The 72,089-nt window shown below is 46.4% G+C and overlaps 1 protein-coding gene and 1 non-coding gene across 3 annotated transcripts; one reads left to right on the top strand and one right to left on the bottom strand.

Annotated features, from left to right (window-relative positions):
- The first annotated feature begins 31,792 nt into the window (after positions 1 to 31,792).
- LOC119393798 (uncharacterized) lies at positions 31,793 to 58,625 on the top strand. 2 transcript variants are annotated; one of them, XM_037660963.2, is made up of 7 exons: positions 31,793 to 32,103; positions 46,627 to 46,977; positions 53,133 to 53,447; positions 55,026 to 55,268; positions 56,201 to 56,330; positions 57,021 to 57,145; positions 58,394 to 58,625. In XM_037660963.2, exons 1-5 carry the CDS (start codon positions 31,989 to 31,991, stop codon positions 56,302 to 56,304), a joined length of 1,128 nt encoding a protein of 375 aa, XP_037516891.1. In that variant the 5' UTR covers positions 31,793 to 31,988; the 3' UTR covers positions 56,305 to 56,330; positions 57,021 to 57,145; positions 58,394 to 58,625. The 2 variants fall into 2 exon arrangements, with proteins under 2 accessions (XP_037516891.1, XP_037516890.1); XM_037660962.2 differs by having other exon boundaries at positions 56,201 to 56,358.
- On the bottom strand, positions 52,191 to 52,262 carry Trnat-cgu (transfer RNA threonine (anticodon CGU)). Its single transcript has one exon. It is a non-coding gene; the product is annotated as a tRNA-Thr (tRNA).
- Positions 58,626 to 72,089: the final 13,464 nt, after the last annotated feature.

The following is a 72,089-nucleotide window of genomic DNA, read 5'->3' as shown; positions in this document are numbered from 1 at the left end:
GTACTGAGCGACGGTGCTGAAATACTTTCTGAACGTAGGGACAATGCGGCGTGCGACACATTATAGTCATCACGCTGGGGATCGAAGTAGCATAAGATTTGTTGAAATTTTAATAACATTTCTTTAGAACCTGGCGTTCCTGAGTCAAAACATGACAAAAGAACGGACAAACGCCCACAGCTCTGACTCATAAGCGGTACGCTAATGAATTAGCTCTAGAATATTGGAGAAATTGAGCTAGATTATTTAATTAGCTCAATGCCTACATTTTTAATCACAAGTGGTATTCTCTGTAAGCACTAGAAATTTGTCTGCATAAAACTCAACGAATTTCTCTCATGTGTCGAAGGTTAGATGCTATTCTGCGTGATGAAATAGATTGGCTAACAAAATGCAGTAATACTCCGCCTTCCTGGAATTGCAGCACGTTAATTTCATAGTGACAAAAAATAAATAAATGGGGAAGGTAACAGTGGCATGTACAGCTTGGTTCAACCATCGCCCACAATCCACTTCCTTCTCTGTTCTCCGTTTTTTTTCCGGGGGGGGGGGGGGGGGGGGGGGGGCGGGGGGCAGGTGAAAATGCTCGGTAGACAATGCCCATTTTCTTCACTTGGTTTCTTCGTTGCCATATTAACATGCCCGCATGAGATATGCACAGAGATGTCTTTTTATTTGCCGTGGAAAAGCGTGGCGAATTTCCAACATCTCCGTTGTCAGCAATCTCCATATCGACGCCATTTTCACCGCGAACGCCTTTTCTACTACGGCCGTTCAACGCCGACTTCTTCTGCTCTGCCACCTTTGTCACCGTAAAGGTCGACGGATATTAAGGCTAAAGCCTTAATAGCCTCATCAAACGTGAAAACTGACCGGCATCCCGCGTCGGCGTCTCCCGTATGCGGCGTCAGCGCGAGTGGTGCAAAAAATAGTGTGACGCCATTATGACGTCAAAGTGACGTCAAGTGACGTGAAGTCATATGATGACGCCATCACATGACATGGTAACTTGGTCAAAGGTGCGCCGATCACGGAGGCAGGGCAAAACCAGGTGAGATGCCTCTGACCCTTGAGGCAATGGAAGACCACGTTAGGTGCAGAAAGCTCTCGGATGATGACGGGGCAGGATCAGTACATCGAGTGAGAAGAGAAAGAGGATGGCTTTCGTTTTAAAGCTGTCTTAGGTGAGTGCATAAGGGAGTCTGTGGATTTTGAGCTGTCTTCTGTGCTCGTGTATTGTCGCTTTTCATCTATGCGTGTTCAAAAAGAAAAAAAAAAACAATGAAGCAAATTATTAATGCTGGTGCGATTCAACAGCGTTATGATGAACTTTCGTTTCTTTTTATAGTCTGACAAAAAGAACGTCAGACTATTTGCTCCGCAAAATCACAAATCGGACAACAGACCAGAACTCACGGAGATGCAAGCTCTCCAATCACGTCGTGGGATTCCTTTGTCGCCTTGCTCTACCCCCCGTGCACGTTAACGAGCTCATTACTCCGACAAGTATGTATTAGAAAAGGCGGAGAATACCATGTGTGCAGCGGGACCTGAAGTGAGAAAGCCCTGCCGTGGCTCGGGTAAGTCTGACGCTCGATTTGTCTGCGAGCCGTTGCTGACTTAGCACTTCTTCAGTTCGCTGCCAGTTATGTGCGGCAATTCAAAAGCATCGCGCTAGCGTTTCGATAGAGCTATCGGTAAAGAAAGAAAGGAGAAACGCAGGACCTGCCGATTTGTGCCTTGACTCGCAAAACCTTTGCTATATCAGTGATTTCACCTACCACGGGAAGCGGGTTTTGTGATTACGTACGATCAAAAAGCGCTCTCACAAAGAACGCTCTTGAGAGCGGCCCTTGATCCGTGTGATCTTAGACACCCACTCTTACGTTGGCCCGAGCAAACAAGCTAGCGCTCTGCATCTTTTTAAGGAGAGTGTGCTGCATATGTACATTACTGACGGATTCAAATGCAAAAACTTAGGGCTATGTAAAGGACGTACTTTTGTTTCCAGCATCATCAGTTCACCTCATATCGGAGTAATTTCACTCGGACACTTACGACAGAGCCGACATTACCTTTAGTGGCCAAATTTGCAGCGACATGACGCGGTTGTCAAGAGCACTTGCTTGTGGTAGCCGTTATATTAAAAAGAAAGAAAAAACGTTATCATATTTCAATACGCGAGTAATGTACAAGCGTTTCACTAGCGTTATAGTTTTGCTTCGTGCAAAGAAAAGGAAATTCGAACAGGCGTTCGCCCTGCAGATTGATCTAAATAAATGCAATTATGCTGTAGCCACACTTAGCATGCTGAGGTAAGAACTACTGAGGAGGCATATAGGGGTTTTCGTTTCGTAAGAAGCTACAAGCGACGTCTACTCTCTGTATGAGCTCTCTTGGACGTCTACAAAGTGGAGAGAGAGAGAGAGAGAATAAACGTTTATTACCTATTCCTTAATTAGCACCTAAAGTGGGTGGGGCCCTTCGTCCAGTGCTCCACTGGCTATTGCAGCTCGCCGGGCCTGGTCCAGGGTTGCCAGTTGGCTTCCCAAGGCCTGATCCGAGAGTCGCGCCTCCCACGACCAGTGTGGTAATGTGTGTGTTTTTATGAGCGTGGAGTTTGCCGCAACAGGACGCGAGGTACAGCTGTATGTAATGTGTGTCAGTGTTGGTATCCCTCCGCACCAGGGGCATTCATCTCGATATTCGGAGGGGTGTATCTTAGAAAGTGTGTGTAGGTTGGGGTACGTGTTCGTCTGCAGTCGGCGCCAGTCTCTCGATTGCTCTCTGTTCAGATTCGGGTGAGGTGGTGCCATAGTGCGTCGCTCGAGCCGTTGAGCTTCGAGGATGTCGGCTCGACCGCTGGGTCGCTCGTCGTTGTCAGGGGCGTCCGTCGCTCGGTATGTACTTGCGCGAGCGAGTCGGTCGGCCCGTTCATTCCCGGGAACACCCGTATGTGCCGGGCACCAAATGATGCCGTGATCAGATGCGATGTGCGAGCCTAGGATTCTGAGAACAGTTCGTGGTAGTGTGCCATGCATGTAAAGTCGACATGCTCTTTGTGAATCCGTGAGGACGGTGGAGTTTCTACCTCGCTTGTCTGCATCTGTGATGGCTAGGGCGATTGCAGCGGCCTCCGCTGTTGCCACGGAGCCTCTTGGGTCGCATCTCTACAAAGTGGAGGCGAAGGGGGTAAGCGAAGGAGACTTCTCTGCATCGCTGATCGGGCTGCCGAACACGAGCGTAGGTGGAAACTTAGGCGTCCCGCTATAAACATTAGATGAGGCTGCTGTACCCCGCCACAACGAGCCAACAACTGTGGTGCGTGCAACCGCCTACCCGATGATGAAGAACGAAAACTACGAAGCCCCACGGGCAATCAGCCAGTTATTGAGACGGCGACGGCGACGACGACGACGACCACAACAACAACAACAACAACAACGACAACGACAACAACAACAACAACAGCAATGACCCACAGCACAAAATATCGTGCACCGGCCTAATCGAGTGCTGGCCACAGCTATTCCGACACACTTACGTTGCGGTGTTCTAAAGGAACACGAGCATATCCTGAGCCGCAGCGCGGCCAACTACTAAATAATTGCTGGGTCTCTGTTGTTTGCATCGTGGATTCACGCCACAAGTTTGTTCACGCATTTCATTTAGCTTTGTGCCATCCACTACTCGCCAATTTTGTGGTTTTCAATATAGTTAATATATTTAATGCAACTGCGCACACCAAATTTCTGATATCACGTGAGCTGAACACCTCCACCAAGTGGTTATTGCAAATTTTATTTCGCTTCAGTTTCTTCCTTCATATATGCCCTCTTTATAAATTTGTGCGTTACGGATATTTATTGCAACATGCATTTTAAAACTATCAGCGAAGCTAAGTCGCTGTCTGGCAATGTTTTTGTTCTGGCCAAAAGCAGCCTAACAAACGAAAAAAAAGAAAAAAAAGAGGTGTGTATAACTAAAACATCGAAAGATTATGCGTGTGGTAAACGTAAACTCCGGAAAAAGCGCTGCAGATTTTGCGCCCTCTGTAGTGCCATATCCGCTTGCCACCGAAGTACTTCTTCGGTCCACAGTGCATTGAAGGTGTCTGAAAGGCAGGAGAGAGAATGGAAGCTTGGGAACAGCGCATGTCGATACCAAATGCATTGCCGATAGTCAGGCGAGCTTGTTTTACGGCGTAGGCGTCAACGCCTTTCTGCAGCTCGTAAATGCATAGCGAAGATTAGGCACTGCAGCTGCAAAGAGCTGCGGCTGCCTAACATGCACGGCTGCTAGGCTCTCGGAGAACCACGTGGATGCCATAAAAATGTGACCTGACGAAATTTGGGACATGCTTTGCAAGCCCATGCTTTTCAAGTGGCTTCATCGGAATAGCTAGCAAGCCGTATGGTGATTTGAGCAGTTGCGCTGTCGAGTAACAAACACCGAGATGCCAGAAACAAAAAAAAAATGGCCGCGTATCTGCGTGCTTCGCTGCAAATGTCGCCTAAAGACGATAGAAGAGGCGCTGCGTGAGATATGGACGCCATCTGGCAATAGGTCGGGAAACATGAGTGCTGTGTTGCGGGCTGGTAGTCCCAGAGCCGTATATTCCTTCGGCTCTGGGTAGTCCCGGCGCAGCGGCAGGCGAAGACCGGCGGTGACCAACGTGACCGGTGGGGACGCTGGCCAGCCCGAACGCGCTGTTTGGCGAGATGCGCCGAAGGAGAAGAAACGTCCGCACTCAACGAGTACTCTCCACAAACTCTCTTATTTACACGTCGCCTGGGTAAAACAGGAATGCCAGAGCGGCGCCCCCTGTCATTCGTACAATGCAATACTGAACCGAAACCGAAACACAACATGAGCTTGTGCAGAGGGCACGGAGGAAGACAAGTTTCAGCGCAGCCGCATTTTCAGCGCAGCTTAAGAAACTATGGTCTTTAAAATTGCGTATCTTTGTATTTTCTATTAAAGGAACACACCACGTACCTAATGATGTTGCGCCTCAGATATGCGTAATATTTACTTTTTGATCGACAACGTTCACAAGTATGAACAGCCGTACCAGTTCAAGATGGGTGGGCGATAAGCAAGTGGTTCAACTTTGGCCGGGTGGGTGAATCGGGTGACGTGCCGACAAACAGAAAGACAGACCAAAATTTCTGCGCTTAAGTTCCCCAAGAAAGACTATTGTCTTTAAAAGGCTTCCAGGAGGACATAAATGACCGCATCGGCCGCACAGGCCATAAGTTTTAATGTTGCAGTCCTTCGGAAATATATAAGTACACGGCCCAAGAAGAAAACGATATGGGGCAGAACAGCGGGTATCACAAACTGTTCGCTGGCATGCGCTACATTTTTCGCATGACATTTTTTTAGCGTTTTGAAGCGTCAATCCAGGAGCGCCGAATACCGGACCAATTAAGTGGATCGTGCCCGCACGTAAACTGCCGCCATCTATGGCCACCTGGCTGCGCTGGTGCACATACTGGTATTTCTAAACATAGGCAAAAGGTGTCACATACAAATGGCACTTCATAAAAGCATTCCTTGTCACTCTCGCACTCGAAATCGGCGTCTGGGGCAGATTTGTTTGAATGCAGTTTCGATCCTTACCAGAAGCAACCTCCTTGAACAGCTCCCTACACTATACAAAAAACATTGGAGGTGGTGCGTACTTACCGACAGGTAGCATGATAGTAGCGATGTGCATAATCATGGTCAAGTTTGTGTTATGCGTTTCGTATGTGCCCGTTCTCTGGTGCAATACGGGGTTATCGAACAATCTGCCGGCAAGCGCGCAACGCCTCTGTGTTTTGCTGCATTTTCGCTTTCCTGCGCGTGTCTCTTTTTTCAACTCCTCCGTTTTTTGCTCATTATTACTCCAGACGCACTTTTTCTCTAGGTCTCCCGGATGCACAATATTATTCTTCTAAGGGACTTTTCAACTTGCGGTTCGTTACTTTAATAGCCCCTGTGGCAACTAGCGGCCGCAGCTTTATGTCGTAAGAATAGTTCTTAACGCTTTTGTAGCAATATCATTAGTAAGTTGTAGTAACTCGACTACGAATTTGCCCCCTCCAGGAGTTCACATTTTCTTAGAAAATGTATTAATTTATTGCAGCTACTGCGTTTATGCTGACAGATATATAACAAGGTAGTTCCTGCAGCACGCTGTAGAGCAACGATGGTATTTGGCAGCTTTAATCTATAGTCTCAGCGCTACCGAGACGAATAACTGTAGGTGCCGTCATGATGATGACCAATCTGCCCCGTGGATAACCAGAGGCCACAGCTAACCCCCCCCCCCCTCTTCTAGTTTCAGCCTGCCATCCCTTTGCCCCCGCCCCCCAAGGGCAAACATATTCAAGACGCAACCTATAAGTTCTCAGTCTCCCTGAACTCACTCATATTGAATGGCCCTCGCCAGTGCAAAAAATCCTGGAGCCGCCACTGTCAGGATACCTAAACTGGATTACAGCATGGTCGCCACGGTGTCTAACTGAACCGTGCTATCTCCAAACAACACGCCTGAACAGGAGTCCGGGAGTTAATGTGCCCATCTGGTCTTACGGGTAAGCGGCGGCCGTACTACAGCACCCCACCACAGCCGTATCGAAATTAATCCCCAGATTTACCCTGACTTTTAGAGCATCCTTCTTGTACTAATTCGACAGATGTTTCCTTATGTTCTAGCTACAATATCTCAAAGCTTCTTTGCGTTATCAAAGGAGATAAGACAGCAGGCATGGCTATTTGATCCTTACCCGCGTGTCAGCTAAGCTGTATTGAGCGAACGTTGCCTCATGGTTAGACATATAATTTGAGAAGCAGATAGACTAACCCACAGAAATGACAAAAAGTTCGCTTTTAACAACACAAGCCTAGACTGAAGTTGCTTCGCACCGAAGCAGTGGGGTTATTGCCTAACCACTCAAAACAAGTGTAGCTAGGGCGCCATTATAAAGCTCAAAATCATGACTGGCAGGCCTAATTAATGGCATCTGTTTATCGATACCTGCGTTGACAGTTCAGTAAGGTAATGAAGAAACTTGAGAGGAAACCAGGTCGTAATAATCAGCAACGGAACAGTAAATGATAGTTTTGGGACGTTAAACCCCAGATATTATTATTATTATTAACAGTAAATGATAAGGATGACACCAAGGGACAAGCAGATTATACACTAATATCTGTTGCTGACACACCGGTTGACACAAGAAGAAAGAATAATGATGGATAGTATCATATTTCTTAACGAAGAGAACTTAAGACCTCGACAGGATGAAGACACAGTGAGTGCCAAAGAGACTAAACCACGTATTATAAGATGCACCTTAACTTGCATCCACATATTGGCTTGGTCTAGTCCGGATAAAGTAACGCTTGACACGAACCCGCCCAAGCTGATAGCGTTTCCTTTCGGAGGGTTCACCACAGGCTTTAAAATTACGTCAGCCTTTCAAGTGAATTCGTGGCTTCAGGTTAAGCTGCGTTTGCAAACACGTATATAAGTCTAGGGCAAGAAGGATTAGATGGTGTGATGAGATGGAGCCGCGTGGCGGGAGAAACTGGCTAAGGCAGATATTTAGGAGGGGGATTTGGCTGCTGCAGCGGACTTGTACAGTTGAGATGACCATAAGTACGTATGGCTTGATGAGTTTTATCTTCACCATACCAATAACGGTGAGGAACACGACGAATACAGCTACACCTAGTGCATATTGCAAGGTAAGGTAAAGCTTAGGTGACAGTCAACTTCCGCCGATAGCGAGCGTGCAGGGGCCGCAATACCTCCTGATATTGTGACATTTTGTTTCTTAGAGATGAGAAAAATAAATTTTTAAATATTTGTGAGTATGCTGCGTTTAAAAGTGCAAGAAAAAACAGTTTAGTTCTACGGTAGCAGAGGTAGCTCTTTTTAGCGAGGTTCGCGAAATTGCTTTCCTGTTTGTAATGAGAAGGCGTAGGTTTCGCGCAACGTAAGGCAGTAAGCTTTAATTAGAACACCTTTCTCCAAGCACCACGCCCCGCCTGGTAACTAGGTTTCGTTGACGCTGCTCTTTCTCTTTTAGTGTCGAAGCACGCAAGGAGTCACTGTTGTCATCCGCGCAGCTCACTTGAAATGCAAGCAAACGAGCAATTTGCATTCATTGCAGAGTGAGTCGTACAGGCGCTCTACTGGATGCACTGTTGGTCTTTTCCTTTGGGAATCAGTAGTGCGAGTTCGGAAGCGCGATTCCGTGAAGCCAGTCTCGGTGCAGATTATTCCACCCTCCACGAACGCAGTTGGGCTAACTTGGCGTTTGCGATAACTGCTGCGAAGCCATACCCACGTCGAGTCGGACCACATTTACACGCAAGCGAGTTCTCGGACTTGTATATTACGAGACACTGGCATGGGATCTCCGATCAATATTTGATCCAAAGTGGTATGCGCTTCGTTATTATTGCGAAATGACACTAAATAAAAAAGAAACTCCAAAGTTTGACGAAAACGTCGAAACTTGGGCCAGCTTGCACACGATTCAAGATGAAAAACAAGCTCTATACACAAAGGACACAGAAACCAGCTTTGGCCTGTCTGCTTATTTTTCTGCGCCCTTGTGCTTATGGCAGAATTTTTTTTATCTTGAATAAAGTTTGTCATTATAAATAAAATTTTGAACCTGCAGGTGATCGACATATGCGAGTATCCAATTGAAGTTCACTGATATCTCCGTAAAATTCAGCACAGCTTTGCCTCAAACAAACGAGAAACAGATCAGCTCGGACACAATTTTTACTGGTTGGGATCATCGCTGTCTTTTCTGTTTGTCTTCATCCTCAATGTGAATGTAGCATTCAAGTTCAATCCTTACTAGCCAACGACAGTGGCTCTAACCAGTGTTATGTATACTCATGTACTAAGCGAACATGAAAAAAAAAAAGATGAGTGAAGAACAACCCAAAAAAGCAATGGCAACTTTTTAATAGTTTTCTGAACTCGCCAACAGGTAACGGTGCAATAGATAAAATATACTATCATGATATAGCCTACACTGAATCATCTAGTATAGCTAATGCATTTAGTAATTACTTCCATGAAGTTTACAACAACATCCCGCTAGATTCTAGTTTTCCGCCTAATCGTTGTAATCATACCTTTATTCTTTTTCCAGTGTCAGCAGATGAAGTCTATTCTGCAATACTGAATCTTAAGAACACCAGCTCTGGTAGAGATAACATCTCCGCCTATCACTTAAAACTTGTTGCTTCATCTGTTTCGGAACCCTTGTGCAAGTTTATTAATTTAGTCTTTAAAAGCGGTATATTTCCCGAATCCCTGAAAAAAGCAAAATTAATTCCTCTCTTTAAAAAAGGGAACAAATCCCAAGTGTCTAATTATCGCCCCATCTCTATTCTGTCGTCGATTAGTAAGCTTATTGAAAAATTGTTTCTAACCCGTTTACATAAGTACCTCGCTAAATATAATTTGTTGAACCCTTTCCAGTTTGGTTTCCGACCGGGCAGCTCGACCAGCTTAGCTTTGATGGCATTAACCGGTTTTATAAGTAGTTCTATTGACAAAGGCAAGTTTATTGGTTCAGTGTTTTTAGATTTTACTAAAGCTTTCGATACCATTGACCACACTATATTATTTGCTAAACTTGAACCCTTAGGTATAACAGGCCCTGCCCTTACTCTCATAAAAAGTTACTTACATAATCGAGAACAATCAGTCTATGTTCGTGGAGTATTTTCTGAATCAAAACTTTTTAATCAAGGCGTACCTCAGGGCTCAATATTGGGTCCCTTGTTGTTCTGTATATATATTAACGATTTACCTGATTATCTTAAGCTCTCAAACACTGTTTTATATGCAGATGACGCTACTATTTCCGTGTCTGATACGTCCATAACTTCCTTACTTTTTAAACTAAACAATGAACTAGAAAGAGTCGTTGAATGGTGTAACACAAATCATCTCATTTTAAACCCTATAAAATCTCAGTTCATGTTATTTAAATCTAATCATAGGTTGTTGTCATGTGTTCCTCAAGTATAACTGTCAACTATCATTTAATAACTGCGACAAACTGTGTATCATTTCTTGGAATAAAATTAGATTCAAACTTGAAATTTACCCACCACATTACGTTCATTAAACAAAAAACTGCTTTTGGCATAAGAGCATTAATAAAAGCACGAACCTATTTTCCACTACAGGCTTTATTATCATTATACCTTGAGTTCATTCATAGTCATATTACTTATGGGATCACTTCATGGGGAAACACGTACAATGTTCACCTCTCATCTATTCAACATTTACAGAACATGGCTATTCGTATCATCACTAATAGTCCATTCCAATCGAATGCTTGCACACTTCTGCTAAATAACTCTATTTTACCAATTTCTGGTTTGTTTAAATATCATTCATGTATTCTCTTTCTTGAATTACTGCATAATCGTCTACCTTATGTATATATTGATGGCACATTGCGTACCAATAACTGCACTAGGTTTGCACACAATCTTAATTTTCTGCTTCCTCGATGTAACACCAACTATGGTAAAATGGCATCATCTTTTTCATCGCTTAAAATTTGGAATGACCTTCCATTACAACTTAAACAGCTGACTTCTTTAAACACATTTAGGCATGAATTAAAGCTTTATATTCTCTGTAAACAGTTTCACTGATAGCTTTTTTTGCTTTCATTCTGACCTTTTTTCGGTGTATAACGTTGATTGTTTGATGTTTCTTTTGCTACAGTTGACCTGCGTTACTTTTCGATGTTTTTTTTTTCTTTCTTTTGAATTGTATCCTATATTTCTTTTCCCTGTTTTTACTGTACATCTTCTCTTTTTGTATTTTTAACCGAGGGTCCCGTTTGCAGTCACTGACTTTGGGACCCTCGTCTGCATATCTTTTTGTAAGGATCATTGTAATCTCAAATGCAATAAACTGAAACTGAAACTGAAACTGAATGAAAGTGCGGAATGTGATTGCTGGCTGCTTTCCAGTAAGAACAAAAACGCTCACCAAAGCTCCAGGTCAAACCTACAGGGCACCTACTGATTGTGAGCGATGAAACCGTAAAGCAGTGCGCAACTCTAAGTTTAAACGAAAAATCTACAATCTCTTTAAAGTAAGAGGGGGAGGGGGAGACGGGAGCGATGCGCACTAACTACTACGATCCAAGAACTGTTTGGGCAAATTCACTCGTACAGGGAATAAATTGCATGAGCACAACCTCAAACTGAGCTGAGACGCACGCGCTCATTATCCACAGATAACGGCGACGCAAACCAGAGGAATGCTTACTGACTTTCCAGTCAAGTAAGAAATATCTGTCAAGGATATGAAAATCGTGAAGGATGGAAGGATTTTGGTTTGAACTTTGGAGGCGGATTATCTGTCTAGTAGGTATTAGGTATACGATAGGAGCTGTGTGAATATTCAAAACTTTGAATATCCGATTGGATCCGCAGGGCCCTTTCCTACTCGAAATATTCGAGCACTACAAAACTTCGTATCAAGTATTGAAAGCAGCACAAAGAAATACATACCTCTTCTAAATTTCGCAAAATCTGATGCACGAGCAGACAAATCAGTTTCAGTTGTAGTTGCGCTAAGTGCACGCACAAACCGTGTCCCGCGTGGTGCCGCCAACAGACAAAAGGAGATGTTTATTGATACAAGATAGGCAGCAAGGCTTCCAGACCCAGCATAATAGAGAGGCAGGTTTCTGTCTAAGCGCGTTCCCTGAAGCAGGAAGTCGGGCGGCACGAGAGAAACAAATCAGATGCGTAAAAAGGAAATACGATGTTCCGTCGCATTTGTGGCGCTCCGTCGTGTGTTTTTCTCCGCATGTCGGTCGAATGGGGAACTCGGCGCCAAATAAGATAAACTAAAGGATCGAGACGCTCAATATACAACAGCGTCATGGCCAAGGCACGCTTGGATCGCCATGCAGGCTCGTAGAAGAACAAAAAAGACAAAGAGAGAGAAAGAGAGAGGGAGAGAAAGAAGGACATCGAAAAGCGGTTAAAGGAGCCGCGCTTTAGGTTCTACAGCAGGAAGGAAGGGCTCCGAAGATAGCTGAAAAACAGAACGGACAGACACTACAACATAACGGCGCAGACAAAGTTCTTTGCCTGAAACTTTCCTTGCATAAGAAATAAAAAAGAAAAGAGAAGATAAACAACTTAATAACATCAATGACAAAACGGATCAAACGTTTGTTGCAGCTAGGTAACAAGCATGTAACAGGACAGTAGGATGTAATGTGATGTTTCTGAACCAATGTCATTACAAAACAGAAACGGGCGGAAAGTGATGCGTTACAGATTCACCCACAGTCTCATAAGAAGCGCTGAGTATAATCCGCTCAAACCATGGTTCACGTTATATGACGCGTCTCCCCTATCTTCCTGTACTATTTCCTGGTCTTTCTTTCCAACTGAGATGTCTTATTTCGTATTGATTTCAAGCTTTTTACTGCCTAAGGTCCTTCATTTATTTTCCCTGCTCGATTCGTCTGCACTTTGTATCACCTACTCTTGGCTCGTTTCTTTCGTTAGCTATACTTGGTTCATTTCTTTCTTCCTCCCTTACTTCATCTGTCATGTGAAAAAAAAAACAAGAAAGCTGTTGGGAGCATGAAATTGTAACGCCTCCATCGCTTTCTCGAAAGTCTCGTCTCACGTTACTCAATTCCTGCGCCAGCAGAGAATCTTTCAGCGTGGGTGAGAAGGGCGAGTAAGGAGGCGCTCTCGCTTTTCACACGAACCGGCGCCGGCCCACGTCGCGCCATCAATAATGCTCTGTGTCTCGGCACTCACGTTGAACCTAGCGGATAGGCAATCTCGCAGAGGACCGGAAAGTATATGGCTTTGAGGGAGTGGAGATACACGTCGTTCGTGTCGCTTTATAAAGTAAACATAAACCACGAAATGTACGGGGCGAACTCGCGCCATAGACTCATATATAAAGAATGAATTCTAGAAGTGGCTACTGGTTAAGGGTTTCGGTTGATCTGACGTTTTCGTTTGGGGCTCTAAATTACAGCAGGCGAGGCGCAAGCTCGGCTATACCATCTTCTCAGCGGCATCAGCAAAGTCATTACCGTGAACACGTTATACGAAGAAATGGCAATACTTATGCTGCATTATGACTCGTCCATTACAGTAGGTTTAAGGAAGAACAAAACGGAAAATCTGAAGCACGGACTGGGCAAACAAAAGAAACAAACAAGCAAACATAACTGCCTCTTAGAGATGAATATCCTTGAATGCGGGGAGTCGCTGGAACCAACGTTTCGACAAGTCAACACGCGGTATGCAAGAAAATCATCATCATGTGTTGATGTCACCGTATGACGTCATCACGACGTCATACGGTGACATCAACACTCTGATGTGCAGGAACCGACATGCAGGAACTGCGATGATGATCAAAACTTTATTTCTCCCAAAAGAGGGGACTGACCCAGAGGAACTGCGAAACCACGTTAGGTGCAGAGAGTTTTCGCAGGGGAGCGGGGGAGGATCATTGACTGGGAAGAAAAATAAGATGGCCCTTATAGATGGCGACTCGTCATAGGCGATTGCATAAGGGACCCTGTAAGTTCTTTTCTTTTCTATCACCTCTCGTTCTCCTTTAAAGTTTAACCCCTGCAGAGAAACCAATGGGAGGTTCCCCATCACTTGCGTCCTTGTCCTTCCGTTACATTTATCTCGCTGTGAATGGGAAGATGAGTTAAAGGCCACTGTTGATGTCACCGACGCACGACATTTCATTGTAGCAGCAGCGGAAATCATGGAGCAGCACATGGCAGAGGGGTATACAGGACTGCGTCGTGCCCTGTGTTTTCGGAACGTTTCCGGAGTATGCAGTAAATAGCTTTTTGAGTCGCAGCGTCACTGACCGTGAGAAGATGCAAATCTTTTGGAAGTATCTTCGCGCCGACCCATCACAGACGCTTTCTTAACTGAGAATCTCGTAGTCGAAAAGACCAACTACCCAAACCTCATTTTGGAAAGGACTAATCCGCCATACACATTAATAGACGAATAACACTCGATGTGCTGGAGTTTGCTTTCACAGTATATTGGAATAAAATGATCCTGGAACATTAATAAGCAACAATGACAAGTGCAGTAGCTGAGCGGAATGAACATTACATGAGTATCTGCAATATCTTTTTGGACGTGAAACACCTGCGATGGACAGTAGGTCTACGGAAAACAATATCATCAAGTATTGATTCCTTGTTCGTATTACATTTACAATAGCAACCCTTCGGTTGCCTATCTTACAGTCGGGTCATCTTCGTACTGCTCTCCCATATTACACTAGGAATTCCTCTAAATATAAGACCCTTAAACACAGCTGCTGGACAGCTTCCGGTTTTGCGCTCCAGCGTAGCCTAGTGGCATTGGCGGCGAACAAAAACCTTAGCGAGTAGCCCGCACATTTTCAACACTTTTCTCCCTGTGTCTCGCTAAATATTTTAAATAAATATTCTTCTGAGCGGCACACACAACGTTATAAGAGTTAGCCCTTAACTTTAGGCGCCTTCTTTTTATCTGAATGCTGAAAAAGAGGCTTTCCTTACTCTGGCACCACTTAAAAAATTGGCCGCGTATCTGCGTGCTTCGCTGCAAATGTCGTCTAAAGACAATAGAAGAGCCGCTGCGTGAGATATCGACGCCATCTGGCAATACGTCGGGAAACATGAGTGCTGTGTTGCGGGCTGGTAGTCCCGGCGCAGCAGCAGGCGAAGACCCGCGGTGACCAGCGCGAAGGGCGGGGACGCCAGCCAGCCAGAACACACAGTTTGGCGCGAAGCGCTGAAGCAGAAGAAACGTCCGCACTCAACGAGTACTCTCCACACACTCTTTTATTTACACGTGGCCTGGGTAAAACAGGAATGCTAGAGCGGCGCCCCATGGCATTCGTACAGTGCAATACAGAACCGAAACCGAAACACAACAATGAGCTCGTGCATAGGGCACGGAGGAAGGCAAGTTTCAGCGCAGCTTAAGAAACTAGGGTCTTTAGAATTACGTATGTATGCATTTTATATTAAAGGAACACACCACCTAATACTTACCTAGTGCTATTGCGCCTCAGATATGCGTAATCTTTGCTTTTTGATCGACAATGTACACAAGTATGAACCTAGTAAGCCGTTCAAGATGGCTGGCCCTTGGACAAGTGGTTCAACTTTGGCCGAGTGGCTGAATCGAGTGACGTGCCGACAAACAAAAAGATAGACAGACCAAAATTTCTCCGTTTAAGTATCCCAAGAAAGACTATCGTCTTTAAAGTCACGCTTTATGCTTCAGCGTTAGAGAGTGACCGGAAGTTTCTTGGGGTGCAACACGTGCTGCTGCTATCGCAATCTTGAAACCTACCGTAAGTTCACAGATCTACACGTTGTCCTTTTCGGCTTCCTCGTATTGCAGTACAGAATGCACTCAGATAACATTTTTTTTAATGCAAAGTGTTGATAGCACGGGGACATCTGCGTAGCTCCCCTATAGTAGAGTTCATAGTAATCTGAATTGTTAAACTTTTATTCAAGCACGACATTACAAATCACTTGTACGGTAAAACTTCCGTGTATGATTTCCAATGTGCCCTTAATATTCAGGTTCGAGACGGCTTGCCACTCTCCCATGGTAGAACACATATTGCTCTAAATCGTCTCCATACTGTCCAAACACAGGAGTATTTACAGCACGGCAGACTTGCGTTTTCAGGGACGGCTGCAAAGAGTTCCCCCACCAGCGTCGTCATAATCATCATCATTTCCTGTATTATGTCCTTTGCAGGACGAAGGCCGCTCGCAATGATCTTCTTCAACGCCCCCTGACTTCCGCGAGCTGATTCCACTTGCTGTCTGCAAATTTCTTACTTTCGTTGCTCCAGCTATCATTTTTCGTTTCATTGCACGTAGCTCCTTGACTGACCCCTCTCTAGATCTCCGTGTTCCTGCTCCTGCCCTCCCATGGTCGAGTACTCGCCTATGTCAGCTATATGTATATATATCAAGGCCGTACCCAGGAATGTTTTTTGGGGGGTGTTTGCGTGCAGACGGCTTACTTTGGCAACTGGTGGCCGCTGTGAAGGCGTGCAAGTATTTTAGTGTCACCCGAAAGTTAAAGCACGAAAAAAAAAATTCGGGGGGCATCAGAACCCCCTCAACCCTGCCTTAGTTACGGCCCTGATATATATATATATATATATATATATATATATATATATATATATATATATATATATATATATATATATATTATATATATATATATATATATATATATATATATATATATATATACATATATATATATATATATATATATATTATATATATATATATATATATATATATATATATATACGCACATATATATATATATATATATATATATATATATATATATATATATATAACAATATCACATTTCCGTTATAACCTTACAGCAACCAATGCTGCTGCATTAGAAGCCGTGCAAATCACTCCCTGTGCTAAGCGTCCCTTTATTTATTGTTTGTTTGTTTTTGTTTTTGTTATGCGCAAGAATATATATGGCTCTCGCGGCTGGCGCTGATATCAGTTCCACGCCCTCCTTCTATCCCGGCGGACAAATGGCAGACCCATGCATCCCAGGACGATTTCTCGCGAACTCTTCGTAAGGCTGTCATCCCCGCTCCCAGAGAGGCCAATCTTTTTCCGGCTCCGCTTTTTTTTTCTCCTATCCTGTAGCCAACACAGTCTCTGAAGTAGGCTGTGATTACCTATGCTCCTGTGTCTCTTGACGCTTATCTTCTGAAGGCCATCGTATATTACGACGACGTTAACTCCAGCCAGTGTGACCCAGTTCCAGTTACTATACAATTTGCCTTGCAGTGGAAGCTGATGGGCCGAGCTGGCGTAAAATAAGTCCCGACGGGTGAAGTGTTGATTAGAAGGGCGGCTAGCGTATTCTGAAGATGGGCGCGTATTTATCACCGTGCGGCAGAAAGAGGACCGGAAGCGACCTAGCAGGCATGCCATCCTGTATTTGTAGCCATCGGGCCGGCCTGTAGCGGCAAGCGTTGCCATGGGGAAAGAAAATGCGAATAGAGACGCGACGTAGTGGACGCATGAGTAGCCTACGTTCATCTTCAGTTAAGCTCTTACTCTGCTTTATTAGTTTGTTTGTCTGCGTAGCACTGAATAATACCAAGCTTGTTTACATAGGCGTGCGCAGAGGGGGGGGGGGGAGCAGGGGGCGACCGCGCCCCCTTGTCACCTAAGAAGAGGGGAGCGCAAAGTGTGCCCCCTACATTGATTTAATAGGGACGGGGGGCACCGCGATGAACCCCCCCCCCCAATGAAGGGGAACCCTGCGCACGCGTATGCTTGTTTCAACAATCTCTTATTTGAGCCCCGTTTTTGTCCCGCTTTCATTACATTGACTTTATAATGATTACCCTGGTCGATCAGTCGTACATTTTTAGTAGCAGTGGGCTCCTATTCGCCGCGAGATCGGGCTACAGGTGGCAGCACCGTGGCCGCTTTAGTGTGGATAGGCGGTTGTCGGCGCGTATACAAACGCACACAACAGCGCTTCGTTGTGAGCGATTTGACCCGATTTCCAGCAAACAAAATGCGTCGACTGCAGCTTTCTGGTAATATGTGCGCTCTTCGTTCCCGAATTAATACACGAAGCGCGCCGAACGTTACTATTACTTATGAAAGAAGCGCATTCTGCCAACGAACGGGTTGCTCGCCTTCTGCAACAGTCGGCGTTTTCGCAATGGATGACGTTTTTTTGTTGTTTTATTTGTACATGTTTAGCTTGCGTTCCACGCACTACTGTAGTGCGACTGATTTAAGTATTTACTTCTCGTTCATCTGGATACCCCCCGAGAAAAAGAAAGCGCGTATTCCTGCACGATGAGTTCAAATGGCACTATGTGCACTGCGTGTTCAAATATGCATCCGCATTTCTTATTCAGTTCTCCATGAAATGTAGGACAGTTGATAGGTTTACTTAGGTAAGCTACGTGGCTGACAGCACTTTAGCGCTACGGAGACGTTTAACACGCACACGCTTGTTTTTATTCCAATAACAGCACACAAAGGTAACTGTACAGCAAAGAACTTTCTTTGATTGATTACTTGCACGACAGCAATGGAACAAAGGCCCGGTTATTTCACGGGCCCAAAGTACGTTTTTTCATGCGAATTATGTCCGCTGCGCCTTCCGTCAGTCTACTATAACAACGCAACACAAATGCTCAAAATAATGTAAAGAAAAGAAGATGTGGTTTCGCGTGAAATTACTACGACATAAATGCAAAGTACGTCGTTTGGATTAATTTTGACCATCGGGGCTCTTTAACGCGTACCTTAATCTAAGTACACGGGTGTCTTTGTACACATTTCGCCACAAGTTATAAGCGCGCAAGGCAACTCAGTTTTGCGATTTCCATGTCATTCCATTTTCTGTTCCGTTTAGGGGACAATTTAAGTACCGAAGTGTCAGACGTGACTTGAGAGAAATATTTCTCTGTAGTGGGACCAGGACCGTACAAAACTAAAGCTCGTCGCGTAACCTATAAACGACAGTCCCGAAGTTATACACCTAACCACAACGCGCAAGTGCATGAGAGCCTTTTTTTAGATGCGAAGTATCTTATGGCGGAGTTCAATCCGGTGGTGGTGGTGGTGGTGTGCGGCGTGACCACCCTTACTGCGCATGCGCATACCCTCTCCACTCACCCTCTCCCCTCCCCCTCTCCACCTTCCCTCTCCCTCTCCAATTTCCCTCTCCACTTGTCCTCCCCTCTCCACTTTCCCTCTCCCTCTCCAATTTCCCTCTCCACTTGCCCTCTCCCCTCCCCATTTCCACTCTTCCTCTGAAACGCCGGCTAGACATGCCGAAATTCTCTCCTGCGCAACGCCGCGATGAGCACCAGCGCATGCGCGTCCCCTCCCCGTCTCTCTCCTCTCCTATGCTGCCCCCCTCTCGCACGCCTGCCGACCGCGTTGCCCGCTCGCCCTGTGAGAATTAACAGCCAGGCTAGAGGACAAGACGCGCGTAGCGTTCCTCTTCGCGTTCCACGACTCGAGGTCGGTAGCATGCCCAAAGAACGCCAACGGAAAACAATCGTGCAAGTGCTCCGGCTTCGCATCGCCTCATGGTCCCCTTTAGCGGGAAATGGTGCATTTTTACCACCCAGCTGCTAAAAGGCTATATTAACATCATATTGTCACGATAATAAAATCAAAGTCAATAATAGTCCGGCTTTCAGCACGTCAGTTACGACACTGCATACAGTGGGTCTTTGCCTGTTGTGCGAGGCAGTTTTGCTATTTTATGCGTGGCAGAGTTTTTGGCAGTTAGTAGAAGAGGACAAAGACGTTCAGCTCGATTGTAACTGACGTGCTGAAAGCCGGACTATTATTGACTTTGATTTTATTACCGTGACAAACTGGTGGAGGTGCTGGGTACGACCCTTTTGCGCTATTTCAACCTCAAGACGAGTTCCTACCACCACTTCCACGATCCCGGGGAAAACCGGCCACTTCGGCACAGCCGTCGCTGGCTAGGACTACCTCCCGAGTTCGGCCCATTGAGCTCAGAAAGAATGTTCCCCACAACGGCAAGTCAGACGCAAGAGAGCAACGTAGACCGCCTCACTGCCATCCCGAGTGTGGTCTATCCAGCACGTGTCCCAAAGTCCTTTCATGGCGATGTGTTCGAGGACGTGGACGATTGGCTAGACCACTTCGACCGAGTCGCAGCAGCCAACGAGTGGGACGAAAGGAGGAAACTGCCTCGCACAACAGACAAAGACCCACTGTATGCACGTGTCAATATTTAATACTTCTCATCTTTAGGACAACGCCAAGTGCACTTTGCAATGAGCTTGGACCACAGAGCGGCACCTAGACTGATATGACTTTCGTGAACGGAGGGTACGACGACCACACACAGCACTCTCGACAAGTGCACTCACTGATCTTATTACAGTACATATACAGCCAATCAAGGCCAACTGCTTCTTTACATCGTGTTAGGCATACGTACGGGTGGTTAAAGTTGCACTAACGCAACGGAACAAACCGCCTTTTGAGGACCTGCATGACGTACGCGCACATGCAAACACAACGTGGCTAGCAGACGACGCATGGAGCAATCCACACTAGGCGCGGTTCAGCCAGAAGCCGCCAGGCAGCGACTCCGCTCGATCTCGCGGCCAATAGTAAGGCTTCTAGTAGTGCTTCAGTGATCTTGTAGCGCATAAACGGGACACAAAAAAGAACAAGACTGCACAGGCATTGACTTCCAACAGCTGCTTTATTTTCCGAGCACGAAATATAGTATACATTGAGATGGCTGAGAGTGCACGTGATAAACAATTGAGAAATTTACCATTCTCAAGCTTGGCCATTCATGCGCCACGCAGTTCACCGTCCATCGAGTTACTTGACAAGAAAATCAGGTATTTGTAAGATTAACATTTTGTCAAAATCCTGTAAACTCTATTATTTCCGGTTCTCTTGTTTATTACGTGTATTATCTGTCATCTCTGGCTATATATTTCGCGTTTGGAAAATACAAAATTAAGGCAGCTCCGCAGTAGTGTTGCCAAGCCTGAAAGAAGTGCGGAGCTGGGTCACCTGCCTTGTTTCTCTTTATTTTTCTGTATCTTTCTCCGTCTCTTTCTTTCCTTGTCTCTATTCTCTCTGTTTTTTTTGGTGTACTTTCTGTCTCTGCCTATTTCTCTTTCCTTCTTTCTCTCTCTGTATATTTCTTTCTCTTTCTCGCTCGTTCTATCTTTCAGTCTCTCTTTCTGTATATATCTTTCTCTTTCTGTCTGTCTTTCTTTCTCTTTCTTTATCTCTGTTTCTCTCTTTCTCTCAACGCTATGCTTCACTCTCTCCCCCTTCCTTTCCCACCTCACCAACGCATCTCTCCTACTCACCCTCACTTCCCTTTCCCAGTCCCTTGCTATCCTGTACTATACAATGCTATGGGTTGCTCTGCTGGCGTGCCTGGATAGCCGACTGGTTACGATGCTCACCCTCGGATCATGGGTACGCGGGTTCGAATCCCGCCTCGTGAAGAAATTTCTTTAGCCAATAATATTTCTTTTTCTCTTTCCTTCTATATATTTCTCTCTCTCTGTACTCGTTCTCTCGCCCATCCGAGTTATAGCATCGCACGCCGGACAAATTGGCGCTGCAGGAGAGCGCTCACTGTGCGAATCCGCGCACGGGTTCTGAGAGCGAAGCAGTAGATGACGAATAGGATAAAGAGGAAGAAGAGGACGAAAGAAGCGCGTGCCAGTTTGTGATGACGATAGTTTTGTATCCGCTCTGCACGGACTAACGGTCGGCTTAGGCAACTCCGCTGTTGAAACATCTGTTGGAAGTCAGTGCCTGTGCTGTGTGTGTGGTTCTTTTCTATGCGCCGTAACCATGCGTGCGTACAGGGTTGGTCCCAGGCCACTCCGCCCGGCCAAGAAGAGACAGCTGGGCGCTCTCGGAGCGCTGCCGTCGCAATCACGCCTTGGCGCACGCTGACGTCGAGCGTGTGCGGGGGGGGGGGGGCGAGGGGGGGGAGGGTGTGCATTCCTCTCCCTTCCTTGCTCTCCTTGATAAGAGATGGTGCGTCATATTCTTTCATTGTTCACGCTTCCAACTTTATTACTGTGCAGCGCTGCTTGTTCCACTAAGATGTTCCAACTAGCCCCAACACAAGCTCTTCTGAATACATTTCGGGCTCCGACCATGTTCGAATGCAGCGAATTGCGTTGCGTAGACGGATGAGTGCCAATGGAGGGTTAAGCGCACGATAATGACCTCCAGGAAGCCGAAAACTACGGTAATGCATACGGTGTCTAGCTGAATGTGACCGCAAGCATGACGCGTCAGTTTCCGGAACAATGCCGCCTCGATACACGCTGCACAGTAGTAAAATTCGAAGAGCGAACCGTGAAGAAACACGACGCACCATGTTTATTCCCCGCTTTCTTATCAAGGAGATCAAGAAAAGAAGAGGTATGCACACACCCCTCCACGCACACTCTCGACGCCAGCATGCGCCAAGGCGTGACTGCGATGGCAGCGCCCCGAAAGCAGCGAGTTGCTGCTCCTCTGCCGGGCGTTACGACTTGGGAACTTTTGATCATCCCTGTACCCAAAGGTTCTAAAAAAGTTGCCTTTTACCAACAAGACCGCATAACCACCATTTTGAACATCTAGCAGCATCTTCGTCAGTAATTTAAATGAAAACTTTGCTACATTTCACGGTTCTCAACTTCACATACAGACATGCTGCGATGTTCTTTGAAAAAGGATACTTATTGCTGTAAAAAGTCATATGTGTTTTTTTTTACGAGAAATGAACGGGAGAAATCAAACAGACTTTCTATCTACAAGCAGTGGAGATCAAAATGAGCGATAGTGAGCAATTACGTCAAAATCAGTAAACAGAATCAAATAACAAATGTTTCTAGCTGCTTAACCAAGGCACGTTGACCAGGCAGTGACATGAATTTGAATGCATGACCAACCTCAAGGTAATGTTATCGTATCTCTAATGTAAGAAACCTATGCTCTGATGATTGTGAGCGTCTCAGGCTTCCCCACTCGTCAGAGATATCTTATAGGTTATCGATTTTAACACCGTGCAATTAGTAAGAAAGAAAGAAAGAAAGAAAGAAAGAAAGAAAGAAAGAAAGAAAGAAAGAAAGAAAGAAAGAAAGAAAGAAAGAAAGAGAACGAAAAAGAACACATGGCAGAACGGGACATTACTCGAGCAAGAAATGCACGCGTAATAAAAGCGAGTGCTATCCTTGTGGGCTCTCATCGATCGGTAGGCTTCTTTCGCACGAGAACTTTTATTTCCTGCGCTGTGTGTTTTATGTGTTCATTTTATGTGTAGTCAGACTTTTGACTGTGTTCGCTGTATGCTCTTTCACATCCAGGACTGTTACTGCCCATACTTCCCTGTGCTAGCACTTTCGTTCGTTTTTTCTAGGGAAGAAGCTGAGCAAATAGGAGCCTCCGGTGAGGCTCGCTCCTGTTAAGACAGTTGGCTTTCATCGTTCTGTGGCCTGCACGTTGAATGGATGATGGAAAAAAAAGAAAGCTAGGACGGGATATGGGGAACTCTGTTCGGATGGGGCGAGTGTTGGTTCGTGGAACTTGGACTCGTTAGTGACAGTCTTGTTAGCTCGGGGCTGCCTTCGCTGTCCCTCTGCACGCGATGTTCATGTTTTGACGTCTACGCTTCTGATGTTTTGTTTGTTATCTGCGATGAGATTGGGAATATTCTTGTCACAAATTTTCGCTCTAAGTTTGAGAGACATAATGACATCGGAGCGTATAAGAATTCCGAGCTTTATGGCTAGTAGCGGTGGATAAAATATGACTGCGGTAAGCTTACTGCAGACAGCTGCACGGTCTTCTTTGACAGGCGAATGTAGCCGACATCCAAAGCTCTAGGGGATCTCTCGCTTAATACTTCATATTTTATTTCCGTGAGCTACGCACTGCAGGTTCTCCGATGCTATGGCATACAGGTCATGTGCGCGATGTACTGAGTTATATTTTTTGCGTAGCACTCTTAATCCAATAAAGGCGAAGTGCGAAACGCTCATGTACCATGTTGCAGGTGAGTGTTAATTACGACAAGGCGCCGCATATTATTTCGATGCCCTTTATAACGACAGAAACACAAAGGCAGTCTCCGTACTTCGTCTTATTAGGCGACAACAGAAGGAATACGAAGCTCAAAATCAAAATTGCAATCAGAAAAATTAGTGCGTGTTGGCGCGAACGCAAAACCTTCTTTAATAAACGAAAATAGTAGGCTGTAGGTGTAGTAAAAGCGCCTGCGTTATGATTGAAATCTGTATTCGAGCATCCTTTTACATCTATTCTTGCAAAAGTTCGCTAATGAAGTAATTAAAGCATCTGCAAAACCTAATGCGATATTAGTAGTGTACAGCCGCAACAAAAGTAGGGTGTAGTAACTCAAGTACTCTTTTGAAGCAGCGTGCTGCGCGTAAGGTCCTAATGAAGTCAAACTCAAAGCCCACCATACAGAGGTCGCTTCCACCAACCCGTTGACGGTTTCATGCAGGGAAAGGCAAACAGTGTGAGCCAGGGGCTCGTGTAGCCTCACTGTTTGCTCGCCCTCGTAGTTTGTGGACTCTCCTGTCTGGTTCGTGGATTGTTTACAGTGCCTACACAAACAAACGGATTTTCAACACGAATGCGGGAACACCGGGAACAGCATATAAAGATGGTATTGATCCACCGCCACAAGTGCAACGAGTTTCGTGCTGGATTACCAATATTACCAAATTAACAATACCTATCTTTTGATTCATGCATAGCGGTTAAATATTCACATATTAAATGCGAAGCATTTCTTAGCGAACGTTTGGCACTTTGAGCGTTTCTATCTATCTATCTATCTATCTATCTATCTATCTATCTATCTATCTATCTATCTATCTATCTATCTATCTATCTATCTATCTATCTATCTATCTATCTATCTATCTATCTATCTATCTATCTATCTATCTATCTATCTATCTATCTATCTATCTATCTATCTATCTATCTATCTATCTATCTATCTATCTATCTATCTATCTATCTATCTATCTATCTATCTATCTATCTATCTATCTATCTATCTATCTATCTATCCGCCTACGTCTGGGTGCTCTCATGACGGCCTCCTTAACTTGGTGTAGACCAAAATTGGCATGGGAGGGAAACAGGATTTGACGAATATGGCTGTCGGGTCATGATATGAATACCTTGAAAATCCTGTCGCGTACGCCGTCAATCCTTTACTCCATACACGTGTGGCACATACCCGTTTACCCTGGGCCGCGGTGTACGGGTACGCGCCACAGGTGACTGACAGTTTAAATCTACCCAGGAACGGCGAGAACAGACATTAGTAATTTAAATGCAAGAGTGTTAAGAAAAAACGATATCGGAAGCGTTGACCCGACGAATGGAAAGAACAAAATTAGGATCCCAGCAGGAATCGAACTCAAGCATTTTGCGTGGCAATCAGGTAATCTAGCCCAAAGCCACGCCAGGTCTATAGACTGGTTTGGAAAAACAGCCTATGCAGGCCTAATGTCGGTGCAGCGTCAATTGTGGTTGTGGTTCTCGCTATCTATTTTACAAGAAAGCAATAAACACTTGTAGCGAAGCGTTGGAAGTCTATGTAATGGGTCGCCCTCTCGGGCGCTCTCTAGTGGGTCGTCCCCTTCGGCTCTTCTCGGGCAGCACGCTCCTCGCGCTCAGAGTCCGCGCTGTGTCTTGACTGTCGCCGTTGTGCTTCGTCGACTAGTGCCGTCAATAAACGCCTTTATAATTTGGTGGAGAGTGCTGCGCCGTCCAACCAGCTTCGGTCCGTTCGATGCCCCTGGCGCTTCGATCCCGTACCGTGCCCTCTACCATGCCTCAAGACGCCGCTCAGCAAACGCTTCCCCCTGTACCGACACCATGCTCCGGTTCCCCCCGCATCCGTGACCCTCCTATATTCACCGGCGCGGATGGCACTGACGTGGAGGACTGGCTCGCGATATACGAGCGCGTGAGCGTACCCAACAAATGGGACGAGGCAGGAAAGCTGAGCAACCTGGTTTTCTACCTCGCGGGTGTGGCCAGCCTGTGGTACAACAACCACGCAACCGATTTCCTCACGTGGTCTGATTTCAAGACCGCCATCATCAACGTGTTTGGCCGACCTGCCGTACGTAAACTGCAAGCCGAACAGCGTTTGCGTGAACGAGCTCAGCAGACCGGTGAGTCGTTTACCAGCTACATCGAAGACGTCCTCGACTTGTGCAAGAAGGCCGACGTAACCATGTCTGAGTCTGACAAGATCCGACACGTTATGAAAGGCATCGACGACGATGCCTTCACCATGCTGCTCGCCAAGAACCCTCGTACCGTGACAGAGGTGATCACGCTCTGTCAAAGCTACGAGGAGCTGCGCCGGCAGCGGTTTCTGACCCGTCGACCTCCATCACGCGACGCCGACCTCGCTGGCTTGTCGGCCATTTCTGATCACTCGGGCTTGCTCGCCGAGGTCAAGTCATTTGTACGCGAGGAAATTGCCCGCCAGCTTTCTCTACTGACCTTGCCTCAGTCGCAGCATGTTGAACAGCCGTCGACCACACTGCTGCCTCCCTTACGCCGCGCTATTCAACAGGAAATCGCGGAGGTCATGCCGGAATACCACCAGCCACCTGCGGCGCTTGCGCCACTCAGTTACGCGCAAGTTGTAGCCAGGCCACCCCCAGCGATCCCTGTGTCTGCCCCACATCCTTACGCCGAAGTCGTCGCCAGACCACAGGCCTTCCAGGCGAGTGTGCCGGCTGCGTACGCCGACGTCATTCCTAGGCCACGACTGCAGCCCACCATGCAGTCCTATCAGCCGCCGCCCCGTCCACCGCGTCTTGGGCCATGGATGGGACCCACCCCGGCGAACCGATGGCGCACTTCCGACAACCGCGCCATCTGCTTTGCGTGCGGTTGCGCCGGTCACGTCGCCCGCTATTGCAATCGCGTGCAGTCGCCTCCAGTCGCCTCAACCATGCCAAGCCAGTCGAGCCGCCCGTATTACGATTCACCGCAGCCTATGTCACCGCCGTCTCGCCCAGCGCCCTCTACCCGCCGTTCACCGTCACCACGACGCCGCTCACTTGTCCCCGATGCGGCCACGTCTGGTCCCACGCGACCAGGAAAACTAGTCGTCGCAGTCCACGAGGCAAGGGCTGCGACGCGATCGAACAGTGAAAGCCCTCAGCGAAGCCCATCGAACGTGATAGACGTGTTTGTAGACGGTGTTCGTGCATCTGCCCTTATCGACACTGGAGCCGCTGTATCCGTTATGGACGCAAAGCTTAGCCGAATACTGCGCAAAGTGACGACGCCACTTTCCGGGCTCTCCCTCCGTACAGCCAGCGCCCAACGTATTCACCCTACAGCGGTGTGCACAGCCCGCGTCATGATTAAGGACACTATGTACGCCGTCGAAATGATCATAATTCCTGCCTGCTCTCACGACGTCATCCTCGGATGGGATTTTCTCTCCCGCCACGACGCCGTCATTCATTGCGCACCAGCCGAAATAGAGCTGTCACCATTCTCTAATTTGACGCCGGAAGACAGTCCATCGGGTGCGAGCAAGGTACTCGTCAAAGACGACATCAAATTGCCTGCAAACTCGTCAACGGCGGTGTCCGTCTACTGCGCCAGTCTATCCGACACCGTTGCACTCCTCTCGCCATATGACCGCATTTGCACGAGGAAAGGCTTGCTGGTGCCTTTCGCGACCGTTCAAATCACTCAGGGAAGCACCTCTATTTTTGTAATCAACCCCTCCCCGTACAGTGTTACGTTGGTGCGAGGGGAATGTCTCGCCAGCGTGGAACCCCTCGAAGACGCACAAGTTATGGACGAACCCGATGACACGCACGGCCGCAGTTCCAGTACGCTCAGTGCTGTTTCGATGTCTGGTTCATCACCCGCTGACGTGTTTGGTTCCACCATAGCTGACAACCTTACGCAGGTCCAGCGTTCCCAGCTTCTGGACCTGTTGGAAGAATTTCGCTCTTCTTTTGATGTCGCTCAAACGCCTCTCGGCCGCACCTCGGCCGTTACGCACGGCATCGATACTGGCGCCCACCTGCCACTGCGGCAACGTCCATATCGCGTATCTCCCACAGAACGCCGTGTAATCACCGAGCAAGTCGACGACATGCTTCGACGCGATGTTATTCGACCCTCCAACAGCCCCTGGGCGTCTCCTGTCGTTCTTGTTGCGAAGAAGGACGGTTCTGTGCGGTTCTGTGTCGACTACAGACGACTCAACAAGATCACTCGTAAGGACGTGTACCCTCTGCCGCGAATAGACGATGCGATTGACAGCCTGCAAGGCGCCGAATTCTTTTCATCTCTCGATTTGCGCTCAGGGTACTGGCAAGTACCTATGGCTGACGACGCTCGACCGAAGACCGCCTTTGTCACGCCAGACGGCCTGTACGAATTCAACGTCATGCCGTTTGGGCTGTGTAATGCGCCCGCCACCTTTGAGCGCATGATGGATACCGTTCTGCGCAACCTGAAATGGCACACGTGCTTGTGCTACCTCGACGACGTCGTCGTTTTTGGTCCGGACTTTTCCACCCATCTTCAACGCCTACGGCATGTTTTGACGCGTTTGAGCGACGCCGGTCTGCAACTGAACCTAAAGAAGTGCCGATTTGCAGCACGGCAGCTGACAATCCTCGGCTACGTCGTGTCCAAGGACGGAATTCTCCCCGATCCAGGCAAACTTCGCGCCGTGACCGAGTTCCCGAAACCTACGTCCGTCAAAGAACTGCGCACTTTCGTAGGACTGTGTTCCTACTTTCGGCGCTTCATTCGAAATTTCGCGACTATCATATCGCCTCTGACGAAGCTCCTCGGAAGTAACGGGCCCCTCCATTCATGGTCGTCCGAGTGCGACGACGCTTTCGAAAAGCTCCGCCGTTTGTTGACATCGCCTCCCATACTACGCCACTACGACCCTACGGCTCCTACAGAGGTACACACAGACGCTAGTGGTGTTGGCCTTGGCGCTGTCCTTGCGCAGCGCAAACCAGGGTTCCCTGAATATGTCGTGGCGTATGCAAGTCGTACGCTTACTAAAGCCGAGGCGAATTACACCGTCACCGAAAAGGAATGCCTGGCGATCATCTGGGCCCTTACGAAATTCCGACCTTATTTGTATGGTCGCCCATTTGATGTGATCACCGACCATCATGCACTATGCTGGTTGTCGTCACTGAAGGATCCCTCAGGTCGCCTCGCCCGCTGGGCACTTCGCCTACAGGACTACGATATCCGCGTGCTGTACCGCAATGGACGCCAGCATGCTGACGCCGACGCACTCTCGCGCTCCCCCTTGCCTGACGACAATACCCATAGCTCAGTGTCTCACAATGCCGTTTCTTCTATCGACATTCACACCATCGCTACTGAACAGCGCAAGGATCACTGGATCGCCTCATTGATAGACTTGCTGACTGATCCATCGGCAACACCATCCACTCGCGCGTTGCGTCGTCAAGCCCACCATTTCGCCGTTCGCGACGACCTCCTCCACCGACGCAATTACGGCGACGGCCGCCAGTGGCTACTCGTAATACCCCGCAGTCTGCGTTCTGACATATGCGAATCGTTCCACTCTGATCCGCAGTGCGCACACTCTGGGGTATCGAAAACCTACCACCGCATTCGCCAACGGTACTTTTGGCGAGGGATGTACCGCTACGTGCAGAAGTTCGTTCGCTCCTGCATCGATTGTCAGCGCCGCAAAACAGCAACGCACCTGTCGCCGGCAGTTCTGCAACCTCTGCCTTGCCCTGACCGTCCGTTCGGGCGCGTTGGCATAGACTTGTATGGACCACTTCCTCTAACGTCGGCTGGTAACCGCTGGGCCATCGTCGCTGTTGACCACCTTACGCGATACGCCGAAACTGCCGCCCTCCCAGCGGCTACAGCGCGCGATGTTGCTTCCTTCCTGCTGCACCGATTCATGCTGCGCCACGGTCCACCCCAGGAGCTGCTCAGCGATCGAGGTCGTGTCTTCTTGTCGGAAGTCGTCGAAGCCATCCTGAAAGAGTGCAACGTTGTTCACCGGAAAACTACTGCTTACCACCCGCAGACGAATGGCCTCACCGAACGCTTTAACCGCACGCTCGGCGACATGCTCTCGATGTACGTCGCCGCCGATCACACCAATTGGGATGCCATTCTGCCTTTCGTCACCTACGCCTATAATACCGCCCCTCAGAGCACTACTGGTTTCTCCCCCTTTTTCTTATTGTACGGCAGACACCCGTCGCACACAATCGACACAATCCTTCCATACAAGCCGGATCCGTCTGAGTGTGCGCCTATTTCTGCCACAGCCAGACTTGCTGAGGAGTGTCGGGAGCTTGCCAAGACGTTTACTACGCATGACCAAGAGCGGCAAAAGAGCATTCGCGGTGACACCACCACTTCTGCGCCCACGTTCCGCCCTGGAGCACTCGTATGGCTCTCAGTCCCTACCACTGCACCTGGCCTCTCTTCCAAACTGCTGCCCAAGTACGACGGCCCCTACCGTGTCGTCGAACGCACATCCCCGGTCAACTACCTGATCGAGCCCATTGAACCATCTTCGGACATGCGCCGTCGAGGGCGCGACATTGTCAACGTGGAGCGCCTGAAGCCCTATCATGACCCGCTCATAGTGACAAGCAGTTAGGTCGCCAGGCGGCTCCCTTTTTCGTACCCGGGGTAATTGTAGCGAAGCGTTGGAAGTCTATGTAATGGGTCGCCCTCTCGGGCGCTCTCTAGTGGGTCGTCCCCTTCGGCTCTTCTCGGGCAGCACGCTCCTCGCGCTCAGAGTCCGCGCTGTGTCTTGACTGTCGCCGTTGTGCTTCGTCGACTAGTGCCGTCAATAAACGCCTTTATACACTACATATCTGCTCCTACGATAAAGTCGTCATATCAAACTAATGTCTGGGGTTCCTGTTTGGCTCCACTTGTATAGCAGTCTAATAAACATTACGTTTGTATGCCTAAGATTGAGCAAGCTATAGTGAAACATTGCTCGACCCCAGAGGAATACACTAACGAAAGTTACGCATGATATTCACATGACTGCACCATAAAATGCAGTTAGTCTCGATAATACTGACGTATGTACTCTAACGTGAGGGCTGACGTTACGTCGCACTAAAGTTACCCTTTAAACGCCAGTGTTGTCGACATGCTTGGTAAGCCCACGATCTGCACACAGCAACTACACTTACAAAAACACGTCGATCCACCTCGTAACGCTCCGCTCAAAGCCATAAAATACAGCACAGAAGTACTCGCTGACTACTTCGCATGAAACCGATTCCCACAGCGCATGGTATCTGCCGATCTTTTTAATGTTCATTTTTATCCTATTATTCATGCCCGATTATTCATCTTACTAAAGAACTGAAACACAACGCAAGTGATTGAAAACAAACAAACAAACAAACAAACAAACAAACAAACAAACAAACAAAAACAGCTTCGTTAGGTTTTGGGTGGTGATTCTCCGAGGCCACGTTAATAAGCAGATTTTTTCATGCAGAACTATTTTTTGAATCTAAAGCGAGTCTTCGGATAACACACTATATGTGACAGCCACTTTTCGAACAAGTTTGTTACTACAAAGCGAATGTTCTAAAAAAAAAAAATGTCCTATCAAATTTTGCCATTCGCGTTGCTGTGAAATGTGTTATTTTTGTTGCTGGAAAGAAAGAAAGAAAGAAAGAAAGAAAGAAAGAAAGAAAGAAAGAAAGAAGGAAGGAAAGAAAGAAAGAAAGAAAGAAAGAAGAAAGAAAGAAAGAAAGAAAGAAAGAAAGAAAGAAAGAAAGAAAGAAAGAAAGAAAGAAAGAAAGAAAGAAAGAAAGAAAAGGCAATGGGAGTGAGCAGGATTCCCATATTTAGAGGAGGAAAGGATGAGTGCAAAAAGAATGGAGAAAAGGGCTTGCGGCGAGGCACCGGCGACGGCACCCTTCGGTACGCCCAAAAGTGGTCACTCTCCTTTTTTCTCCCACCCTCAAATTCACGAAAGAGGGGGGCGCTCGGAGCAGTGCCTGGCACGCCCGCGCGCTGGCAGCGCCGCCCCACACTGAGTCCGGTCCCTTCACTCGGTGCTCAGACGCCCGCAGGGCGAGTTGACGCGCGCCACGTGAAAGCAACCGCGGATCGAATCCGCCGCCGTACTCCGTTCGTTTTACTAGTACCGGCAGAGCCGATCGGTGTCCGCGCGAAGTGAATTCAGGGAATAGTATTCTGCAAGTCGTCAAAGCCGAGGCGTTGCGGAGTGGACTCCGCGTCCATGGAGGCAACGTCCCGGCCATGGAGTTGTGCGTCGCGAGTTCCACCTGTGCTGCGGTCGTCAGACGTAACCAGCGGGGTGCGCGACAACGTCGATGGGTCGTTCTGTTTCTACTCCTGGCGGCTGCCGTGTCAGGTGGGTGCGCAACGTGACCGACCGCCGTGACGCGGTGCTGCGGCACGCGCGGTCACGCTTGGCCCGTTTGGCCGCGTAGGGGTCCCGTGTTGGCCCGTGGAGGATGGGTGTAAGGGCGCGTTTGCGCGAGCGCTAGCTGGCATGGTTCAAACCCTCGCGACTTCGTGCCATTGTTTTAGTGGGAGCCGCCAATAGTGCGCGTAAACGGTGCAGTTAAGTAATGAGGTCAATCGATGGCCTTATTGGAATGCAAAGCGAGCATCTGGGGTTATGTTTTTCACGTTGCTGCTACGGAGAGTACACGAATCGGGGTCACTCATCTAGGCGGTAGCTGAAGCTTATTTACCGTTTAGTGAACAAAACACACATACATATAGCGAAAATACTTAATGTCTTTCCTGCAGTTCTTCGGACATCATACGAGGCGATTGATGCGTTATGTTTATAGTTTCTGATATTGCAAAAATGATTTTAGTATAATCTAAGACGTGCGTCACTTTTGAATAGCCGAAGTTCGTTGCCCAAAGCGCAGGACATCAGTAATGACTAATTCACGGCGAAAAGAAACGAACTTGTGAAAGAGCTGTAATGTGCCTTTGCTTATCCATATATAGGAAAAGAAGTCTGACGAGAATGTATAAATTGCGAGCTCACTCCAGGGCGTACTTTTTCTAAGGTTACACAGGTCTCTCCTTTAGGTGCCCTATCACCTACAAGCACGCACTTTCGCGCTTTCTTAATACAGACGTAATGCAGGTCGCTGCGTACGAATTAAACCAACACTGGTTAGAGCAGCGGAAATCAAAACAAGGAACAAAGAGAAGACAGACGAGGACGTCGCTGTGTCAGCTAGCCCCAGTGAACACCGTTTTGACGAACTAGGCTGCCCATTCAGGTGCCGTCAACACCACTTCTTTTGGTCACACTGTAGCACGAAGCAACACACGGTGAAGATACCTAAATGATAATTGGAAAGTGCCGATTGAATGCATATCTGCGTTCACCACCTCTTCTAAGCAACATAAGCACTTCCTGTCTGCTAGGAGAAGAGCCAGTGGCTCGCGTAGAATCACGGCCGCCCCCTCTACGCGTAAGAAAAGTGAGCTTCGTTGCTTTTTGTTCTTGACGCGGTGTAAAACTGTGCATAAAATATTGATTTCTAAAGTGAAAGTAAGGGCGGTGTTAGTATAATCACTTGCACTGACTATATGTCGGTTGGCTATGGAAGTCTTCGCTATCTGTCGCTGCCCTTGAGCTCACTTTTCCATGTTTCCAAAGGACGTTACGTGGAACTAAAATTTAGTAAAACTTTAGGCCAAGGGATCTACTTTAAAACCCTCTTGAAGCCATGTTAGATCGGCTCGAAGCCCCTGTTCCGTTTCGGCATCTTCAAAAGCGTGCTTCACCGCAAATAGATGCTTTATGCGGAGAAGCGCATGTGTGAAAGCACAGACATCAGACAAAAATATATATATATTCCATTTTCATAGCAACAATCATTGCGCAGACACATTTTAATGTTCGTGTAGCACCTCAATAGCGACATCACATTTTTTGTCGTCGTATTGTCACGGGGACGTGACGTCCAAGAAGGCAGCAGTCGGCGTGTCGAAGATGAAACTCTTTATTTGGCCGAACTTGTGGCCGGGAAACGGAAAGTCAAACTACAGTAATACACACTGTACACTGATAGCGGCGAACAGAGCGTCGGCCGTCGATGAAAACTGCCCATAGCAGGGACGGGCTATCTTTTATACATCACGCATCGAACTTTCCAGCCTTATCACTCGTGGTCGCGCAAGCTCTGGAATAATCTTGACTGTTCGCGTCATGTGCGCAATCTTAACAAAATGATCTACTACAATCTGGAATGTTCCCAGACATTCTGGCGCGGCTTGCGCAAGGCAGTAGTGACACGTGTAAGGGGGGCAGTAACATAAAATATAGAAAGAAATGAGCGCGCGTGGCAGTATACTATTGGAGGCGCTCTATAAGGGAAAAAAAGAAAACCCTGTATTTTAGCCATGCTGTGTCCGAAAATTCGACACCAGAAACGCTGCTCTATTTCGCAGCTCCATGCACTAGCACTCAAATTCACGCGGTTAATATTATTCCAGAGGATCGCACACTGCATTGTGATAGCAGACAATAATTTTCCGCAGCCATTCTATTGGTGCTCTATGTCGAAAGCGTCGCCGACTTCCTGTGCAGAGTGACGGCAGTTGCAGCGTTCTCTTGCCAGAATCTTGGCGAACGACGTCACAAGCACGCATGCATCGCTAAAAGAAGAGGCTGAGCAGCAAACAAAACAAAGCACCGTACTTTGCGTAAAGTGTGACGCAAAAAGTCTGGATATATCGACTTTTCTTGAAGCGGGCGAAGTGCCATACGGCACAAAAGGCTCAGATATTGCTTGCTTAAAATCGCGTCGATTCCTTCCTCAGTGCTCAGTCACACGGGCCGAGCACTAGCTAAAAGTTCTAAGACAAAACAGAAAAGGTAACGGCGCGATACGATAAAACGTTAGCAAATATATGGAACACAGTTGGAACTGGGAACTCGCGAACACAAGAGCAAGCGCGCATGACGCGGGGTTTATGCGCCGATGTCAGGACCGCGATCCGGCGTTTACTACGAACCGTCGAAAGCGACAACAAAAGTATCGAAATTCCAAAAGTCTGTCGAGGCACGGATTTTGGCCCTTTCATGATACTCCATGTCGGCTTTACATATTGTTCTAGAGAGGGCTCTTAGTCCACTATCACGAAATATTTCAACGAAGTCTTTATAGAAAGTGTTCTTTTACATTTTATTTTTGCAGCGAAATACAGCGCACTCATTTGGTTGAGATATATTCATATTATGCAAGCGTGGGTGTGTAGCAAGCGGCAATAAATATAAAAAAGTGGGGGTGTAGGCTAATCGGTAAGACAATCGCACTCGAGGCGTATGGGCTTGAAACCCAGCACCGCCAAGAAACCTTGTTTTGTTTTATATATTTATTTATTTATAGCGATTCGTATCACGTTATAGGGGGAGGGACAGATACAAAGACGGCATAGAAATGCTAGCGCATATAGGATAATTAGAGCAAGGCAACTGCGATAAATGGGTGAGATAGCTGTCAACAACTTAGATATTACCGAAACCCTCTCGTTGTTTCAATGAGAACACACTAGCTTGCGTTCCGTGCCGCAAAATTTGCCGCGATGTACTTGTGCTATATTATTCTGCCTACACAGAGCAAGTACCTTTTCGATTATCTGTTCGCACGCTTGTTTGCTAACTCACATTGAGTTATTCGCGCAGTGCTGCCGCCGCTCTTTCACCGGATCAGCATGCGGTGTCAGTGCTAAAGAAAGCCTCGCATTACAGGGTCCCTAAGCCACTCCGAGTTCAAAGATGTGAGACTGGTTCATTTCTCGCCTTCACTACATCTCCTACAGGCGCTGTCTCCTCCCCGCCACTTATTCCTTTATAAAACGCGTGCACAATGTCAGCACTAAACGTTGAGCCTATCTAGATTGCGCGTTTTCGGCTATGCGCTGTTATCTCCGCTTGCGCATTCGAAAGCACACAAAAGGAAGTGAAACGAGCGAGACGAGGCAGAACGGGCGTGCGACTACATGACAATTCACAGCTGGTATCTCTCGTATATGGGCCACTCAAGGGCTTATTTCCTCATGACGGCACGTGAACAGTTTACTGGCGTCACGAACTGTGCCGAGAAGACTAGAAACGCCAGAAAATAATTACGCGCTCGTTCTTCGTCTTTTAAGAGGTTGCTGAGGGGCCCTTTAACATCGCAATCTATACGTCTCTTACGGGGAAAAAAAGAGAAACAATAGTGCCCCTACCGAAAAAAAAGGCTGCCAGCAACTGAAGAACAACCAGCCAACCAACCACGCAAAAGTTCCTGCATATGGCATGGTTCCTTATTATTCCCATATATTATTTTCACTTACTTAATTTTGATCTTTCGTCCTTTCTTTTTTTCTTTTCGTGTAAACGCCTGATGCGCTTTCGCCACCTTCTTGACTTCGCAATTCCGTTTCTGGCGTCTACGCTGCCGACAGTTTTCTTTCGCTTCGTTCGGTTCCACGACACGCTGGAATGCGAGATGAAATGACTGGAGCTGACAGCGCCGGCGTGGTAATTTTCGTTGACGGCCCGGTCGCATTTGCGATATCTGTCGCCTTAACAAGATCCGCGATGAAGAACGTGAACTTTCGGATATGGAAAGGTTTAAAAAAAGAAAAGCTTAGTGCATGTAATGAATCCTAGTTCAAGAAAATGACTGCGACAGCACTAAGCGACTGAAATCTATTATCTCTGTCATTTCTTGCAACATTCGACGCACTTAGTTATAGGATTTTAAGCTGGACCTGTCAGCTGGATGCTTATCCGAGGAAGCAATGGGGAAAAAGAACGGCCCGAACAGAAAAGTCTAATTTGTGCGCCGCCTTTACCCTACAATGAAATTAGCCATAGCAGTGGTTGTTGCGCAGCGTTGTCTTGCTCTACTTTATTTTGCTGTTATATAGAAAACATGGATAAGTCGGCGCAACATCTCTAATGGCGCACAGCCTCTTAAACTTCCCCATTTTCGGAGTCGTCGGAAACAAACTGACAGCAGGGCTGGGCAAAGATACTTTGAAATTCTATCGCGATACGATACAAGATACTCAGGCAAGTAGTATTGGAGATACAGATACAATATACTGCCGCAAAAATTGTATTTTTGTGGCAGTATATTTATTCAATTCAAAGCTGGCCAAAAAATTTCAATGAGAAAGTAGATCCTTTTGCAAAACATTCGATTATACAGTTTCTAAGTTTATGTGTATTAAATATCATGGTTTTTCTGCTATCGTCAGATACCTACGAAATGCAAAAAATACCACGTGACATACCCGCCTGCGCGCCTGTGCGTGCTGCGACTGCAGTGCTCCCTAACGTTCCGCGTACAAACGATATGCTACCCTCGCGATGGTTCATGGCAGCCAGGGCTGGGCAAAGATACTTTGGATTTGTATCGCGATACGATAAAAGATACTCAGACAAAAAGTATTGGAGATACAGATACAAGAAACTGCCGCAAAAATTGTATCCGATACGATACTTTGCAATTGTATCTTAAGATACTTCGATACATTCTCAAATTTGTTATTATAGATCTGTATAATGTAGCAGCAAACGCCTATGCACGAAAACGTCTGCTTGAAAATTTCTTAACTGTGACCTATTTTGTTTCACTTGAATGAAATGTCTGTTATTATCTCATATGTTTTGCCCTTCTTGTTCAAATTACATTAGTTTCCTTCCAAAACAACTTATTGGGGTTTGTTTTAGCTTCTCCGCAGGACGACTTTTTGTACACTTCGCCGACAGCGGTACTTGCTCTGCACAGCTTGACGACCATCTAGCAGGTTGCCATATAATCACAGTAACTTCAATAAGAAGCCTTCACACGACGGAGCAAATACCGGTGTGGACCTTTACCTTGTCCGTAAAAGACAGCTAGCACAATACCGTATATCCGACAGGTGTACAGCAGCAACACCGCTGGTAGCGACATTTTTCTTTTTTTTTTTGGGGGGGGGGGGCGCATGGTGTATACTAGGGGTTTGAGACCTTTCGCTAGCGGCCCGGCCTGCACACATCACTGTCTTCGTCTAATTTGCTTTTATTTTCTAAATAAGTATGTTCGTGAGCTGCACAGACATGACTGGTCTAAAGCATTCCTTTCGTGAGGAACATGTGGTCACCATGTGCTGAAACATAACCGTGGAACAAAAACTGTATATTTCAGAATCCACGTCCAGATATCAGTCATTCTGTACATCGGTATCGATGTTTTGAATTTTGACTCCAAGTCCCCTTCAGAAATGACGTATATATGAGATATGAGAAAGACTTCCTTTCAAAGGTCATTTTGTTCAAACTCTCTCCCACCATCTTCACTGTTCCGGCCCTTGCAACAAAATTTCGTGACTGCGGCCCACTGGCTATTAGCTCAGTTTGAGACCCCTGGTGTATACGTAGATGACGTAAAACTACAATGAATTTTCGTATCCTACTTATCTGCCGGCGTAAAGGATTCTTTGTTGATATACTCACTAACGTGCAATCTTTTTAGCAATTTTTCTTCAACGAGAGAACATGTGCAACACAGAAACGTCTCTGACGTATTGTATAGTTCCACAAAACGTCGCAGGACACCGCCGCTAATCGCGCTATTGCCACTTATAGCTCCCATTATGTGGCGATTAGTAATGCGAAAAATATTTAAGAAAGCCTAAAACAGGAAAACAAATATAAGTAAAATAGAGAGCTCGTTGTGTATCAAACATTAACATTGAATGAGTACAGAAACACAATACAGACGGCGCCCTGAATAGCTATGAGCATGAAGTATTGTCAACTTACCTGTTGAAACAATAGAAAATTCCGTACTTATGGAAAATTGCCTGAAACAGCTCGTTGGGACGCTCATGAGCAAAACAGAGTATTCTGTAAAACAACGTTTCTCGAATCCCCTTCGTAACATCTTTAAGATGGCCCCTAATGATTTCCAATATTATAATGCAAACTCAATTTCGCTATTTTCCTAAGCGGTAAGCAGAATGTTTTGTACTGTTTACTCAAAGTACGCCCACATAATTATACACTTATTTTCAACATCGCCTTGGCAACGTGTAACTGTGTAAACAGTAGTGGAAATAAAGTATACAGAAGAATAAAGCAGAGATCCTATTTTGGGAGCACGTTACAAAATACATACTGCAGTGACCAGACCGGAAAAACAGTACAGAGACTTAGGTAACGTAGGATGCAAAATAGCAGCTAAGAAAGCACTTGTGCTAATAGTCAAATTATGATTTCACGAAATCTTTGAATAAATGTAGCAAGAAGTGAAAAATACGGTACGGCAAGATATTTTTTGTCAGGTAAACGCTTGCTCTTCTAGATCTAGCATCAGTACCAGTGGTGCTAACGTTGTTAGATTCTTATTTGCATATAAGTTAATTCATGGCATGCAAGTCAAACTTACATCCACGATATCCTTCAAATCGCTGATATGTAAAATCTACGCGACGCAAGGGAACCCCATTATTGCACGCATCACATTTCGTTACGGAGCAAGACGCAAGAGAATCTTCAATAACGACACTGTAGCAACATCAGAATTTGCGCGATAGACGCGGCGCAGGACAGTGGCTAAGAGCAAGTGTCGCGGCATTGGCGCAACTAAAAAGAAAAGAAATCGAGCAAACAAAAGGTACGTGGGCTGGGCGTAGACGTCCGCGCGCTTGTCCTCCTCATCCTCTGCCCTCACTGGAGTGCTCTGGCGGAAAAATAAAATTGCGTCACTGCCGTAAGACTTCTTCAGCTGGCTTGGCGGCACCAGTACCAGCTTGAGAAGTGGAGCTTGGCCAGCGATTATTGTTTCGCACGGTTGTGTTGCGATAGAAGTATCTTGTATCTTAAGATACACGATACATTATCGAATATGTAACGGAAATGCAGATACAGATACTCGTATTTCGAGAAGTATCGCGATACAGATACAATATACCCATAGAGTATCTAAGATAGTATGTAAGATACATGTATCTTCGATACTGCCCAGCACTGACTGACAGTAAAGTTTAAACTACTAGAATGAGAATTGGATTCTCTGAGTTGTCTTATTCGACGCTCACGTCGTTATGCAAATTACTCTTTGTTTCAAGCAGGATTGTTTCTTTAATGCAGACAGAAGCAGTCAAAGTAAGACTGTGTCGTGTCATGCGACTAGGCTGACTGTCCACGTGCGAATGTTTCCACAAGTGATAAAATGTTTGCGCCTTCAACTTCTGTCACAAAGTTAAAACTGTGTTAAATTTGCACCGCACATTGTCCGATGGTCGTGATGTCCAAAAGGCTTCGTCTTTTACAGTACGAACCGCGGCTCTTGCCTTCTTCCTCGCTCCTAATGTATTCGAACGTTACATGAAGAAGCAAAATATCCATAAGGTAGCCGGTACTAAAAATACGAGAGAATGTAGTCGACTCAAGTAGCGCTTTGCCTGAATATACAAACTACAAGTTCTGTCATCATATATCATGTTCTTGACTTAGTTTTCTTGTGCTATATTTCTTGCCGTCTTGTCGTATACGAACGGGACGCGTAGCCAGTTTTGTACAGCGTATTTATGAAGGCATGAATGGCCTGCTCGCATCGAGCAGCACATCCTTCCGCCTGCTGGTAGTCATCAAGGATAGCAAACTTTAGTGGAAGCAGTCTGTATTACTCTATTAGCAATGTACACTGCATGCGTATGTCACCTTCGCCATGCCACCTTCTTAAGCGAGAAGAAAGGGCGAGGACTTTGTAGCGTACATCTTAACAACCCTTCAGACTTACGTAAAAGGTTATTAATTAGGTATGTCATTAGCTGCAAATTGAAACGTACAAAAAATTTTGTTTTAAGTGCGAGTTAAATCAGTACAACATGCTCATCATAATGTGTGCGCCGCCGCACATGCGAGCGCAATCCCGAAAGCATTTGTAATGAAGCAAGTTTGTGTCTTCAGGTTGCAATATTGAGCAACGGAAGACGATGTGAAATATGACGACCTACATTCAGGCAGAAAGCGGCCGCAGTGTTGCCCACGTACATCGGTCGATGAGAATTCAATAGGAGCGCTCACTTTCACACGAGCGTTCACTGCTCGACTGTTATGGCGGAGTATATTCAGTGCGAAGGGCAGCTATAGGTTTGAAATGGGCTCCTTTGAACTTTGAACAACACATAATGCTATAAAAAACGGCGTCCCTCAAGAAGTGGGGCCCACTTCACAAAACTGGTCCTTCGCAAGTGCGTTTTCTCATTGGTCAGCCGGATTCGATAATGATGTGTACCGCATATTAGTTGGCAGAAATATTCGCTTAAGAAAAATTTTTATCCTAAGACGTTTTTCTAAATACGGGCCCAGGGGTTCTATGCAGGATGGCCCAAGCTTCTCGTGTAGACAAATTTGCTCTGAGCTCGCACTACGGAGGTCATAACAGGAAGACAGTACGGAATGCGCAAAAGCAGCGTTATTAAAAACGGCTACAAAAACGCGCTTGTCGTCACAAACACATGTGCGGTGTTTGCGGCGGTTTACAAAGCAACATCGCATGAGAACGCATAAGTGCCAGTGTGACTGTGGCACTATCCCTTTGCCAACTGAACATCGCGCCACCCACAGGCGTGTTCGTGGGCGGTTATCCTCTTTCGAGAAAGTTCTTTCGTTCCACCTGGAGCATGCTTTCGTTCCACCTGGAGCATGGAAATTTCCACTTGAAGGCAAGGGCGCACACGCCGCACTCTCGTGCAGCTTGTTTCTCTTCAACTGAATATTACGTCGATTATTAAGTTACGTCAAATATTATGAAGTTACGTCGCAGCTCATCGTGCCGCTCGCTAGCGTTTCGGCGCGAATACTGCGCCTCGGCAAGAGCAAGCGTGGTGGGCGAGCCCGAGCCATGGCGTGGGCGCCTGTCAACCGAACTACTTGGCACGCGAGCTCGGCTTCAAACTTTCTTATTTTGTGAAGGCCCCAGTTGAACTCGTGACTGTCAAAGTGCCAGTGTGACTCAAGCGTTTCATGCGGTGGACTCTAATTAGCAGCTTCTTCCAGCTTTTTACGTGGCTGAACGTCAACTCAGTCTGCTCGGTCTGGTCAGTCTGCTTCGGAGTATCAATTTTAATGATATTATCATTAAACTTGATATCAGTATCAATTTTCAGTATATATCAGTATATATCGGTATGAATTTTAATGATATTAATTAATATAATTTTAACTAGTCAGACCTAATTAACAGAGTATTGCATATACTTGTCTGAATTATTATAGCTTTAATTATTGTGACCCTAATTAGGTCAAGCTTAATTGACAAGGTCTTAGTATGGCACTAATTAGCACATTCTTAATTATCACGGTCTGAATTAGGAAGGTATTGGTTAGCTTGGTCGTGATTAGCATGCGTTAATCAGTATGGTCTTATTAGCTCAGCCTTGGCATGACTTGGCTTAATTAGCTTGGTCACAGCATGTCTTGGTTTAATTAGCTTGGTCTAGCGCCTATCTAATTAGCTAATGAGACCGCCACACGTGTTCAGGGAGCGAGCAGAAAATGAAGAAGAGAACCAAGAAAGCACGCGCCTGCTGAGCAACGCGCTAGAAGGCATGGAGGAATAATGCTAGAAGGTATAGGCGGATCATGATGATCTTGATGATGATATAAATGACCTCGGCGATGAGGCCCGGCCGCGCGCTGTTGAAAGGCTTTCAGCCGGAGCTAATCTCGGAGGCCACGATGCTAAATATTCTAAAGAGTATTTATGCAGGCATTAAACGCATGAAAATGAATTTTAAACGACCGTACCTCCAAAAAAATATCAAAAATAAAACTTTCCGACAATTTTTTTGCATGGGTGCACCTGTGCACTCAGTGCAACGACAAGCAAGTGAAAGGAGAGGCGGCTGGTTTGAAGACGCCACCCACCTTTGTCGACCTCCCTTGACGCGACGCCGCGTTCCATCGTAACCAATGGAATGCGGCGCGCGCTGAGGTCTGGATTTGACCTTTTCGTACTATTAGTTTGCTGAAGAGGGATGTCGCCAGAGCTCGGAGAGATTCCGAGTTTCGCCAAACTCGGGCCATCCTGCATATCACCCCAGGTGTCTCAGTTACATTACGAAATTTACCAAGAAGCTTCTTTAAAGTACAGTAGTCCGTGAAGGAACACTGTTCTACGCCAGACGTCGAGTAAGCCACTTCATTTCGAAATTTAATGTGAACTCGCCGCAGAAACGACTTAGGGTAAGCGCTTACAAGTCTGTATGGCTCCCCAAGCGGCGATATTTCTCATCTTTTAGAAGCTCTACGTTGGTTATAACGAGGGCTAAAGCCGAGCAGGTCATTCAGCCCCTCTCTTTTGTTTCTGAAAAAAGACTTGCATTCAAGGTAACATCTCGTTGAGAATGTTGCTTTGATATCGTAGTTAGAATGGGCGTTGCTATAATGGTCTAGCGCCTATCTAATTAGCTAATGAGACGGCCACACGTGTTCGGGGAGCGAGCAGAAAATGAAGAACCGTGCAACGACGACCACCAAAGTTCCCTGAGGTAGCTCTTTGATTGTTAAGGCTGAGCACGGTTTGGCTTGATGACGTTTTATGTGCGCGTTCAAAATACAGATTACATAGTTATACATTCGAGATAGCATCTTTGCGAAAGCCTTGTGTATACCGCCTGCAATGATGTAGTGAAACAGGTGTGTACTTCGTTATTAAGTCCCAAATGAGGTGCGAAAATATTGAAACAGTTGACAAACTTGGTCTAAGATGCAATTTTCATACAAGTGCTCACACTTGGAGCGCTTAATTATTCTACCATGACAGCTAATGTGAAATATTAAACTGTAGCTGAAGAGCGGGCTTCCTTATGTTATTTCTATTAATCTGCAACTAAACGTGAAAGTTAATAGCTGGAATATACCTTCCGTTGGTTACGCTGTAGGAGTCTTGCCAACAGGGGACATTTGCTTTCTGTGACACACAGGAAGCGATGATGCGGCAGACATTGGAACAGTCATAATAACCACACTCAGGAATTGTACCTAGACTGATCGTCGATGCGCTTAAACGAAAGCTTCAAATCATGCGCATGCAAAATAGAGGCGCTGAACCTCCGAATTATACTGCTTCTGGAGGAAGGCGTTGATGCACTCGCTTAAAATCAAGCCTACGTCTTCAGTGTCATTGTGAATGTCCCTTGGATTTTTGTGGGGTAATGACGATGAATGAATGAATGAATGAATGAATGAATGAATGAATGAATGAATGAATGAATGAATGAATGAATGAATGTAGAAGCGAACACTGATGCGTCGCACGACATTACCATGAAACAGACACTCTCGTCATTCTGTCAAAGCGATGTTAACTTTATGATCGAAGATACTGAGCGCACCTTCTAAAAACACAGGCATTATAAGGATGAAACATACTGTGGACGTAACACTATGTCAACCTAGAAAAACGCCAGGCCTGCGCTGAAACCGCAGCACAGTCACAGCGAAAGCTGGAAGAGCGGCGTTTCAAGAGCCCGTTGTAAGCTCTCTTGGGGCTACAATACAAGTACACTATATAGAAAGGTACCCACTACGCCATAAATCAAATTTTCTTGAAGTTGGGAAGCGCCTACTAAGCAATTATTCGTCATTCTGCGGAGAAGCGAGGCACCAGCTACACGTCTGTAAGGGATTATGTGCACTTTTGTTGACGCGACGACTGATGACGATGAAGAATTACGGCTCAGCCCTTTGTAATGGGTTGGAAGCTTTAAACGGCCCACCAGTTATGTAATTTGCACTGGTGACGCCCGGTCGCTATTTCCCTCTGCCGTCATGCTGTATAACATACGCTGACGTGGGAGAGAGACGGGGGAGGGGTGCGAAGAACTTTACTGAGACCCCGAGGAAATGGATCATGCGCTTATGGGCTTCCTTGGCAACCAATACAAGTGCACTTGCGAGGAACCCACTACGCTATAAATCATTGTAATTTTTGAGAAGTAGGGCAGCAGGCACTGTGCCATTTTTCGTCATTCTACGGAGAGCCGTGCTATCTGCTAAACGCATGCAAGGCATTATGCGCACTTTGTTGATGCTGTGCCTGATGACGACGAAGAATTATGGCAGAGACCTTTGTAATGGGTTGGAAGCAATCAACAACGTACTCGTTGCGCAATTCGCATTGTGTGACGCCTGGTTATAGAATTCGCGTTGTGCGATGCTTGGTGCTTATTTTACTCTTCTACCACGCTATATTGCATATGCTAATGTGGTTCGTTCCCGAGACGAAGCCTGTATAGGACCTTTTTGCAAAGCAGTTTCAACCACCGGCATGGCTCAGAGGTTGAATACTGGGCTCACACGCAGAGGGCCCAGGTTCGAACCTCGTTCCATCCTGGAATTCTTTCTTATTTCGTTTTTTTTTCTTATTTCGAGCGATACTGGTTACGGACACCGGCGGCGGCGGCGGCGGCGGCGGACAACTACGGCGCCAAAAACGGCCGTTGAAGTGATCTCATAACAGCTTTCGCTGTAAAACTGCGTCAACTATCAACATCACAAGTATGACCGTCAGCTTACACACGACAGTTAGACCAGTTCCGCCTTAGCGTGAGACCGTGATGGCAAGCTTTTAAGCGAATCAACGGCGACTGCCAGCATCTCCGCGCGAAAACCACGCCACGATAACCGGCTTCAGCGCGCGTTCCGGAAGTTTACATGCATGCCTACAGCTTGCCACTTGCCGTGCGTACGCTCATGCAGGTGGAATGTCTCCTCGCGAGACGCGTAAGACAGGCGCGTACAGGCGCCCGACGCGTAGCCAGGCGCGCGGGATGCGTCCCACGTGGTTGGGCGTTTACACGCTTTTGCCTAGCATCGCTTCTTGTATATTTGCTCGAGGGCTCGCGTGCCGAGTTGCTATTGTTCGCTTCTTATGAAGAGGAAATGCCGCGGGCATCCTGCCTGTCTCGTGTTTGCACCGACACCTGAACTGTCATGGGGCAAGAAAAAGCGTAGGAGAGACAAGGGACATAGCAATTACATAGGGCGCCTTGCACCCTTCCCCATCACAGTGTAGCCAGCCAACCTGAGAAATGGCTAACCTCCCTGTCTTTCGGCCTACTTCTTCTTCCTCCTTCTCCTTTCTACATAAGAAAAATAACGACAGTAGCAAAACAGCAAATCCGAAAACAACTCTACACATTAATAAGACTTATGGGCTCCCGCAGGACCAGGACTTGATCCGTGCACTTCTTTTCAGAGAGCACATTGTCTTGGACGTTTTGTAAAGTGATTAGTGCAAAAAACTCTAGCGGTACAGTTTTTAGCACAAAATCGGTGAAAAGTTTACTGGACCACAAAAGCGGGAAAGTGCGGTCGAACGCTGCCGGACTGATTAAGTGCACTAACATATAAGAGTAAAATGCAGACCCACAAGATGCAAGCCTACCAGAAGTTACATTGGGCTTCAGGTCGCACGTTGAGGGCTTGATTTACTATTATGTTGCAAATGTCACTGTGATTGTCACTGGGCTTTCGGGCTCTTGACTCTCAACGGTGACTGCTTGTCGAATAATGGCGATATGAACTACAGATAGCGAAGTGCGTGTGCTACGTTTAACGCTTTACCTGCCCTGGTATAGCTTAGCACGTAGGGTGGCGCGTTATTAAGCTCGAGGGCGCTGGTTCGATTCCCGGCCACGGCGACCGCGTTTCGATAGGGGCGAAATGGAAAGAACACCCGTGTCCTTAGATTTAGACACACGTTAGAGATCCCCAGGTGATCGAAATTAAGCCGGAGTTCCCCACTAAGGCGTGTCTCATAATCATATCGTGGTTTTGGCTCTTAAAACCCCAGCAATTATATATTGTACATATAACACTATGTGCCCGACATGCCTGACGCAGGTGTGCTGGGTGTCGTGGTCACCGAAGTACGGCTCCTGTCGGACAGCAACAAAACGCAGTACGTACTTCAGGGCGAGGGTGCCACGCTGCTCTGCTTCTTCGTGCTGTCGCCCGGCGAAGACCTGCGCCGCGTCCTCTGGTTCAAGGACGGCGCCGAGGTGTACGTGTGGCGCAAGGGGCGCCGTCCGCTGGCGCGCAACCTGTTCGACAAGCGCGTCGACCTGAGCAACCGCTCGCCTTCCTTCATTACCATCATCAACGCCGACATGGCCATGCAGGGAAACTACACTTGCAGGGTGGAGACTGACGCGGGCGTCTCGCAGAACGACCTCTTCCTCACCGTTATCGTCGGTGAGCGCTTCTTGCGAAGCTTTCGAATACTTCGCTCTATGTATCAAATGAGCGCTTTACTTTAACAAGTTTGGCAAGTCTTTAGAGAACGTTGACTTACGTATTTAAAGTGGGCCTGCAACACTTTTCGAAGTAAGCGTCTAATGGCTCCTTGAAATGAGCTTATTGCCTCATGAATCGACTGCCGCAAAGATTTTTACAATCCATAAGGTACGAGTCGCTAAGTTACATGAATAAGTTACAGGAATTTGTCGCACGTTTCAAGCGCTTTTTCTCTCCTTTCGTACCAGCGAGCGCGCTGAAAGATCGGCAAGGAGGGAGATGACAAGGGGGCAAGAAGATGCGTCCCTTCGTCGGCGCACGTCATGACCTTGTGAACGTTCTTTTAATTTTTCCTTGGAACGCGCGGCTTACTTTCAATGTGATCGCTAGCGCGCGCCTGGGCACGTGGCGGCATCCCGCGGCGGCCACGGTAACTGTGAAGCCCACGATTCTCAAATCAGCCAACGGCCGTGGACGTTGGGCATATGACGCATTAATCTGGTTATTTGGCATGATCTGCAGAGAGAAGAGGGAGCAATATTTAGCTGACTTTGAGATATAATTCTAAATTGCAGGCCGCGTGCTGTGCTGATAATGTCTGGCTCGTGTGTTTTCAGGAGCCTTGACTACCCATCGGCAGCGTTTTCTGACCATGCTGAAAAAGTGTTTAAGACTTTAATGCGTGAACTTGTCCATGTACGCGCCTAATTGCATCAAATGAGGCATTAGCATGCTTTATTGCGCCAGTGGAAACAACGTTTGTTCGTGCGCTGCCCCTTAATTCCCATATTGAAATATTTTTAAATCAGCTCGTTAATGTTTCGATTGATGCAATTGTGTGCAGGAAGAGATATGAAGGTAGAGGAAAGGCAGACGTTGACGAGAGGATATTTTCGGCTGTCTGCCTAGTACTGGGGAAGGAGAAAAGAGATTGGGAAAAAAAAGTGAAAGGAATGAAGGTGAACAATCCAGAAAGCAGGACTATCTGTGTGCTTACTCTCACAGTCTATCACGTCTCTAGATAGCCATATACGCACGCACCGACATACAGCATCCAGTGGGCGGTGTCAATCAGCGGTACGCAAACGGAACTTGTGATACGCAGGCATTTCACACTCAGAATTGGGCCCGGTCAGGCAAGATTTAAATGAGGCGGGTCTAAAAAGCACGGCAAGGCAGTGGTGTTCGTCAGGTTATGATTAAAGGTTTGCCATTTCCCACTCTGAGGGCTATAGAAAAGAAATCTCGGTGGCTACACACAAATGGGGCATGTATGCACTATTTTTAACGAAGAAGCACGCACACAAGTGCTCATCAATATTGTGATGATCTGGTTTACTAATATTTCTATTTATTTAATTACTTGAAACCGACTGCTTCTGAAACACCAAGCAGGGAGGCGTAACAACAGTTAAGACAGAAATGAATGAAAAGAATAAAAAGAAATATGAAAACAGTGAAAACATCGTTCAGCATTAGAGCACACCGTCGTAAAGAAGTATTGTTAAAGGTCAGCACAATACACCAAAGCATAACCACCTAAGTACATTACGCTTACGCACAGCGATGTTGAAGGGCATTATGATTTGTATGTTCCGGTCATAAACAGAAATGTACATAGTATTCAAGGTCAGGACTCAACCTTTCAAGAAGTGCTTCAAGTGGTAAAGCGTTACACGAAAAAAAAAAAAAAGTCACAGTTTCGCCGCAAGGGCGAAGCAATGGATGCGATAGCAAGAAATTAATTCTATACGAAGTGAGGCTCGCCAATGGATACGGATGGATGGATGCTATGAGCGTCCCCTTTATAACGGGGCGGTGACATGTCTGCCACCATGCTCGAAGAAAAAAGGAAAAAAAAAAAACTTCCTTGTTTCATGCTGCCCTAATACCTTGTCTACATTGATTAAATCTATCTTATTATACCAAAAAAAATTTATAAATTCACGTACGGTCTATCTCTCTGCCTCTTAAGGCAGAATGACCTTATCTCCCCCCCCCCCATTATTTATTTTTGTACTTTATCTCTACTCTTCTGCCACCAATACTCTAACCGTCTCTTACTTATTTCTATCGCGGACGTGTTCAGCTTTCCATTGTTGTCCCTAAAACCCAAGGCTTCCTGTAGACTCGTGCCCACAAGTATACCTGGGTGAATATCGCCACATTCAATCAGTACATGTTCCATCGTTTCCTTAGTTCCCCCGCAGCATGTACAGTGTTCGTCTTCGTTACTGAATCTCGCTTTATAACTTCGCGTTCTAAGGCAGCCCGACCTTGCTTCAAACAGTAAAGCGCTTCCCCTTGAATTATCATAAAACCTTTCCCTCCTTATTTCGTTTTTTCCCTTTCGGTAGTTACTCAGAGCCGGCTTCTTTTCCATCGCTGTCATCCAATAAGTCCTCTCCGCCTCCCTGACCTTCCGCTTAATGCTCCCTGTTGCCATATCGCCCGCACTGCTAGCCGTATATTTACTGGTGAGCCTCCTAGTTCTCTTTCTCCACTGCGTGTCAACGCTTTTTCTATACAAATACCTGAAAACCTTCTCTGCCCATCTACTCTTCTTCATTTTCCTCAGCCTCTCTTCGAATCTCATTTTGCTCTGAGCTTCCCTCACTTCAAAGCCTGTCCATCCCATATCACCCTTTACAGCCTCAATTGTCGTCTTCCCGTGAGCGCCCAACGCGAGGCGGCCCACCATCCTTTGATTTACATCCATTCCTGATTGTACCTCTGACTTCATGCAAACCACTGAGTTCCCAAATGTAAGCCCCGGGACCATCACACCCTTCCACAGCCCTCGAAGCACCTCGTACCTATTGTATCCCCATAAAGCTCTGTGCTTCATAATTGCAGCATTCCTCTTTCCCTTTGCTACCGCTGCTTTCTCTTGTACCTCCATATATCTATCCCCTTCATTTACCCATACTCCGAGGTACTTGTACTCGCTTACCCTCGGTATTTTTGGCCCTGTATGAAGACCGCATGGTCTTCGTGATCATTGAATACCATCAATCCACATTTTGTTGCACTAAATCCTAGTCCTAGAGCCTCACATTCCCTTCCGCATATATCTGCCAGTCGCTGTATATCATCTTGACTGTCCGCAAATAAGACAATATCATCAGCATAAAATAGACCTGGAAGCTTCTGCTCAACCATCGTGCCGACCTGTTTGTGTGACAAATTAAACCCAATGTTGCTACCTTCTAGCGCTTTTTTCCATCCTCACCATGTACAGCATGAATAACAGCGGGGACAAAGGACATCCCTGTCTCAGCCCCTTGCTAATTTCAACGCTGTCCTTGCTACTTATTCCTTCCCATTCTACACAAACTGTATTTTCTCGGTACATTTCCCTCAAAAGCTGTATACAGTCGTCCCCTATGCCCACTTCTTTCAATATATCCCACAAAATTTCCTGCTTAACGTTGTCATACGCTCCGGTGATATCTAGATAGGCTATGTATAAGGGCCTGTTTTCTATTTTCGATATTTCTATACACTGGGTAAGAACAAACAGATTATCGTCTAACCGCCTGTCGATTCGAAATCCATTCTGAAGTTCTCCCAAAATATCATTTTGTTCTACCCACGCTTCTATTTTTAATTTTACTGCCTGCATCGCCAACCTGTATAGCACCGATGTAATGGTTAGCGGTCTATACGAGCGAATGTTATCCTTTTCTCCCCTGCCTTTATAGATTAAGTTCATTCTACTTTTTCGCCAACTGTCTGGTATTTCCCGCTCCTGTAAGCACTTTTCTACGGCTTTCAGCAGCGCTTCTTTAGTGTTATGTCCGAGTTCGTTAATGAGGCTGACGGGAACCCCATCTAAGCCCGGAGTAGTGCGCTTAGGAATTTTTCCTTCGGCCTTCTTCCAATTGAAATTCTCTAGTACTACATCTTCGTCAGTTGCACTCCTTTGCGTACTATTACCTACCGGGGGAATCCCCTGGGTGACCTTTTTAAACGAATCGGCTGTTATCTTTCGGATGTAACCTAGCGCTTCATGCCCTTCCAATTGATTTCCTCCTTCATCTACCAAACGTTGTTGCATTGTGACAGACTTCCTACCTAGCGCTTTTAGGTGGCTCCAAAATATCCTAGGCGCGGCCTTCTTCTTTTCGCGAATCTGTCATCCAGCGTTCACTTTCACCTTTAATTTTTGCCTCGACTAATTTCTGCACGATGGATTTTTGCTCTAAATATATTTCCCATATTTGGTTGACTTCGTCCTGTGGCCGCTTCTCTTTTTTTGCCTGTCTGTGCTCCCGTGATGCCTCACGTCGCTTCTCGATCGCCTCCCGGATTTCTTTGTTCCACCAACTTTTTGGCTTTCTCTTTCCTTTCCAACAAATAGTTTTCTTCTCTTTTTCCATTTCTTTTGTGATTATATGTAGCAGCTCACTATACTCTCAGTTTGAACAGCGCTCCTGTTGCAAAGGCGGCCGAAGCAGCGAAGGAAACTAGCGTGCTTCAAGTGTCGAGCTGTGACACTTGATAGTTCGCGCTCATCTTCTGTTTGTTCGTTTAGCGGCGTCCCTAAGCTCGAGTGACATTCGTACGCGCCGATGATTTTTCAGGGGCTCGTTTATCTTTGTTAGACACAATATTAATGAGAGCTAACAGACAATAACGCCAAGGAAAGTACAGGGGGTGATGCCTGTAGTATTTAGAATATAAATGTGAAGAAAGTAAAGTGGACGAAAAGATGACTTGCCGCCGGCAGGGACCGAACCTGCGACCTTCGAATAACGCGTCCGATGCTCTACCACTGATCTACGGCGGCGGTCATCCTCCCGTCCACTTTCTGGGGTATATATGTTGATTTAAACCTAGGAGTGTTAGTCAGCGCCAATCGCAGCCATGGCGGCGAGTGTGGAACACTCTTTTTTTGCCTGTTGGCGTCACGTAGCACGTGATCTTTTTGCGAGCTGGCAGCTGACCAATAATCCCTCGCATACTACCTGAAGGCATTAAGTCTGCCAGGACGAGACCCTCGCTATGAATGAAGGAAAGCAGATGATTTTTCAAGGGCTCGTTTATCTTTGTTAGACACAATATTAATGACAAATAACAGACAATAACGCCAAGGAAAGTACAGGGCGTGTTATCTGTAGTATTTAGAATATAAATGTGAAGAAAGTAAAGTGGACGAAAAGATGACTTGCCGCCGGCAGGGACCGAACCTGCGACCTTCGAATAACGAGTCCGATGCTCTACCACTGAGCTACGGCGGCGGTCATCCTCCCGTCCACTTTCTGGGGTATATATGTTGATTTAAACCTAGGAGTGTTAGTCAGCGTCATCTTTTCGTCCACTTTACTTTCTTCACATTTATATTCTAAATACTACAGATAACACCCCCTGTACTTTCCTTGGCGTTATTGTCTGTTAGTTCTCATTAATATTCGTACGCGCCGTAACATGAGCGCGGACATCACGGTGAAAGGTTGAAACATCCCTCTTGCCCTCACCACGAGAAAACTGCGCGAGCAGACAGCGGAAGGGCAAGGTCCTCCCATGCGCAAATATAAGAAGAAGCGAGCGAGCTCGCCGACGACTTTTAAATGCGCCCGTCGGGCTCCTAGCGCCATCTCGCTGGTAATGAAGAAACGCTTATTATCGCCCGCCGTCTCTGAGTCCGTCCAGCAGTAAAGGGTGTGTATATGATGCTCGCCGTTAGCTACGTGGAGGATCTGCGTTTCGTGGCGTAGTGGATAGCGCCACTGGCTGCGGAGCAAGAGGTCCCTGGTTCGATTCCGCGCTTCGGAAGCATTTTTCTAAATTATTTTTCTTTGGGTCTTTTATATATATATATATATATATATATATATATATATATATATATATATATATATATATACATACATACTTATACATATACGGTGCATGACGGCGGCGACGGTGACGGCAAAATCCAGCCGACACTGTCCATATAATTGCTATCGCAATAAAAAGTACATGAAAAGTTTAGTGCACGCGAAGTTAAAGCTCAAGGGTGTAAGCTCCTGTATGTCTAGTTTGTCTAGAAATTGGGTGTCTTAAATAACTTTCTGAAGTGATAAGCTTGCCTTAATGCTAAATCTTGTGCTCCTCTTGCACCGCAGACTCATGCAAGGAAGACAGCTGGACCACGTTCTCGGATCGCGTAACGTGCACGGAAACTGTGGAACTAGAGTGCGGTGGCATGTTCCCGAAACCTTCACCAGCGTGTGGAGTGTATAACGATCAGACCGGAGTGTACTTGAACACAGTGCCATTTGACCGCCTAAGGACAGCGGCCAACTCGACCTACGAAGTGCGACTGCACCGCGTATTCCAGGTCGAAGACTGGCTCGCCTTCAGGAACCTCACCTTCCGCTGCCACGTCATTGTCCTTGGGACGGACTGGCGAACTGGAATCTCGCATAAATTATTCGGAGGTCAGTTGGCACTCGCCTATAGATGCGCAGTGAAAGTGGTTTTCCACAGAACTTTTCTGGTTATCATGGTTCTTTTTGTTTACTTTCCAACGTGTGCTGACAAAGCACATGCGAACAAAACTCTAACGCACTTTTCGACGTACGCCCATGTACAGATCACACGCAAACAAATTACAAAGTAGAATAAGTTTCGGGACTGACAACTCCAGAGTGATATCTCGGACTGCCAATTATGTGATTATCACAGATGATTTAGTATTCAAGATAAGCATGCGAGCCAAAATCATGCTGAGAGTGCACGTACTGACAGAAACAAGAAGGAATAGAACGCGTTTTAGTTGGCACTAACCTGCTTATACTCAAATTGTCCATGATTCTACTACATGCGCTTCGGAGTGATAAAAAGACCTGGGACGCTTCTCGAAGTACATTGAATGCAATTTAACGTATTTTCTACAACGCTCTAAGAAAAAAAGAAGTCACAGTTTCGCCGCAAGGGCGAAGCAATGAATGCGAAAGCAAGAAACTAATGCTATACGAAGTGAGGGTCGCCAATGGATACTCTCAGTTTGAACAGCGCTCATGTTGCAAAGGCGGCCGAAGCAGCGAAGGAAACTAGCGTGCTTCAAGTGTCGAGCTGTGACACTTGATAGTTCGCGCTCATCGTCTGTTTGTTCGTTTAGCGGCGTCCCTTGAGCTCGAGTGACTTTCGTACGCTCCGTAACATGAGCGCGGACACCACAGTGAAAGCTTGAAACAACCCTCTTCCCCTCACCACCAGAAAACCGCGCGAGCAGACAGCGGAAGGGCAAGGTTCTCCCTGCGCAAATATAAGAAGCTAGCGAGCTCACCGACGACTTTTAAATGCGCCCGTCGTGCTCCTAGCGCCATCTCGCTGGTAATGAAGAAACGCTTATAAGCGCCGGCCGTCTCTGAATCCGTCCAGCGGTAAAGGGTGTGTATATAACGCTCGCCGTTAGCTATGTGGAGGATCTGCGTTTCGTGGCGTAGCGGTTAGCGCCACTCGCTGCGGAGCAAGGGATCCCTGGTTCGAGTCCGCGCTTCGGAAGCATTTTTCTTTGGGGCTTTTATATACATATACATACTTATACATATACGGTGCATGACGGCGACGGCAAAATTCAGCCGAGACTGTCCATATAATTGCTATCGCAATAAAAGGTGTCTTTTGATTCTTCTTTGCTACACATGTGAATCTCCCATGTACAACTCTCTTTAGAGAGGCACGCTGACTCTCTTTGGGAAAGTCGTGGGATGTAGACTCTCTTTAAAAAGGCACGCTAACTCTCATCTGGGGAGTCGTGCGTCCCACGACTCTCCTAAAAAAGAAAGTCAACGTGACTCTCTAAGAGAGCTATACATGGGAGAGTCACATGTGTAGCAAAGAAGAGTCAAAAGACAGCTTTTTTTTCTTAGAGTGAATTTCTAAGGTGTTCTATTATCGTTACCGCACACAACCCCAATGTCCTCGTAGTTAATCCGCACGCTCTTTCAGCGTTCGCTAATGCAAAGAACGTGCTCTCTAACACATATAAACGTAAATGTTCTCGTACGCAGACTCAGGGTGCTCGCCCGATCCTCCGGAGATCGTGAATGGCTACTACAACATCAGCGGCGAGGAGACGTGTTGGCGCACCCCGGCCGAGGGTTCATTGACGCGTTACTACTGCCTCGAAGGGTTCGAACTGCGAGGTCCTCGGGAACTGGTGTGTCACAACGGCTCCTGGGTTGTGCCTGCGCCGATGTTTACGTATTCACGGAGACAACAGACACCTGCAGCTGGAAGACCCATCATCTGCGGTGCGGCAATTCTACTTCAGTAAAACCCCCTGAATGCACATAGTAACGCTTATACTAAACTGCAATGTGTGCTCAAGACACTGGAGTTATACGCTGGCACTGATCAAAAGTTAACGTAGGGGGCAAAGTGGCCGAAATAGTAATATACAAGGCGGGGTGTCGAAGCGTGGCCTGTAATATTCACGTAACTGTGGATTTCGTACGTCACAAGTTCGCGGCGAACATAAAGGAATCATGACCAAGTTGTGTCGTCCGCGTTGCTTTACTAAAAGTACTGCTTCGAATATTCTAAGGGCCGGTCTGAACTTAGATAATAACCAAGCCGAAAACTCTCGTGTGTGTAACACCACACGTTCAAAAATTAGCCGCATTATACGCTCCTTAAGAGGATCCACCGGCCGCCTCAGAATGTCGGGTTATCCTAATGAATTCCGAGGAGGCTTCATTAAAGTATCTCACGTTGACTGAAGCTTAGTTACAAACTTACCGTGTGAAAAGTACGCAGGCCGCATGGGACACGACCGAAGCTGCCGATGAGCCCTACATTGAATACGGGCGCTTCGAAGGTCTGATGTACTCGAAGGGCTGATGTTTTTTATCTGTAGTTCCTTTGGAGAGCCCGAAATGCCTGCAAACACGGGAACAGTTCAAATTGTAGCTGTCGTACACAGTATGTTGGTTTGTTCACCTGAACGCTACAAAGTTGTTTCCGTCTTCAGCGACCGTCTCTTGGACTTACAACGAATGCGGAATTGACTTCTAGTCTACAACTGCTCACTAGACTAAGGATTCCGGGTTGAAGAGCTCATAAAATTGAGTCTACAAAAATACTCATCATGTTCTATTCTTTATTGTTATTTGTTTCCTTTTATTCGCTCAGTGGATAGTAAACAATACATTGATATCCGATTTTACCATGTTTTCTTTCACAGAGATGAGCTGCCAAGCCGCTGTCGCATTCAACCGCTTTTTCACTGCCATGATGACAACACTGCCCGTACTACTGTCCCTCCACCTAATCCCGCCTTCGCCATAGAGCCATTCCTTTCAAACGTGCTCAAGGTATGCTGGATCGAGGCAAGAAAAGCAGGTGGGACACAGTATATATTACTGATGTCCTAGCCTCTTTCTGTTACGTAATTATGAAGGCATGTGCACGTCTTGTTCTTCCTCTAGTAATCGTTATTATAGTGGCGTTACACAAAAATACCGTCGTAGAGGCTATGTTTCTTATAAGTTAGGGACATCACAAGTTAATTTATGTTGACGAGATATCTGACTGCATGTACATGCATTCATCTGTCTCCGACCCCGCTTGATGCTTCTATCATATACTTTACAGCTTATATCACTGTACTTGATTGCCGCAATTCACGAATATAAAATTCCTGGCACATTACTTTTTGCGTGTCACGTTACATGATATTAATAAGAATGATATTGCCTAAAAGGCAACGAGATATATTGCGCCTGTTTTACCTAGTCTCGCTGTAACTGTCGTATTCGTTCAAAAAAAAAAAAAGAAACATAAGGAACTTCTGTTACTGTAAAAAGAGCGGGAAAAAAAGGGCACAAAAGGCGAAGGCGACAACACAAGTGTGTTGCAGTTATTCTGCATAAGTTTCTTGATGGTCGCATTCGCATCTCAATATCCTTCAAAGATATCCTTCATATATGACCTTCAATATCCTTCACTTATGACCGATGTCGAGTAATATTCAAGCAGCTTCATCGACCTTTTCCATTTTTCAGTCACCTGGTATCCACTCGTGCCTTAGTTTACGTTTTGGCCATCAGTTGACCCGGGGACCCACAGGATTATATGCTGGCCCGTATGCGAATCATTGTTGTAGTCTTCTACGCTGTCTTGCAGCAAGGTAAGTGTTCTCCGTCACACTTTTCGTCACGTATTAGGTGATGCGACCGTTGCAATCGGAAACGTCAACGTCGCTGTCTTTTAACGCTCTTTCCGTTGTTTAGCAATCAGCTGTGCGTAATGAGGAACTGTTGAACAGGTAGCAAACTGGACATAGTCTTGTTAACCTCCCTGCCTATCTATCTATCTATCTATCTATCTATCTATCTATCTATCTATCTATCTATCTATCTATCTATCTATCTATCTATCTATCTATCTATCTATCTATCTATCTATCTATCTATCTATCTATCTATCTATCTATCCTTTGAACAGGGAGTGTCATTACATTAGAGGCAACGTTTCGACAAGTTGATTTGTTTTCGGCAGGACAAAACTGTTGTGTTCATCTTCCGATTCGTCTTCATCAGTTGCTGCCCTGACGAAGGCAAGTACACTTGTGGAAGCGATGGTTCCAGTGACATTCTATGTTCAAGAATTCGCCACCATTTCAAGCCTTCATATAAAACTGAACTTCTTCAGCTGTGCCTAGTCTTGTTAACTTTGAATGGTTGTATTAGTGCGATAGCAATTATATGAACACTTTCGATGAGTTTTTGCCGTCGCCGTTGCCGTCATGTTCCGTATAAAGTCCAAATCAATAACATCCCCCCTGCGCGTCGTATGTTCTACCCGCGGGTAAAAACATCCGAGCGGGGGCGACGAATACGGTTGAAGCAGAGGTGAAACGAGCCGACCCATCTCCGTCGCATGGAGGGCGCTGACGATAACATTAACCCGCGTGCGAGGCCTGCCGTCGATTGCTGCTCAAGCAGAGAGGAAGCGCCCGCCCGTCTTGAAGGAGATATGAAGGAACGCAAGGGGGGGAGGTGAGGGGGATGTGTTGCTCGATCAGCAACTGTGAACTTTGATTCTAAGGGGGCGGTCGTGATCGCTGGCGCACGCGCTATCTCGGCAAGCATCATCGGACGGCTCGTATACCGTTCTACGGGCTGTGCTCTCCACGTGAAGAGACTGTGCGGAAACCGCTTCTCTCCCTGGAGCGTCCGTATTCTCTTATATCAGCTTTTTGTAGAATTACACGAGATCGGATCCAAAAGAGTTAGCTGCTATCCTTACTTCGTATACCACTGCAAATTATTTCCACATCATTCACTGTTTCGCCCTTGCGGTGTAACTGATTTTGTATATTAGTATAACGACTACGTTTCTTCAGAAACTTATCTCGTATTCTTTGTCTTTTCAGCTGGTGTTGCAAGCTTTAGGGAGCTTTACTTAGACAACTCTGGGAGCTGTATGATTGCGGATCTCGACTGCATGGTGTTTTCTGCCGACTGAACGTCCTTATGTCCCCTGATGGCATGGAATGAACAGAATCCGATTGCAGTGACTTATACGGCGATGGGCGACTCGGCAGCGTGGAGTTGAAAGCGTTTTGTTGCGGCTACTCTGCTGGGTATCTCGAATAAAAGCAATGGTTTCAGTAAAAGAGATCGTTATTTCTGAGGCTGTGTTGAAATGCTCTCTGTCTGGATAGCTGGAGCAAGCAACGATGGTCTACAGCTAATCCGGAAAATTGATTCAAATTGGTTTAGAGGGTAATACGCACGCGCCCGTTTACGGCGCACGTGTCACGGGAAACCTAATGGCTGGATGGACACACTCGACTAGCCCTCGGTAAGTGTCGAAGCACTACTTCAAAGCGCTTAGCGACAGATTCAAGCACGCTTTGCGCGATTTGCGTAGGAATGTATTTCTAAATCGCGTTTAAGTCACCAAAAATCGGTACGTCGCACAGCCTAGTGGAAGAGCCTTGACGCTGCACTATGCAGTCGTTCCGTTTGCTCTGAATAGTTAGTGCTCTCAAAGTATGCATATTAAGGGGCAAGCCCTAGATGCCTCTTCAAACGCGACAAGTGACCGTCGGCATCAACGTGAGGGATGCAAGAAATCATATTTTAACGTCATCCTGACGTCAAAGGTCGCTGAAATTTGTGACGCCATCATGGCATCCCTATGACGTAACATGATGACTTCATTACATGAGACGTTCGTCAAAGGTCGACCGATCCGTGAGACTCTGCGAAAAGCACGTTGGATGCTGAGAACTTTCGGGGAGGGGGGGGGGGGGGGGGCGGGGATCACTACAATCGACTGAGAAAAAAAAAGAGGGAGATGGCTTACGCCTTCGAGTCGTCTTATGCGAATGCATAGGGTACCGTGCGACATTTCATTATATATCCGCCTGCTCCATTCAGCGCTGCTTACGAGGTAAAAGGAGTTCGCGCTGAGAAGCGGCGCTGCCTTCGCGGCAAGTAGTGGGCTAGTGGAACCTGTCGAGCCGCGCCGCATGCGAAACAAAACAATTCACACGAACACGATCCACTCCCGCGCTCACCTCCCACTGTTTGCAGCATGTGTTGTGTGTACACAATTTCGTAGTCTCCGCGGATCGAAAACTTCTGATTATAAGTGTTTCACGGCGTTTTTCGTGTTACCATTCCGTGATTAAACACTCTGACTGGTAAGCTTTCCGTTGCACTAAAAAAAATGGGAACAGTAAAAGTTGGTTGTTGGTCCATTTAAGGTAACCGCGCGTATACAACGTTACGTGCTTCTCTGCAATGGTTTGTTTTCTATTTTCCCATCCGACACTAAATGAATGATCGAGTACACGAGGGCTATACGGTGGTCCTTCCAGAGTTTCACGTAGGCGGATTGCTCCCCCGCAGTATTCTTGCTCGTTCACGTCGTCTCTCTTGGCGTGATTGCTTCGTCCACGACGGCCCACAGGGGAGCGTCGTGTTCCGAGAAGCATCGGCTGCCACCGAAGCACTTAGTGTCTTTCGGACGGCATTGGAGCTCGCCGACTTGGCTTTCTCCCTGTCACTAAATCTCAATTTGGCGCCGGTATAGGCCGTGAATCGAGTCAAAGCGAGCAAGGAGGAAATACAGCTCGTGCACAATCTTGGTTGGCACTTTAGGCTCCCTCTTTCGTCACGAATGGACCTTCCTTTCATGAAGACCAGTTGGCGCGTAAGCTAAGAAGCATGTTTTTTATTGTGTTTTACTTTAACTGATTAGGACTGAAAACTGGGTAAGCTGCTATTGGTTCGTGGTGAAAGCAAACAGCGCAAATAAAACAAGGACTAAAGAAGACTGGAGTTAACACGAGCGCTGACTTTCAACTGAAATTTTGTCTACAGAACACGTTGAAATACTCTTAACTGCGCATGCTCTCACAAGGCAATAATACTGAAAACCAGCAGATAGTGAAGGTAAGAAAGGTATGGCGAATGTTAATTGCACCGTTTTAAGTGTATTGTAATAAATATGATATAGTTGTGAAGAAAGTAAAGTGGACGAAAAGACAACTTGCCTCTGGTAGGGACCGAACCTGCGACCTTCGGATTACGCGCCCGATGCTCTTACTGACTGAGCTACAGCGACGGTGACGCTTGGCTACGAGCGACTTGCGTTATCTAACGAGGAAATTTCTTTATCCTGGAGGGGGGGGCTATTGCAGGCTGACTAACGCAGTTATGACGTGCATTTTGTATATTGTAGGCCTCAAGAACATCACGCGTCAATCGCTTTTATTTTTGTTGAGATAACCAGCAAGAGATACGCGACGAACCTTCGCCTTCACTGCACAATGCAGAGACGACATTTCTAAAGTGAGGAGACAGCTTTTAAGAGTGCCGCGATTTCTTTTCTGTAGACTTCGTACACTTCCCTTATCCATCGTAGGCATTCAAGTGCACTTCGGATTCTTCGTTGTATTGTTGATTCTGTCCTCTTTTTTTTTTTCACAATGCAAGGGCAATATGTTTATCTGCGTAGGAAATGTGAGTGCTATATACAACGTCTCTTGTGTACACTCTTACATTCTAGCTGCCACCATTATAGGAGAGAAAAAAGGGACACACATTTTAACATTTTTTTTTTCAATTTATTTATTAGCATAACAGCCTTCTCTCTCTCTCTCTCTACATATTTCGCTCCTACAAGTGACACACCATGATGAGAGTTTAGTGCCGTACCTTAGCTTTAACTCGGATATATGAACGCCATACAGTACTGCGTTAAAGCACCATATATTGAGAAGCTGATCGTTTTAACCGGGGGCGCTTGCGACATGAAGCTCACCACCTATTATGGTCAACAAAAACTTGTGCCCCATTTGTAAAAAAATCTTCGCAGGCGTGGTTTTCCAAGTTTTCGTATTACAGTTAACAACATAGGCGTGCGCACAGGGGGGGGGGGCGCCCCCCCTAATCATCTAAGAGGGGGGGGGACGCAAAATCTGCCCCGTACATTGACCCTACTAGTCACCTAAGAGAGGGGGGGGGCGCAAAATCTGCCCCATACATGGGCTTAGTAGGGTGGGGGGCGCTGCGATGAACCTTTGCCCCCCCCTAATGGGGAACCCTGCGCACGCCTATGGTTAACAATACGCGGGGGGTGTGCGTAAGGGCCTCTCTAGAGGAGAGGGGATGGGTTGGACTGATATATCTTCTAACAGCGTAGCTGTTAAAGCTCTTTGTGAAACGGATGACCGCAAAAAAACTATCATCTTCATGAATGGCATATGCGCCACAGAAATGGGGCATATCCCACTATTCACAGCTGGTCCACTAAGAATGAAGAAGGCAGATAAAGCCATAAATAGAGAGAAATAGAAAGAAAGAGAAGAAAGACAGAAAGAGAGAAAGACAGATAATCAAAGAAAGAACCAAACATAGAGCATAAATCGACAGCGAAAGACAGAAATCGACAGAAAGGAAGGGAAGAAAAACAGAAAAAGAAAGAGAGAAAGAACTAAAGAGAGAGAGAGAGAGAGATAGGAAGGAAGTAACCGGCGTTAGCCCGAAGACTTGAGGATCGACAACCTTCGCTGTGCCAAGCGTTGCGCGACTTAGTGCAAACTTCTCGTAATTTTTTAAGGGGGGTGGGGTTCCTTCTGGAGGGGTGTTAGAGGGGTGTCGGGGGCATGCGTATAAATCCCCGTGCGAAGTTGAAGGGGGTACACCCAAAGAGAAGGTGTACGATGTAACTTGCTAGTCATCGTTCCGAAGTGCGGAGATGATTCACAACCAAGAGAAAACATTGTGTAACCAAAATTAGGTTGTAACAGAAAGGGGTGAAGGTACGGGGCAGTAGCGGGGGTGCAACGAGGAGATGGATTGGGCTAGGTGCTGTTTTAATTAGCTGCCAGCAGCGCGGCTCGCACGTAAAATTGGCCTACGCGCTAGCCGGATGGCCCTAAAGTGCTTCTCTGATCTGGCATTTGTTAGTGTCCGCTCGTGAAAATACTGCCGCACTTGCTGGAGTTATGGAAGTCTGCGTATAACGACGTAGCTACTTCTTATGAAGGGCGCCCGCATTTCGCTTAGAGCCATAAATGAAAAGAAATAAATTAAAGATAAAAAAGTGGGGCTAACTAGCTTGCCGAGATGTAGTACGCGCCATCGCTTTCGAAATCACCGTGTCATTTCAGAGCAAGGCGAAAGAAAGAAACCATTACATGAAGTTATAGTTAAATTTTAAAAGGCTGCCCTCTCAGACGGATGTTAACGACTCATAACCGAAACTCTACTTACTCGCTCGACTACTAAAGTAAAAAAAATGGGACACAAGTACTAAGGTGTGACCTTAGGGTTTATTGAGCTGACGCTTCTAATTAGCAGTTTTTGGGATAAAAAAACTCGTAATATTTTTAGGCGCTTTCTCTTGAACGCCACTTTTCCTCTTGATCAGAAACCCGCCTGTGGTGTTGTTGTTAATAAGCTTGCTTTCATAAAGAGAGCTTTATTATCTGCAACACTGTCTAAATTTTTAACACGAAAGTGTTTTATGCCAAGACTTCATGACGTATTTCTGTGACGGAAATGGCGTCGAAAAAATGCACACGATCAGATTACAAAGAAAAACTTGAATAAAAAAATTTCGTCAACTGGAGTCGAACCAACGACCTCTTGGTCCACGACAACAGATCACGGACACGCTATCCATCGCGCCACCGTCACGCGCGCGCTAGAAGCTTCACAAACACGCCTTTTACATCTAAAACTTTCCTCTCGCAAAGCTCTTGGTCGGCGGGGTGGTGTTGTCTTCTAAGAGCGGTAACGTGAAGCAATGCACCATGACTGTAGCCTCCGCGATTAGCTCCTGCAACGCGTCGTCGCTCCTCGTCCGTCCCATTCGGTGCGTTTACAATAGGAGAAGTGCAGTTTTGTCAATTCCTTAACACACCGCGAGGTGGCGACCTTAGCCCAAGCCTCAGCCTCGCTCACAGCATCCATCCATATTAAAAATAGTTCTGCTATGCTCGCCTGCCTCGCCTGGCTAGCCTGGCTGTAGTAAAACGTTCCCCGCCCACTTTCGCCCCGAAAGAAATCGAGGCCGGGCTAGAGAGGACAGAGGACACGCGTTGCGTTTCCCTCTAGTCCGGCCATAGTGTTCTGTGAACTCTTTAGCATGCCGCGGGATGACGACATTAGCCCAAGTTCTGCGTCCAGTCAGCGACGCTCTTCTGGCTGTCTCACCGCTTTCTCTAATTACGCTCTCACCGTTAACTACTACAGCAACCACAAACGTTTGATCACTGATCATGGACGTTAGTCTTCGGGTTGGCGATGAGCCGCCAAGACTCAACGTGGGTGCATTCACGTTAAACGGTGCTATAGCTACCAAACACCAATAGACATTGCGCAAGCGTTCTTATATCAATGTACAGTAAGAAGTCAACTACTTGTGTAATAACACGTTTTATTTTCGTGTTGTACCGATCCCTATGACGGAGTGATCAACCATGTATCTTTTATCTTTTTTTTTCGAACCTATTTTTGGTCTACATCACGTCTTCTTTTTTGCTTTTTTTTTTCACTTTATATATGTGACAGACAGGCAGATGTTCGTGTTATTTTTGACGGCACTGTTTGGTTTGTTTTCATCTTTTTTTTTTTGCAGCGCCTACTTTTTCTGTTACACATGACTGGCGTGACATTGCCTATACACGCTGGCAAATTTCTTACGTTTATGCTTTTTCATTTTTATGTGTTGCCTTGTATATTCCGACATGCTCCCTTTTTCGAGTTTCTCATTATTTCTTTGTGTCGGCTCCGTTATTTAGCATTGAGATGTCTGCACAGCGCAGATGGGACAATGACAGAACAGAGGACACAACACATCTGCTGGGTCGTGTCATCTCTTTTTTTCATTTTGCTATGCAAACATGTCGATGTTGGATCACCAACTACCCAGGCTACCATTCTATCAAGTTGTTTAACATATTCGAGGTGTTTTCCACAGCCTTTTTCTTTACTAAAGCTGGCCAGGTATAACTGAATCTGACACCTATCCTTCTACGTGATAAACAATAGCAGAAACACACTGCGCTACGCGCGGTCTCAGTGCCTCGAGATGTTGAGCGTCAATATTTGAAAATGGGTCTCCTGGAGTGCTGTGTTGTCGAATTCCGCAATTGGTCAACTATGATTGGCCCAGAGGGCTGCTACGGCCTCTCTGATTGATTTAAAATGCCGCCATTACAAAATTTGACAATATGGCGGAATTTCCCCATGTCCAGAATAGCACCCCTGGTGTAAGTGCAGTCAGTCAGGTGGAGAGAGCGTCAGACTAGTTGGTATCGCATACTTAACGTACAGGAACAACAACGCTGTGAGAACAGTCACCAACGAAACATGCAGTAAGACTTGATCCGCCTGAATATATTCATTTGCAAGCTGCTCTATGACTTAAGGGATCTTGGCCACGTTGGTGGTTGCCTGTGCGATGTGTCTATGAGACGGTGCGCATGCGCAAGATTACCTATCGCTATCGCAGGATGGCTTGATGAGTAAACAGTATAGAGTACTAGTCTGCCTCCACCTCTCCACCTCTCATGTTACGGCGAAGCTGTACAAACCTCGTTAGTCTGAAAATTTTGCGGCGTCAGCACAAAACTCCTATAGCGCGCATGATCTACAGAAATTGGGAAAATCCCACTACTCAACACAGACGCTCGCGTGCTCCTCTGTGTGACCTAAGGTTGACCTAAGGTTTAGGTCGGCACTCGTAGCTGTGCACCTCGTTAATGATAAGTTCTGTGCTGTTACCTCCCGAAAACTCGTAAACATGCAGCTTCTGGACATTTTTTGGCATTATAACTTATATCAGTGTTTCTTTCAGGTTTTTGCATAACCCTGTGTACGTATACCTAGACACGCAAGTGGAACAACCAGGCGTTGTTTTCACAGCCCCCAGCACCTGTGTTTGTTTGGCTGTTTCAGACAATGTTAATAACACCAATAAAAAAAGAAGACGTGATGATTCCTTATAACGACACAAAAAAAATTACGTCCCACGTGTTGTGGCGTTATGAAGCGTATATCGTGTTTTCATCCAGCGTTTCGTGTAGCCGGGTTGAAGTCATCATAGTCTTTCTTTCTTTCTTTCTTTCTTTCTTTCTTTCTTTCTTTCTTTCTTTCTTTCTTTCTTTCTTTCTTTCTTTCTTTCTTTCTTTCTTTCTTTCTTTCTTTCTTTCTTTCTTTCTTTCTTTCTTTCTTTTCTGCCAACCTAAAGGTATTCCTTTTTTTCTGTAATCAACATTATTTGCATGATCTGACGTTTTTGTCAGTCAAACGGCGCCAGCGAAGTGGTGAGCACGCTATGCAGCCAAAACGTCTATCGGTCTCGCTGTTATTGCTGTTTATTACTTTTAGTGTCTTGCATTTTCGGAACATCACAATCTTATTCGTGCATGCGGGTTCACTCAGCAGCGTTGCATCCTTCCCTTTGTACTCAGTATTTATTCTTATTTTTCTTATGTAAGCACCATGTCAGCTTTTAGTTTGTGAACCGCGTGAATATAAATGACGTATTACTATGGGGCCTGACAGGGCACGAAAGTGCCGAAGATCTTTCTGCAAACAGCCATATAATTTTTCATCTCGGTGAACCCGTTTCCTTGGTTCCAAGATTTCGCTGTTCTGTTTTTCATTACTAGCTCGATAACATAAGACGCGGTGGCAAGAGGCGAGGGGCGACACGTTAAACTCGCTGAAGCGCTGCACAGAAGTTCGGAACGAAATTACAGAAGCTTGTTCGCCCGCAGTAATTGTTAAAGATAAGCGTTTGTGCTCGCCTGTCCGGAGAGTTGTCAAGATTTATGGGCATTTTGCAAGTGTTAGCTATCTTCTAGGGCGTGGACACGAATTACTCTGTAGTAGTGGGCGCTCAGGTGCTTGTTTAGCTCAAATTGTTCACAAACATTAAAGGGATAATGCGAGTATACGCAAATGGAACTGTATTAGAAATAAAATGTTTGAACAACATCGTTCACTCGATCACAGTGAGAACGCGATACGTGGGAACGGGCGCCTAAGAGCTGCACTCTGAAACGCAAACGAGCTAACAATTCTCTCTTCAAACAGTCACGACGCCGAGCACTTACACCGGGGACAAAAAAAGAGAAGCATAAATAAAGAAGTGGAACAAGAAGAGAAAAAAAAAGAACACCGCAATGCCTCAAATCAAGCATACGTAATTCCAAGAGGAGGCACGTGTACTTCGTACGCCCCGATCATTATCTTTTATTTCTCTTCCAAACATAACGAATTGTTCGAATATACTTTGATTCAGCGCTGGACCAGTTGCAAGTACGACAATCAATCACCAACATGTAATTTTACCACATCTGCGTTTTCGCATGCTGAGAATGTTTTCTCGTTACTCCGGAAGTAGTGGCCCCATGCTTAAAACAACGCAACAACATAGGGCGTCCTGCGAACGAGTGGCTAAACGGCAGTAATGGGTGACCTCGATCACTTCGCGAATATCTCGTTCACTGTTTGATGATCGTCATGTTTGCAGTTACGGACATGTTCATCCGTCATATATCAGGCAGAATGAGCGTATTGTACTTGGGAGTGCGTCACTGCCCGAAGAGCATTTGTTATCCTCAAACAAGTTGTGCTTTGCAATGAATGCATGCGACGAACATTCTCGTTCGTGCGTGCTGCTGACATGGCCTGGCTGTTCGCGTATTGAAGTAAAACAAACCAACAGCACATTCAGCAGGACGAAACTCATGCAGTGTTTTGGTCCTTCTTTATCCCCTGTGACTGTATTTAACTTCCGAATTCGAGAATGGATTTTTAGTAAATACGGTGTATGCAGCCAGTGAAGATCAGAATAGAACATTCGGCATCATAAACGACAAAGGTTCAGTGGAATGTCGTCATTCATTAGTATCACCGAAAGAAGCTGCCAAAAAAAGGAATCAAGATAACATTCCAGTGGGTACCTTCGCATGTTGGTGTAAGCAGCAACGAAAGCGGTGTACTAGCCAACGAAGCACTCTCAAGGCAACCGACAGTAAGAGATCTTGTGAATCAGCAACAACAACAACAAAAAAAATTGGACCATCTCACCGAAGGGAACCCTGATGGGATGCGAAGCAGCAGCGTTGCGCACGGGTGGCATCACGGGTTGAACGGCGCTAACACGGGTGCTGCGGTGAGCTCTGGAAGATTCGTTTGAAGCGAAACTCGGTGTAGCGTTTACTGGTGTAAACGTTTGTTTGAAACGCAGACACGGGAGGCGAGCGGGCTTCGGAGCCGGCAGCCGCGGGCGCTCCGGCGGGTGAGGGAGAGAGTGACGTACGCGCGTACCTGCGAGGGAAGCGTGCGAGGGGAGCGTGACGTCAACGCCCAGCTGTGGCGTGACCTACTTGGCACCGCTCCAACACCTGCGGCGAGGGAAGCGCGTTGCCTCGCGTTTGTGCGGACGGAGGGACAGCGTTACACATGCTAGTCAAAGAGCTGCTTCGCATCTAATAGACAATTCGACGCCATTTTCGCTTTTTATGGAGTTCGCCACATCAGCCCTGTGTCACAAGAGCACTTAGTCGCGCCAGGTCAACCCTGCTGTATGGTGTAAGAACAGGGTCGGCCTGCACTCCTGCATGGTTGCTCAAACTAAAGGGCGCACCTTCCCCATTGTGTACTGAGTATAATGAAGTTGGGGATATAGACCATTACATCTGGTCCTGCAAGTGCATTTGTCCTGAAAGGGAGAGTCTCATGGACAACATGAAGAAAAGAAGGCTTGCCCATGATTACATTGAAGAGATTGTGTTTCCGGAAGGTGCGCGAGAGACTGCTTTAAGTGACATATGCTGAGACACACTGCATGGAAAGAGCCGCTCAACCGAGCGAAGGTCGGCAAGGTTTGCCAGGCTAACTTCACCTGCGGGAATAATAGCACCACCACCATCGAAGTAAAGGTGATCTCTTCGTGATACCGGTCGGTTTGATGCCTTTGGGCAGCATGTCATGTATGCGTCATGCTGTTAGGTAGCATCGTCATGAGTACGTGATTAAGATGAAAAATTTTGAAAACAATAAAATTGGCTGTCACGTCAGTGTTCTAAGTTTATTTTTCGAACTCTCAACCAGCTAAGTATCCCTGTTGATTGGCATGTAGTCCGTTAGCTCATGCGCCATCGGATGTCGTCGGAAAGGACAAACAAACAGACCAAATCAACACTGTGACATCGCAGATTGCGGCAGAAGCCGCATGAGCATTGACTGTTGCTGTGCTGCATCTGTTTAATTGAGTGACGTCACAGTTAACCTACCAAGTCTCACTGCCCGGATAATTTGTGTACTTATTTTGTTCATGAATGGTATTATGGAGGAAGGAACTACCAGCACGAACACGCACCCACAAGAGAAACGACGCGTACACACAAGCGCTTGTGTGTACGTGTCGTTTCTCTTGTGGGTGCGTGTTCGCGCTGGTACTTCCGTCCTACATGCTGCAGCAACTCGCCCGAAAATAAGTATTAATGAATGGTATTAGCCGAATATTTTGTGAGAACTTCTAAATTGAGCTTGTTTACGTGGTCGCCGAAGTTATTGACACAGCAGTGTTTGTAGAGCTGACGAGAAGGCCGTGTTCACGTACGGACATCTTGCTTGCAAGCTAAAGAAATTATTAATTTTTGCAACACCGCTGTTTTGTCACAAATGTGTTAAGCGTCTTTCAACAATTCATGTTGTTGGTCGAGTCGGTCGTACATCATTAGGCAAAGTGCTGCGCAGAACAAACGTGGACCCCCGTCCTCGCGTTCTTCTCGTCCATGTTTGTTTTGCGCAGCACCTTGCTTAATGAGTATTAATCATTCTTTTTCGTAAGGAGCAGTACACGATGTACGCTCAATCACATTTTTCCCTCACACTTGTTCCCTCTTGAAATCCCGTTTATAGCGTTCACTATTGTCATTTCTAAGATCAATTTCTTTTCATAAGATGGTCATTTGTATCTTTCTGACGTCTACAAGGATAAATCTTGCTTCAATTCTTTTTTCAGTGGGGTATTTTTAAACATTACGCGAGAGGTGTAGGGTGAAAAATGGGGTTCTGCAATACGTTTCAGTCCTCGATGCGAAACAAATTGCTGGTTCGAGGTCAGCGATCAAAGCATTCGCACACCTCTGCAATACTGCGAAATCCCTGAGCGGCAGGTAAGAAAGCTTACGGTCTTTACATATTCTTAGGGAGACGAATTGAAAACCTAAACAAGCATCCTAACATTTGTACTTGAAGCGTCCCGGCGATGGGAAACGTAGAAAGAAAGAAGCAAGCACACACTCAAATAGTTTTTGCCTTTGTTTGCTTGGTGCTTTTTTCAAAGAAATCCTCGCCGAAGTAGCTAAAAAGAAAGGGTTATTTGTGTCTCTCTATTTGGGTGTTAATGGGAAACACACACACAAACTTTTTTCGCTGACAACTGAAACAACTGCAACATAACTTCTTTTGATTTGAATGAAATAGGCAGAATAAATAAAACGAACAAATGGGGGTGGTGACACATCTATTTATTAGGAGCCGTTTCTGACTTACTTATGTAGCGACAATATACCATTGTCGAAATTGCTGATCGATTCTGAGATTGTATCTCATTACTGAGTCGATACTGCAAATAGCCTACGCAGCTATGACGGCTGGCATTATATTTATTTTCTCTTTTATACAGCTGTTTTTCCAACCCTTTGATCTGGCTGGTTTGTTTTCGTTATCGCCATTTGGTTGATGTGCAAATATTTATAATTAAAGCATGTGCACAATAATTTACTTTTTGGCAGGGCACCATTAGCTGTGTTGGATGGCCTTCCCATGCGTTAGACTGCGCCGAATTTCGGTGAAGGTGCCGATGAAGCGATACCAACTTAGTTCATTGTTGTGTGCAGGCATGTATTTACACGTTCAGTGCCTCTTGACGTATCCTTCTGTGGCATTATTTCTTAATTGTGGTTTGAAACTTTTATTTATTACTTAGAGATAGCGGGCTCTTAAAAAGCGTAGCACCACACTTTCCTTATAAGCGATATATAATATTACATGGAATAAAATATACAAGGAATAATCGAAATAAGCGTAAGAACGTACGTGACCTTCGCGTACAACACAGCCGTACAGGAAACGACGCAGATGACGCCATACAAGTTGGTCTACGGACGGAGCCCGGCAACGACGCTCGACGCCATGTTACCAAACCTGACCGACGAGGAAAACATCGACGTGACCACCTACCTACAGCGCGCCGAAGAAGCACGACAGCTCGCCCGCCTAAGGATTAAGAACCAGCAGACGACTGACAGCCGCCGCTACAACCTTCGACGACGCCACATGGAATACCAACCCGGTGACCGTGTGTGGGTATGGACGCCAATACGCCGACGGGGACTTAGTGAGAAGCTTCTTCGACGATACTTCGGACCGTACAGGGTACTTCGACGCCTCGGCGCACTCGACTACGAGGTTGTCCCTGACGGCATTACGAACTCTCAGCGGCGCCGTGCACGACCTGAAGTCGTTCATGTCGTGCGCCTCAAGCCGTATTACGCGCGTTAGTGATCTGAAGGCTGTACTTTTCCTTTATTATTGTACTTTCTTGCTTGCGATTATTGTTTAGTGTACTTTCTTTTTTTGCTATTTATTGTTGCATGCATTGACCATAACCCCCCCCCCCCCCATGTTCTGTTTTAAGCATCGGGGCGATGCTTTTTCAGAGGGGGGCATTGCCACGTGCGTTCCTTATTATCACTTTTGTTGTATTCCGTTTTCGCCCACAAAGACTGCCAGCGACGCTCAGCGCGAACCGCGCCTCAGTGTTCGAGAAGCTTCACGAGATTTGTAGATCGTTTTGTTAAGATTGCGCGCAAGACGCGAACGCTCGAGCTTATTCTAGAACATGCGTAACGAGCAGCGATATCGCTGGAAAGTTCGATAGCGCCTGTATAAAAGCCGACGCGCTTCACCACTTGTCAGATGATCGACGGTCGACGCTCTGTTCGCCGCTATCAGTTTATTGCTGTAGCTGAAGTTTCATTTTTCCCGGCCACAAGTTCGGCCTAATAAAGAGTTTCATCTCGGACGTGCTGACTGCTGCCTTCGTCGACGTCACGACCACGTGACAATATCAAGAGACTACATATGGATATTTGGTAAGTCGAATAAAGAATTTCGCCATATAGCAAACTACCTGCAAAAAACTGAATGATAAATGACAGCATGAATGAACTAGTTAAATCATGTGCCATTTTATGACAACTTGTGCGTCATGATTGTCGTACACTCATACCCTCCTATGTTAGTTTCGGTGTATACCAAGTTAAGGAGGCGACCACAAGAGCACCCAGACTATAGGCGGCAGATAGATATGTGCGCAGAAACGGTCAAAGCGCCTTTGTTCCGTAAGAAATACTTCGCATTTAATATGCGAAGCAAACATTTGAGGGCAAAGAACGAACTTTTCTACTTCGTTATGGTCTTGCGCTGCCACAATGCCTGCCTCTGCTCATCTGTTTTGTGCCTTTCAAAGAGCGGCATGCGCTATAAGCCCCCCAGATAAATACAGGAAGAAAAAAAAAA

The sequence above is a fragment of the Rhipicephalus sanguineus genome, chromosome 5 (genome assembly GCF_013339695.2).
Source record: "Rhipicephalus sanguineus isolate Rsan-2018 chromosome 5, BIME_Rsan_1.4, whole genome shotgun sequence".
NCBI lineage: Eukaryota > Metazoa > Arthropoda > Arachnida > Ixodida > Ixodidae > Rhipicephalus > Rhipicephalus sanguineus.
The sequence above is the reverse complement of the archived record's forward strand: the minus strand, read 5'-3'. Positions and strand labels throughout refer to the sequence as shown.

Bases quoted from the DNA above. Each gene is read 5' to 3' on its own strand.
- LOC119393798 (XM_037660963.2), top strand. From the start codon at position 31,989: ATGGAGTTGTGCGTCGCGAGTTCCACCTGTGCTGCGGTCGTCAGACGT. The intron at 32,104-46,626 runs GTGGGTGCGCAA...TGCCTGACGCAG, and splicing joins CCTGGCGGCTGCCGTGTCAG to GTGTGCTGGGTGTCGTGGTC. The intron at 55,269-56,200 runs GTGCGGCAATTC...TTTCTTTCACAG, and splicing joins TGGAAGACCCATCATCTGCG to AGATGAGCTGCCAAGCCGCT.